Source organism: Micropterus salmoides, unplaced genomic scaffold (assembly GCF_014851395.1).
Source record: "Micropterus salmoides isolate LMB-PRFRI ecotype aquatic unplaced genomic scaffold, ASM1485139v1 Ms_hic_scaffold_8, whole genome shotgun sequence".
In the NCBI taxonomy this organism is placed as follows: domain Eukaryota; kingdom Metazoa; phylum Chordata; class Actinopteri; order Centrarchiformes; family Centrarchidae; genus Micropterus; species Micropterus salmoides.
The window spans coordinates 38,528,306-38,600,394 of NW_024044570.1; the positions used below are offsets into that span (position 1 = coordinate 38,528,306).

At 41.3% G+C, this 72,089-nt stretch overlaps 1 protein-coding gene across 1 annotated transcript; it reads right to left on the bottom strand.

Annotated features, from left to right (window-relative positions):
• Positions 1-1,444: 1,444 nt before the first annotated feature.
• On the bottom strand, positions 1,445-51,124 carry LOC119893071 (paired box protein Pax-6-like). Its single transcript, XM_038704998.1, has 11 exons — positions 51,055-51,124; positions 20,113-20,136; positions 15,622-15,752; positions 14,180-14,395; positions 12,753-12,915; positions 10,198-10,350; positions 5,836-5,918; positions 4,939-5,089; positions 3,619-3,728; positions 2,810-2,954; positions 1,445-2,253 (listed from the first exon to the last, which is right to left on the bottom strand). The coding sequence occupies exons 1-11, from the start codon at positions 51,122-51,124 to the stop codon at positions 2,168-2,170; spliced, it is 1,332 nt and encodes a 443-aa protein (XP_038560926.1). The 3' UTR covers positions 1,445-2,167.
• Positions 51,125-72,089: the final 20,965 nt, after the last annotated feature.

The window sequence follows — 72,089 nt, forward strand, 5'->3', positions numbered from 1 at the left end:
CAAGCAGCCTGATAATAAGGAATTGCAGTAATCCAGCCTAGAAGTAACAAATGCATGAACTAGTTTTTCTGCATCATTTTTAGACAGGATGTTCCTGATTTTTGCAATATTACATAGGTGAAAAAAGGCGGTCCTTGAAATTTGCTTAATGTGGGATTTAAACGACATGTCCTGATCAAAGATAACTCCAAGATTCCTCACAGTGGTGCTGGAGGCCAGGGCGATGCCATCAAGGGAAACTATATCTTTAGATAATGCGTCACGGAGGTGCTTGGGCCCCAGAACAATAACTTCAGTTTTATCTGAGTTTAACATTTGAAAACTACAGTATGTTATGTTATTATGTAACATCCTGAAGGCACATTTGGATTTCAGCTAACTGATGAGTTTCATCTGGCTTAATCGATAGATATAACTGAGTATCATCAGCGTAACAATGAAAGTTTATGGAATGTTTCCTGATAATATTGCCTAAAGGAAGCATATATAAAGTGAAGAGGATTGGTCCGTGGACAGATCCTTGTGGAACTCCATGACTAACTTTGGCGTGCATGCAGGATTCATTATTAACATGTACAAACGGAGATAAATAGGACTTAAAGCAAGTTAGAGTGGCTCATTTAATGCAAATTAAATGTTCCAGTGTCTGTATAGTTTGTCTTCCTTTAGTTTGCTAAAACCCCTGGATCAAGAGTGGGTTTATCAAGAGGTTTAATTAAAGCTACTTTAAAGGACTGTGGTATTTAGTGAAGTTAGTTGGATTTTGTCTCTAATAGTTAGAATCTTATCATTAAAGAAGCTCATGAAGTCGTTACTACTGAGAGCTATGGGAATACATGGCTCAATAGAGTTGTGACTCTCTGTCAGCCTGGCTACAGTGCTGAAAAGAAACCTGTGGTTGTTCCTATTTTCCTCTAGTAATACGCTGCTCTGGCATTATGGAAGGCCTTCCTATAAGTTTTAAGAGGGGTAACAAAGTCGAGTGTCTTTCGCAGCAAGCCTGCAGCACTATCAACAAGATGATCAATGTGGGTGGGACTGAAATTAGCATAGGAGTCCTCTTTTATATTGAGATATGTTATTGAATTAAATGCAAATGGAATCACTTCCACTTAAATCAAAAAAACATTTAGTGTAGGAATTACTGTCAAATGGAGTGTAGTCCAGCAATAGGAACTCAAACGTTATTAAATAATGGTCAGATAAGAAGGGATTCTGTGGAAAGACTATTAAATGTTCAATTTCAACGCCATATGCCAGTACAAGGTCGAGGGTGTGGTTATAACAATACTTTAGAATTTAACAATGAATATATTTGAAATAATTTTATTATGGAAACACTCCAAGATCAGTGGAGAAGACAAATACTTTACACTTTGCAATTAGAAACAGATTTACATCCGAGACACAATCTAATGTTCACTTTTGTGTTCTGCTTTCAGTTCTGATCCCCCATCCCCCGCTTCAACAGACAGTTCAAAATCAGTCCATGCCAGTTTATAGACACCAGGTTAGGGTTTTTACAATACCAAACACATTTCACCAGATTCCACATTCTGAAATTCTAAACACATTCCAGGGCTTTTGGAATCTGTTGATGAAACAAATTCACAGCTGACAGTTCATTTTAAGTTTTATTAAGTCTTTCCTTTTACATTTCAATCAACATCTTTGTTACAATACACCAACATGATATAAATTAGGAACTGAAAGTGGAGGTAATATGTCTTCCCACAGAATGTCCAAATGGACAATGAGCAGTTTATTCCTGTCTGGAGTTTATTACCAAAGGACAGTCCACCTTCTTGAGCTTCCTGAGTATAGCTCAGGCTAGAGCTTTTCACTCTGGGCTATTGCCAGTGTCCTCACCAGCCAAACTTTAAATGGAAGCTGATGGAGATGATGCGGAGAGAGAACTCCCCAACCTTTAATTCAGCTGTAGCTGAATTAGTACTCAAACGCCTTCTGTCCAGCTAGTCACTGGAATTTGGTTTGAAAGTTTTTTCGCAAGCATTCATGACAGTAATTTTCTTATATTCATTTGCTGTGTTGTCTGTTTCAGTCAATGACAGGTCCTTTTTGACATTCAAGCTGTAAAGCAGGGTTAGGCTTTGATGACACTGCTGATGATCACTGCAGGCAAGAATGATTTCCATGAGAAATGACATCACTGCAGACGTGGCCAGTACTGTGACATGTCTGCTTCACTTCCTGGAACTTGGACTGGAACTGAGATACCAGGGGAAATCAGACCTGGTAAAAGGAGAACAAAGTGGTCATTGGAGTACACTTATAAGACAGACATGACAACAAAGTTTAAAGGTGTGGTTTAACTGAATGCAAAACAATTTTTAGAAGAGGCACAGTTCCAAATAGACTCTTGTACAGCATGGAAGAGTCTTTCATTCGGAAAGACTCTTCCATGCTGAGGAGTCCACACAGAGAGGAGAGTCCTCCTCCTCATGGAGGCCACTATTATGCATGTTGCTACACGACTTGCAATTGGCTAGTTTGAGTTGACTCTGTCACCACATTTCAGCTTTTCGCTTTGTAAACGATTAAACGGAAATGTAAATGATTTTTTTAAACGGCAAGGGAAAGAGACACTTACTGTACCAGACATTTTATACTTTTCATGCAGAAATTGGTGCCTTAGCCAGGGATAAATATCATAGCCAGAATGCACCAAATTGCACTATTTAAAAAAGCTTTCTGGGAGAACATGTCCCTGGACACCCTAAGGTGATTTCGTTCCACAACTTGACCAGTATATGAGAGTATCAAACAGCAGCGGTTAGTAACTTCCTACCTGTTGAGGATGTTGCAGAGGATGCCATTGACTGGCTGTTGATGTGTGGCTGGATGTGAGGAGGAGTGTATGTTTCATAACTTCTTCCATTTGCAGTGGTGGGGCTGGTGGGCAGCATGCAGGAATAAGAGGTCTGGCTGGGTGCCTGGAAACATACATTAATGTTGCCCATTAAAACAGCTGAATTTAACACCATGATGAGCCATTCACCATCAGGTAAGTGTCATGCAAGATTAGCATTGTTGTTACAGCCTATTAACATAACATATACGGTTTATAATAGTATGAGAAAGGATTTTACAACTCTAAAACAGTATCATGGCCCCAATTGTGTGATCCTCTATCACAACAATCCTGAGGGAATCAGTTATATATACCTATTACCAATAGATTCCCTGTGCAACATCCCAAACAATCTGGCAGGATTTTTTTATTTGATTGGCCAATGCAGTGTATTCTCACACAGTGTCACTTTGTGTTTTGGCAATAGTTGAACTAGGCTCAACTTCTGTTTTTTTCCCCAGAGCCTCTGACTCATCTATTCTGTCAGGGGTGGTGATTTAGGTTTCTGTACAGCTCAATGAGACAAGCAAGGCACCACCTGAGTTGGAGGTTCATGTTTAGCCATGTTCACACCATGACAATCATTTGCAAAATAATGTTCTAAGCAACTGCAGTCAACATAACATGTATATCAGCCAGCCTGAGCTTAAGTCAGGTAATGACACACATGAAGATGTTATCTCTAACTTGAAGTATTCCAATGCTTGATTAGTTGTGTATTGTGCCGTATTGTAATAGAATCTTACTTGCATAGGCAGGCTGGCAGCCATACTGAAGCTGGGCATAGCTGGTAGGCTGTAGCTGTTGGACAGAACTGGATCTGACCTTCCTAACATGGACCCTGATGAGAAGGACACTAGAGAGACCGGCATGGAGATATACAGAGAGATTTGTACAGTATTTCAGGCAATATAACTGAACATACAACCTATTAGAATATCTCTATGACAACAGCAGATGCAAGGGAGATTTAAAGTCATTGTATTGCAAGTCACAATATTTTGATACTGTGTGTGGTAGGGCATGTAATCCATTAATTGTAGGGTTAGTGGGGTTTGATCCCCAACCCACATGTCCAGATGTAGTTGAGCTGTCAAAAACAGCTATGTAAGTCCTTAGAACTCTGGTACATAATTCAGTACCTTAATCAGAAATCTAGACGATACTAAAGCTGCAGTAGCATAGCGGTATTTTCAGGAGCTTGGACAAGAAAGGTACAGGAGTTTTAAGAGAAGTCTTCAATTATGGAGCTCTAGATTTGAGACTGATCACAACAACAGTAGCAACAGAGTTGCATGTGACAAAGCGCTAACCATGCTTCGTATTCAGCATGCGTTTTTGATGGGACAGAGGAGAAGTACATTATGCTGCAGGAGTGGTTTGAGAAGTTTATATAGATGTTTGTTTTGTTTTTTACTGTGGAACTGGATCACCATAAAGGTATCATTTGACATGTCTTATGCTAGTTCTGATATTATACCTGAATTTTAGTACTGATAACATAGTTATACTTTTTTAAATAAATTCCATTGAGAAATATAAACATGTTTTTCTACAAAGCCTGTCATTGAAAAAAAGAGCCAGCCTTTGGTGTGAGAGACCCGGGTTCAATTCCTCACTGTGACACATCCACCAATGTGTCCCTGGGCAAGACACTTAACCCCTAGTTGGTCCAGAGGCGTGCAACCTCTGATATATATAGTAATCGTAAGTCGCTTTGGATAAAAGCGTCAGCTAAATGAAGAAAAAAGTAAAGAACTTGTGGGCGCTTATTCAGCAACTCACTATAGTCACTATAATAATCCACTGCAAACAACACGTGCTGGCTCGCTATCATTTCACTGGGTTTACCAGGACGCTTGAGTTGAACATAGCCACTGTTAATGTCATTAGTTACCTTTCCTACTATGTCAAAATATCTACAGTGAAGAAGGCCTATTTACACTAAAAAATAAAGTTTTAATAGTTTTTAACTATTAAAACAAACTTCATTAGTGATTATGCTCATAATAAGTGCTGATCAGATGTGTAGTATAAGTATTTGTAGTATAGGTCCTCGTCAGTACCTGGTGTAGTAGGTTGTGTTAGAGACTGGTAAACACTGGTGTTGAAGCTGCTGCTGATGGGAATATGGTTGGAGGAATTGGATATCTGACGACGTTGATTTCTTAGCTTCTCTTCTCTTCTCCACTTTGCACGTCTGTTGGAAAACCAAACCTGCACATGCCAGAATAAAAAGTAAAAAACATTGGTTGTTAAAGGATAGGTTTACCGCGTTGCATATTCTGGAGCTCTGCCAGTGCGGCTGTGAATTTGGTACGCGTTTCCGACGCTGCATGAAGGTGTTATGTCACTTCCTGTGTCCCCTATGTGGAGCTACATAGCACTTGCTGCTATGAATATAAATCGGTATTGGTGTGTAGATGTCTGCGGGGTGGGAGAGTTATCAAGCACGTAAAGTTTGGTTCAGATGTGAGCATGTACACTGAAGTTACAACAACTTCCTGTGTCATGGCGAAGAGTTGATCTTTGACGTCACGCCACGGACACGCCCATTGACGAAAACTCGTTAAAGTACAGAGTGTGTAAATCATCCAAAATTTGACGTAAAATTCAAAATGGCCGACTTCCTGTTTAGGGTATGGGTTCTTGAGGCTTTTTTGTGCGTCTTGATATGATACATGTCCCCAGAAAATTTTGTGCATGTAGGTTGAACGTGAACGAGGGGCTAATTTTTTCCAATTTTCTAAGTGGCGCTAGCGAGTCATTTTGCCACGCCCATGCGCAAAACTCATAAAATACGAAATTTTTCACCAGTTCTGACATGTGTGCAAAGTTTGGTGAGTTTTTGGGTATGTTTAGCCCCCCAAAATTAAAAAAAAAAATCTTTACAATTTCAATAGGGACCTCGCACGGTTCGTGCTCGGGCCCTAATAATAATAACAATAAATAATTGAACCTACCTGTATTCTTGCCTCTGGAAGGTCTATTTTGTTGGCAAGACGTTCTCGGGCAAACACATCTGGATAGTGAGTCCTTTCAAATTCTGAAACAAAAAAACATTAAATAATTACATTAGCTGTGCTGTGTGTAATTGATGTACATCAGGATTCTAAAGCTAAAATAGATTGATCTGTCATTTTACAACAGGGTTGTATAATGAGATGAAATTTGTTGAGTAAACGTTATATACAAAAATTATATACAGAAATGAAACAATTTCCCATGCTGCAGTGCAGAGTCTCATAGCTTGACGGAAAAAGCTGCTCTGCAGTCTGGTGGTGTGGCAGCAGAAATTTATATACTATATCTCTTCCCAGAAGGCAGCAGGGTGAACAGGCTGTGGCTTTAGTATCCTTTAGTATCCTTTGGACATAGGCACCTCACCTCACTGATATCACTGATGCTTGGGAGATGGGTACCAATGATCTTCTGAGCAGTTTGAATCACCCGCTCCAGAGCCCTCCGGTCCTGGGCCGTGCACATCCCATGTTAGTGATGTTTCCAGTCAGGATGCTTTCTATTATCTTTTGTGGCTCAGGGGGTAGAGCCTTCTGATCAAATCGTCGGTGGTTCAATACCCAGCTCCCCCAGTCTGGATGTTGAAGTATCAGTGGGCAAAATACTGAATCCAAAATTACTCCCAATGCCTGTTCCATCTGTTTGTGTATGTGTATTTCTGTTTCTGCCCCAGTGTATGAATGTGTATAAATGAGGTCGAAAAGACTAGAGAGGCGCTATACAAATAAAGAGCATTTATATTCTTAAATTTCCTTAAGAAATAAAGCCATTCTGAGCTTTCATTCTTCCCACCAGTGTGGAGATGTGATGCTGATTCCCAGGAACCTGAAACTGTTCATCTGCTCCACCTCAGCTTCACTGATGTAGACAGGAGTGTGTGTGTTTGTCACCTTAGTTTTGCTGACATTGAGCAGTAGGTTGTTCACTGTGCACCACTCTGTAAGATTGTCGATTTCCTCCTGATATAAAGTTACTCATTGTTGTTTGAAATCCGGCTGATGATGGTGGTGTCGTCTGCAAACTTCACAACAGAGTTCTCTTCATGTCGGGGGATGCAGTCATGGGTGTACAGCGTGAACAGGAGGGGTTGAGCACACAGCCCTGGGGGGCTTGGGTGTTGAGCACTAGAGTGGAGGAGGTTTGTCTGCCAGTCTGAACTGCCTGGGGTCTGTTTGAGAGGAAGTCCAATATCCAGATACAGTGTGTAGTAAATCCACAAACAGAATTCTGATGTAGGTGTTGTTTTTTTCAAGGTGTGTGAGGACTGAGTGGAGGGCAGTGGAGATGACATCCTCTGTGGATCTGTTGGGTCTGAAAGCAAACTGGTGAGGGTCCAGGCTGGCTGGGATGTTGTTCTTTATGTGCTGAAGAACCAGTTTCTCAAAGCACTTCATCAGAATGGGGGTGATAGTCGTTCAGACTAGACACTGCAGACTTCTGGTATAGGGACGATGGTGGCTGTGCAGTGATATTCTCAAGTCATGATAATAGTGAAGCAACAACCACTTTAATTGACAGCTGTGCGGGGCTGTGTTATGGCCTTTACCACATTTCACTGAATCAGTTTTCACATTCATGCTGGAGAACTGCATAACTCACATTATTTCCATACATGGCCATCTTCATCAAACCATTTTACATCATGTTTTTATTTATTTTTTATTTAACCTTTATTCAACCAGGTGAGTCTCAGTTTCCAACATATAAAAGACATACATACAACACAAGCCCCTGTGTTGAATAAGGCAGAATACAACTTTATAAACAGCAACACTGACCAATGTTCACCTGCTCCATATCCTTTGAGTTGAAACAAAGTGTCTATAAAGAATAAAGGCAGACAGTTTCATCGAGTTCTGAAGAAGGTTCCAAGCAGATGGTGCAGCAAACAACAAGGCTTTTTTAACCTAATTCTGTTCGGACACAGGGGTCCAATAAGTGTAGGACGTCCTTAGAACGTAATCCATAATAGCCTTGAGTACTGTTAAAAAGATACTCAAATCGGTAGGAGCTAGTCCAAGAAGTGCCTTATAGATGAAACACAGCCAATGAGTGTACCTTCTTGCATAAAGAGAGGGCCATTTAGCTTTATAGTAAAGGGTACAATGATGTGTCCTGTAATTACAGCCAGTGAAAGTTTTCAGGGGTTTAACCTCCAAACTGAAATTTGCTGTTGCCCCAGATTGGGAAAGCACTGTACATAATATACCACTTTTAACACACGCTAAACCTTGTAAATGTAGAACCCACTGCCTCCAGCCCTTCAAAAACTTTAGTTATGTGTTGTTCGTTATCTTTTTTGCAGTTAGGCTATTCCTCTGCCATATGTCTATGCTTTTAAACGTGTGAGCTGTCTTTCCAAGACTAAGTGCTACTCGTAACTTGTGTTGATAGAAATATGCCTCTTGAGGCCTCAAGATAGAAACTTGTTGCCTCAAGATAAGTGTATATAAAGGGAGCCTGCACAATGGAGCAGCTTTTCTCCCCAAAGCAGAGAGTGCACAGTGCCTGCTCCAGCTACCACCTACTTAAAGCACTCCTTGGGTGAAAACTATGGATAGAGACTATTTGATTAACTTTTATTTTAACTTCCGTGTGAGTTATGCTATGGCAATGGCAGGGCCGACAGGACGATCACAGCACCCTCTACCATTGCCATAGCATAACTCAACTCAACTTAAATACTCAATTTAAATACTTTTTCTGCATCTGACTGTTGCTACAAATAAACATACATAGCAAAAACAGCCCCAGTGCTAAATGTGAAATTATCAGGCATGGTTTATACTATTATTATAGCTGCTACAGTTTTGACCTGAAGTTGATTTTCTCTGCGAGATGAAAGAATTTAGAAAGTTGCTGGCGCTGCAGCCATTCATTTCTATTTTTCTGTAGCCTATCATCATGGATTATGCCTAAAATCAGATGGTCTGGCTTCACCCAGCCAGAGGGAATGATTATTGACCGTCACAGCGCACCAGACAAGTAACACAACCTAGTAGGTCTACCAGAGAGGGAGCAGGGCACGGGAGTGGAATCATTCTCTTTGGCTGGATAAAGCCACAATCTCCTGATTTTAAGCATGATCTATGATACAGAAAAATAGAAATGAATGGCAAAAATAGCATGATGTCAAAATTTTAGAGACCCCCAAAATGTCACAAATCATGTTAGCGGAGCTCAGCACTTTCAGAGCTAATTCCTTTTCCACCCAATGTAGCAGTTTGAGAGAGATAGAGACTGAGAGAGAGAGCAAGAGAAACACCTGTTTAAACAGGCCTCCTTTGCTGATTTTAAGTGATTTTAAGTGAATGTAAACAGGAGCAACAAGATGATAAGGTGGTCATCATCCTCACATAAAAAGTCAGTACAGGTTCCATCTTGACATTTGAGCACCAAGCATCATAGATTTAAACTTGAGTCCCTCCCCAGAGTCCAGCGCTGACAGCTTGAAAACTGTGCATGGACTTGCTTGATCCAGGAAGTTGATAAGCAGGTCTCTGCAAAGATTCTTGGCCAACCTGAGTCCCATTTTGTCCAGACCAGAGGTTTAGGAGCAGCCTTAGGTCCAAGCTGGGTCAACATAGCTATGAGGCAATCACAGCCACCGCTATTGGTGCTGCCATTGCCATAGCATAACTCACCACTAAGTTAATAAAAGTAAATCAGATAGTCTCTATCCATAGTTATCACCCAAGGAGTGCTTTAAGTAGGCGGTAGCTGGAGCAGGCTCTGTGCACTCTGCTTTGGGGAGAAAAGCGCTCCATTGTGCAGGCTCCTTTTATATATAATTTTCTATCGCTGCGCACAATCACACATTATTCTACTATCAGTCAACTATAGGCAAGACTTGACAATTCTGATTCGACTATGTAAATCCTTAGTCGGGACCCCAATAATGAATGTGGAAATTAAATGGTGTGTCAGACTGCTGCTTCAGGCCCTGCCGGAGGGGAGTCAGTAAAAAACTCCTGGTTAGGTTCACAGCATTGTCTGATCTCAGTCTGATCTCAGAAACCCGGTTTCTCTCATCTCAGGCTTAACACACTCCGAGTATGTTATGTTTTCACTAATCCCACTTTCTGAAATCATGTCAACATTCCCTGTAGCTGTCTGACTGCTACATTGTGAAACTGACTTAGTCGAGTCAAAGTAGATGTTTTCCACACTTGAGTCACATAAAGAATTCAGATGATCAAAAATCACAACATTTACACATGAAACAACACTGTATAACATACTTTTACCCATAAAAATGAATCTGTGTATGTGAGTGTATGATGTACCGATGAACGAGCAGTTACCTTTCTCCAGTGCTTCTATCTGGTCCTGTGTGAAAGACGTTCTGTTTCTCTGTAGTTTCCTCTTCAGCTGGAGCCTCATCTGAGTCTCCTCTGAGTCTTCACCGTTGGAACTAACAGATATTGTGTTATCCTCCCCCTCTGCCCGTTGACACTCTGCACCAAGGAAACAAGAAGAAATAAGGAAAGAAGAAACAAACATATAGGATTACAGTGGTTTCGGACCATCGGCACTGTTATGCTCAGATACACTATCAGCTGGAGTCAAAAAACATTTTCGTGAGAGAAACTACATAAGTTTATATACAAGTAAAAAAATACAAGTGTTTTTCTTAGCTCATGAAAAGTGTACTATATTTTATCTATTTCTAATAAAAGCTTAATAATTCTGCTTTTAAGATAAAGGGCTACACATGAATTTAGTGAGGTCCATTCCTTCAACATATAGTGCATCCTTAAAGTATTCTCAGCACTTCACTTTTTCCACATTTTGTTATGTTACAGCCTTATTCCAAAACGGATGAAATTCATTTTTTCCCTCAAAAATCTACAAACAATACCCCAGAATGACAACGTGAAATAAGTTTGTTTGAAATCTTTGCACATTTATTAGAATAAAAAACAAAATAAGCACATGTACATAAAGATTCACAGCCTTTGCTATGACGCTCAAAATTGAGCTCAGGTGCCACTTGTTTCCACTGAGGGAAAGATGAAGGCAGCAATGTACAGAGACATCCTTGATAAAAACCTGCTCCAGAGCACTCTGGACCTCAGACTGGGGCGAAGGTTCATCTTCTGGCAGGACAATGACCTTAAGCACACAGCCAAGATAACAAAGGCGTGGCTACAGAACAACTCTGTGAATGTCCTTGAATGAGCCAGCCAGAGCCCAGACTTTAATCCGTTCATCTCTGGAGAGATCGGAAAATGGCTTTGCACCGACACTCCCCATCCAACCTGATGGAGCTTGAGAGGTCCTGCAAAGAAGAATGGGAGAAACTGCCCAAAAATAGGTGTGCCAAGCTTGTAGCATGATACTCAAAAAGAATAGAGAATAATTGGTGCCAGTATTGAGCAAAGGCTGTGAATACATATGAAATTTTAAATTTTTTGTTTTGTTTTTTATTTTTAAGAAATGTGCTTAAGACATATGTTTAAGAAAAGATTTTAAACAAACTTCTTTCATGTTGTCATTCTGGGGTATGGGAATTTTCACTTTTTGAATGCTCTGTAAATAACTAAATGGTATATATATTGTAATTTGCAGTGATTAGTATGTTTTATATGTGTGCTGCTCTCTGCTGTAGTGGTGAACAATGCAGCAGTCTAAATCAAGTCTGTGGTTTAAACACATGCAAGTTTTCTGTATTGTTTAAAACAGGCTTAAATTGGTATGATCTCTGTGGGATATCACTTTGGCCTCATTTTACAAAATTGAACAGTTTATAAAAATAGATGTGTCAAAACTCTTTGATTACATAAACGAATAAGCAGATTGGGCCATCATTTGAGTTTGCATTATTTCAACTTACAACATGTTCTCAACTCATACTGTTTTACTCCTGTTTATTGTTTTCATCTTTTTCATTTGATTTTAAAATGAAATTTAAATTAAATTCTTTCAATAAATTTAAATAAGCAGTTTTTTGTGCTAATCTTTATGTAATCTGCATAAAAAGATGCTATGTAAAGTTTGATAACATTTTAAATCATACATATGTGCAATATTAGGAGCTAAACTATAGACTGAGACTCTATCTCTGTAAGAGCAGGAATATTAGCAAAAAGATGCAATGTAATGGCTGCCTTATACAGCACTTCACTGAAACCTAGGCCTAGACAATACAATATGTAATATTCAAAGCTATAAAATCAAAATTGAAGATTAAGTTTAAGATGGATGAATGTGCAATCTCCATCACGTGATCTCTGAGCAGACGGGAGCTTGACTCCAGCTCCCTGCAGAACTCATGTTATTTGTGGTGCTAGCCTAATTATTTATTATCCCCAGCAGACAGAGACTGCAAAACAGAATGAAGCCATTGCTCAGTGTCATAGTCAGTCACGCAGAAAGAGACACAAAAGAGAACAGACTCCTTCCCTCCCCCCCACCACACACACACACACACACACACACTCACACACTCACAGGCACAAACATCCTGTGGACCAATGGGGAGGCAGCCGCCATGGTAGTATAGCATTACTTCATTTCACTGTTGTAATCCCATGGTGCTGGAGGAGGAGCAGCAGCATATGAGCCAGCTCCATACAGCAAATAGGGCCCTCAGCCCCACACATTGAAGGAAAGGAGTCAACTCTACACTGAACAAAGTGAACATTTTACTGTGGCTGCTCCATTAATGGTACTCTAGTGCAATGGCAATGAGCAGCATATTGGGAAACAATCTGACATGACTGTGCTACTGTCACCAAAATCCCAAATATTAGACTGTGCTTGCACTTAGTTTTAAAAAAATAGGGCCCTGCGTGTCTCAACAGTTGCAGTGAGTATTGTACCAGTACTGTGGTAGTAGTGTGAGGCAGTGTCTTACCAGCAGTAGTGAGTGCTGTCCCAGCGTACCATCCCGAGCGTCCTCCCCAGGGGGTTTGTCCATTGAGCATCTTGAGTTTGTCAAACATCCCTTCAGCTCCCACTGGGCCCATTTGCTGCTTGTCACTGGCTAGGTTCCTGAGCACTCGATTTATTGATGAAACCTGGTGATAAACACAACAAGATGATGTAAACAACTATGTTATTGGATATGTAATCTAAGGAACCAAACATTGTTAAAAACACAACTAAAGCATTAATGACACACTGTCAACCTTGAGCCAGTCTCATCATGCCCATTTAAAGAAACACTGTGGAGATTTAATGAGGTCTGTGGCTTCCATATCACTGGGTAATGTGTAGAAGCTATACCTGTCGCGTTGGAGTATCAGGCTTTTCATTTTTCCTCCACATAATTAATTTTACAGCCAGTAGGGCCTAATATGAATTAATAGAATGGCTAGAGTTTAATACAAGACTAGTTTGTTTTTAAATTGTGCTCATATGTTTTGTCTGAGATATTTTTTAGACATTTAAAATGTAATGGAGGAAGACATTTTTGAACACCAAACTTCACAGGGATGGTAACATGTTGAAGGAGAAAGACAACAGCTTCCCAACAACACAAATCAGGAAATACTCCCAACTGGCTACTGAACTATCTAGTTCCTTTATAGTTATAATCCATAATGTTTGATCCAGTTTCCTTTAACTGTTAACTTTTTTGGTGGATCCATTATAACATTTACTTAGTTAGTCCAGCTAGCTTTGTATCCTTTCCTGCTTTGTTCAGTCACATTCAGCTCCAATAAACAGGTGGAAAGTGAATCTAAATCATAATAATGAGTGATTTTACACACAGCCCTATTTATGGTATTGCAAGGCATACTATTGAACTGTTTATCTCTCGTCATCATTTCTAAAGTTAGTCTTTTAAGTGTCAAGCCTGTTTATTCACAAACATGGAAAGTTTGATGCAGGGTTGGCCCGTGGCATAGGCGACATAGGCAGTTGCCTAGGGTGCAAAATGTCAGGGGGCGCAGCAAGAAAATGTTTTGTTTTTGACTTGGCTTGCCTAGGGCTCCAACGCTGTCAGTCAACAAGTCATACTTTTTCAGTATTTGAAAAGGTTTAAAGGTGCATTTTGACCTTGACATTGACTTTTTACCTTCCCAATTCCATTTCCATTCATGAATTGAGCTACGCTAGGTGAGGCTTGCAGTTCCAAATACATGTGTATACAGATACAATGAAGGCATCATGTGTTTTTCTGCTTAAAATAGAAAACATAATCATCTTCCTCACCAAAATTTAATTTCTTTAACATCTTGATTTTGATTTTATTGTACAGCAGTTTAGTACACCAGTAATGACTTCTCCTCCAGTCTCTTCTCTAATTGACATGACTGAAGATCAGAAGGGTCTTACACTGGGTATATTTTCGTTGGTGCAGACTCCCTCTGCCAGCAGTCGATCTCTGATCTCCCAGGCAAAAATGGACGGACACTCTCTCTTGTACTGAGCGATCTTCCCTACCACCTCTGGAGTGGCCACCCTGGGTTTACTCCCTCCTATGGCGCGAGGACGGATTGAACCTGTCTCGTAATACCTGCCCAAGATTTTACTCACACAGCCATTAGACACCTGGACACAAAAACAGCACACATCATACATATTATTTAGTAATAACTGGTACAAAAAATGTTGGCTTCCGAAAAGGTTTTGGTTGGTAGATGATATAAGGAGCTATCATGACAATGATTATAGAGAACTCAATTTACAGTCTGTTTTACAGGTGATGGGCAGTACTACTGCATATGTAAAAAAAAAAATAAATTGAATCTATTGAATTCTCTTAAGTGATTTGAGATGACATCGGTTGCCAACCCAATCTCAAATCAATTCCGCTTGATATTTCATCAGGAGGACCAGGCTGTAGCTCCTGACAGTCACCAAGAACATCATCACAACATATATGTTATGTATTTAAACTAGCAACCACCATAGCAACAATATAAAAGGTTCCTTGCAACAATTGCCTGGCCAGACCTGAAAAATCTTCTTGAGGCTAGAGGATAATGGCTACATAAGCCGCTAATAGCACCCAACTTCCCCATCAACCTGTGGGAGATGGGGTTACATCGTGAATAATGTATGGTGCCAGGTTGTGACAGTCCGAGTCCGACAGTGGATTACAGGAAGTGGCGAATCACTCTTTTAACTATGGGTGATTGTTTAACCATAGGTGATTGGACCATCTGCTGAGTGCTTGATCCAGGATGTTGATGGGGCAGGTCTCTGTAACGATGTGGACACAACAGTCTCTGGATTCCGATGTTTGGTCAACATCGAGTCCCATTTTGTCCAGACCGGATCTTTAGGAGTAGAATTAAGTTGGGCCGGCATGGCTCCTCTTCTGGCTCTGTGGGCACCAACGCACCCGCCATGGTGCCTGGTCCAGTTGTTTGGGCCGGTTGGATCGTGGTCCACTGCTCCTTAATCCAAAAAGCCTGTCTTCATCTTCCAATGACCGTATTTATGTCAGAGGTAACGCATGTTTTGGCAATAAAGCCGGAAAAAACAGATAAAAAACAAAAGTGTAGCGAAGTTTGAAGGAGCTACCGGCTGCTGCTTTTACAAGCGCTGCTTGTAAACACCAACGTCAGACCACTTCCTCCTTTGTTCCTGACAGACGAGTCATAATTCCCACAGCCACCCGAGGTTGTTAATTAAATGTGAACATAGGTCATATGAAGGCATTTTGCCTACATATGCGTTAATGTGGTTCTGCAACCACACCTGTAGCACAGTATCTATCTACTATCACTGTTACTACCACTGCTGAGATACTCTCAGTATGATGATTTTACCTGTAGTATTCTGGATATGTCACAGGGTCGTGCTCCACTGTGTGCCAGCTCCACTATCTTCTGTCTGGTAGAATCAGGTAAAGGTCTCCCATTCACAAACACACCTCCCAGCTGGTTTACTCCACTGTGACCTACACACGCACACACACACACACACAACCAGCAAGTAAAAAAGGTTTTCAGCAATTGGTTTACTGATGAAAGTCATTGTAGAGTGAAACAACATTGGTGAAAAACTTGAAATGACATTCCAAGTTGCAGTGGATATTTTACAAGCATGGACCAGGTAACATTAGAGCAGCATTGGACACACAGGGTGCAGATGTTAGTTTCGGTTGTTTGAGTTGTTTGATAGGCTGCGTCATTAACAAGCAAGTGGCTCACCTGCTGCCGTGATGCACGGGGGTGATGGAACAATGAGAGACCCGGGTTCAGTCCCCTACTATGACACATTCACCATTGTGTCCCTGAGCAAGACACTTAACCCCTATTTGCTCCAGAGGTGTGCGACCTCTGATGTGTATAGCAATTGTAAGTCGCTTTGGATAAAAGCGTTAGCTAAATGAATTAATGTAATGTAAATTTAACGTGATAATGGATCGCGGGAGGAAAAATACGGAAAAAAGATGACAGCGTAGTCTGCTGAAGCCTACCTCCGCTGCTTATTCGGGTGGTTGATTTGCAGGCTGATCCACATCCCGCCCCTCCTGTGACCCATGGTTTGACTGTATATGTAGTCAGAGACAGTGAGCAAGGGACTTTCAAACTAATACTAATTTAAAAAACTTCGTTAACGTGCGATAACATAATTGTAATTAAGTAATTAATGCGTTAACATGATAATAATAATACGTGCCCCGCCCTAGTATATATATATATAATGGAGACAGAGCGATATATAGTGACTATGAAAGGAGAAAACCAGCTACAATGAAATGAATAGCCACACATGCAGGGTGGGGGTGAATGGTGAATAGGAAGAAAAAGTATCTTAAGCCTCTCTTAAGCCAAAAATATGTAATTTCTCGTGTGTTTTTGTGGAACTACTGCAGGCTTTTGTGCAACACTTCAAATGCTCTGTCTGACATGTTTCTCACAGCAGCAGACCACAGACTGTGCAGTGACACTGTGCAGGTTAAGTAGGGATTTAAACTAAATCAATTGTCTATTGTTTGTTAATGGCTCAGTAGGGGAAAGCATATTGCAGATTGATAAACCTCTCATCGGGACATTAATAAATCATACAACAAGCCAACATACACACCATACACACAAAGATTGAGAGCAGGGAAGTGTAGCTACTGTAAATCAATAGAGATTTTGCTAGAGATTCCCTTTAGTCATCCTCAGAAAGAGTTTACTAGAAATTTGAATAACAGAAATTCAAATTCATGTAGTTTTCCCCTCTATAGAATAATACATCCACAGAGTGGGAAGCACTGCATAAATCCCCATTTTATCCAGACATTCTCTTCATCCTAAAAGATTATTTTCTTATAATGGTGGGAATTGTTGGGCTTCTGTAAATAATATCACAGAGTACGGTCTAGACCTGCTCTTTTATAAAAAGCGCTGTGAGATAACTGTTGTTGTGATTTGGCGCTATATAAATAAAACGGAATTGAATTGAATTATAACAACTCTGTTTCATATAGAACCTATTCAAACATTTTATAGAGTGTCATTATCTTTAAACAGGGAATAATGAGGCAAGTCGGAGTTGTAGTCAATTAAATAACCTACCAGTCATACAACTTGAAAAAACACATTAATGCAAATGAAGAAAACATCTACACCACTTTAACAATACATGGCCAGCAATTAAAAAATGTAAATAAATAAAACACATAAAAGTTAATAAACACATTCACAATACAGACTTTCTTGGCCGGACGTTTGGGTGGAAAAAGCGGATGATTTGGATATAGTAGACAGCCATTTTCAACAGTCAAAATTGTTTGTTTTTAAGCATGACAATGACTATTCCCATAACTAAACTAAAACCTGAACCATAGGGGCATCCAATCAGAAAACTCATCTGTGCTGATGAACATAGTTTGTTATAGGCTGTGGTCTGTCTGTGTTGTCAAATTGCTGAATGTGTTTACAGGTTTATTTAAAAGTTTTTTATCTAAATGCTACATGTGGTGTCAAAATAGTGACAAAAACACAGAAGATTGAGGGCATGTTCTCAGGTATATACACAGGAAATGCAGTAAAGAAACTACAGTGACTGAGAGAAGCAAATTTCTCATATTAGTACACATACTGGAGCTGGCCAATAAAAGTGATTCTGAGTCTGAGCAGCAGTAATAAAATTATGAAACAAACAGCAGTAAAATGGACCTAAAGGTAAAAGGTATAACATAATATATTTTTCACTAATGATTTATTTCATTAGTGATTAATAAAATGATCAGTTATTATATGGGATCTGCTTATTCATTAATTTAGATCCATACAGAGGACATGGGGAGGCAAAGGGAGATTCTGTCTGACCTCCACCCTCACCCCCTCCTCCCTTGGAGAAGAGCTACTCCAATAGCTCACACACCTCACATTGTCATGGCTTCAAACTTCTCTCATGGTCAACTGAATTATAGAAAGAGCCATGGCCCCTGTAGAAGCTGAATGTGATGGTGGATTATTTCACCCTAACTCTCCCTCATGCTGCGTCACATCATGTTCACTTTGTGTAGGGGTCGATCATTTCGCTGTAGAAATGTTAATCACAGTGTCATTTCCCAGAGGAGCACACCCAGGCTTTCCGCTGCTGACACACAATTAATAGACAGACATATGGAGTCAATTTGGCTGTGGCCGCTCTGTGAGACACACACACACACACACACACACACACACACACACACACACACACACACACACACACACAAAGCAAGCGGAGCCTTGGGAGCAGCTCAGCAGCTTTCCCTTTAAATCAGCTCATTCACACTAAACCTGACTTCAATTAACTTTCACTTTAAACAAGCACTGTTATTATCCAAATTAGACAACAATATACATTGTTTGCCCATGCACTCCGGAAGGACACTTTTCTTCAGATCACACATCCCTATCAACAGGAGGTTTGCGTTAAAGCTGGGGTAGGCAAAGATGGAGAAACAGCAACATGCATGTCAAGTTTAGTCTAAATCCCACTCATTAAAATTGAAGTTGGAAGGCCATGGCAGTGCAGATAACACTTCCATTGAATGGATAAATTTGTGCTGTTAACATGTGGAAACACCACTGACATTTTTATAAAGACCACTTAGCCAATGGAAAATGGCTATATCTAGTTTATCAGTGGGAACACCCACTGTCATGTGACTGAATCTCCATTGTTAAATCATCTGATAACTAATCCAGGTCCAGCCTGCTTACATTTCATACCAAGTTGTGAAAACAACTGCTACTAAAACCTTCATTTTTTCTATTTAAATCTCTGTAACATGGATAATTCCAAATGTAAATCACATAATCTGACACGTTGATCTAGTAATGATCTCTATTCTCAGTGGATGTGGGCAAACTGCAGGCCAAGAAAAAAAGTTTTTTGTTGGACAATCACTTTATTCTATACATTATCTTGACTTCTGTGTAATTTCTGATCCTATTCCTATGTAAATCATCCATATACATCAATTAAATCAAATGAAATTATATTTATATAGCACCTAATCATAACAGAAGATATCTCATTTCACTTTTCGTATAGAACAGGTCTAAACGGTACTCTTTATTTAAGAGACAAAACAGTTCCCACCATGAGGAAGCACTTGGCGTCACACACAATGAAAAACTCCTTTTTAACAACCTCAAGCAGAACAATGGCTCAGGGTGGACGGCCATCTGCCTCGACTGGCCGAATTTGAACCAAGGACATGGTGTCCTAGATCACTAAGCTACTGCAGTTCAATTCTAATTTATTTTACAAGATAATGGCATCAAGTCCACAAACTCCATTCAGCTGCTCCTGTTCCACAAACTAGTCTGCATTTAGGCCTGCTATAAACTGTACACACACACACACTGATAGATTCACACACATCAAAAGACAGTTGGATGCTGAACAGAATGTCAGTACTTATGAAACACACTGCACACTGACTGAACCCAAGTTCATTCCAATCAATTCCTAATGCAACCTGTGCTTTAGTCACTAATGAGCTTAGCAAATGAATATTGATGTTCACCTTCAGTTAGTCCTCAACAGCCTCCAGCTGCTCTATTTTAAGTATTTGGAAATAGGATTGATTAAAGTAGAGGTGATGTGATAATAGCACCGGGTCTGACATTTAACCCAATGCCAACAGAAACCTGGCTAAACTTTTATGTCAGTAACGTATGTCAGTAACGTCAGCCAGTAACATCCAGGGTGAGATGGATGCAAGGGGAGGAAGCAGTGTAGTAGGGGACTGAAACTGCTCAGAGGAGAGATGCAGGAAAAAGAAACAAGCAAAGACAAAGAGAGAAAAGTAATCTACACACCTTCACTGCAGAGAACATGGACCTCTTGTCACGCAGTAAAAAGAAGAAATCAGGTGGAGTTCACTGTCAGTCCCACACAAAAGGTTTCATAAAGTCCAGCATTTTGACTTAACTAGTCATAATCTACAATAATATTTAAAGATCAAACAGTAATTTTTATGGCTGTCTATTTACATTCACGACTGAAGAGTTTGAGTTAATGATGGAAGATCTTCCTTTCAATGTGTCTCAACAGATCAGAATTCAAAGTACAGGTCTGTTTCACATCAATCATTAAAGGATAATTCCAGTTTAATACAACTTGGCTATATTCTCTATCAGGGATAATAACATTACATTCCCCAAAGAATTGCTGAGATCTGAGAACATCACTGCTACAAAGTCCATAGGGGCCCCATCACACTGTGTACATGTATGTGTGCCTGTATATCACAACATGTACATAAATGCTCGTATTTGTATAGCACCTTTCTAGTCTTTTCAACCACTCAAAGCGCTTTTACACTACATCTGCATTCACCATTCATTCACTGAGCATAAGTGCTCAGAGAGAAACTAACATTCACACTCATTCATACACTGGCGGAACAGCCACCAGGGGCACTTCGGGGTTTCAGCATCTTGCCCAAGGACACTTCGACAGGCAACCAGGGGGAGCCTGGGATTGAACCGCCGACCTTCCGATTAACGGCCAACCCGCTCTACCTCTACCTACACACTGCAGGAGTAAAATATTATTTTACTCCTGGAGTGTGTGTGTGTGCGCATCCTTTGCACTCTGCTCACTGCATTTGTCAATATGTCTATATTGTGTTTTGTTCATAGTGTGTATATTTGTGTTGTCTACAATGTAGCCTGTGTCTGATTTATTTTATTATTGTCTTACTGTATTATTGTAATCACATTGTGAGAAATGTACAATCCTTAGTCGTATTCCTCGTATGTGTACATATACCTGGCAATAAAGCTAATTCTGTTTCTGATTCTGGGATGTCTGACTACTTGTGTTTCCATTAATTTATTTTACTTATTTTAGTGAAGTTGCTGAGTTGCCACATGTCACCTATTAACAAAGTGAGTACAATGTTATTGTTACTGATAGACATGAAAGAAAAAATCATTGCACACCTGGTCCAAACCCAAAGTCTGCCTAAATGTGGCAATAAGAGGTTGGTGAGTGAATGATTTCACTGTTATAATGATGGTTTTGCAATGCATGATTAATTAATTATATTGAACATTACAGCTGCTGTGAATTCAAATTGAAGCAACTTTCTGACTTTTTTGTAGTGCTTGATGGTTAATTATTTGGAATATTACAGTCAGCTACTGTTAATTCAAATTGAAGTGACTTTCTGAAGTGACTGCGCAACACAGTGAGAAGATCGTTACTGTAATTTGAAATTACCAACCCAGAAGAAGGTGGAATTGAGCACAACATCTTAAGACCAAGGGATAATCCATTGGAGAGTGAGGTATGTGCAATCCTTTCAGCATGCAATTACGTGAATATATTTTAATGAATGTGTACCTCTCAATTATGATTAGCAAACATGTTTGTTGTAGGCTTAATTATTACGTGCTAGCTAACGTTAGCTCAATCCTAACACCTCACTGCTTCTGCTGGGTTAGTTAAGTTTGTGAGAGATTGGATCACTGTGTTGTGTTGTGTCATATGTGTCAATGTGTGTTACAGTAGAACACTGATTTGTATAGTTGATTAGGTAGATAGAAAACGTATCTGGTATACTGTTAACATCCTAGACTGTCATGTATGTTAATGTCAAGCTGTGAGGCCAGTGGCCAATGATGATTTTGCAATACATTTTAAGACAGTGATTACTCAGTGTAATTTGGAGCTAGTGGGTTTGTGATTACAATGCAAGTTGGGTTGCACTGTGGTGTTGTTGTTGGTTTGGCCTATGCTAATGTTACGGTTGGCAGTATGGCAGGGGACAGCTAAAGTTAGTTGGGAATTATTATATTATATATATATACTAAGAGCTTACACAGCTTGTGCATTAAATACGTTATTTTTTCATTTTCTAAATATTCTGTCTCTGTTTTCACGGTGCACCAGCAGCCTAGTGCTTTTACTAATGCCCTCCTTTTTACAATTGCAAGTAGTACATGGAGCACATGCCCAGTTAGATTACTAGATAAAGTACCTTTAACAGTAGTTGTGTGGACGTTTATCTACATCACATCATGATCAATACTGTGTTTACTGGCTCTGATGATTGCAGTTATTAAACTGCTCTTAAAAAAGCGATACACATTCTGAACTCTGATCTCTGAACACTGAGGATAGTGGATTAAGCATGACCCCTCATGTATTATGTATTATATATAGTAATGTGGTCTCTGTGTGTTACTTTATATGTTAATGTCTAAATATCTATTGTCTAAATGTTGGAACCTGTATCAAAAAGCTGTACTGGAAACAAATTCCACCAGCCTGGCTGTGTGGTCATTAAATAAATTAAATCATTTAAATCAAAAGGTGGATGCTTCAGTAAGTAACTACAGGCCCATATCAAACCTACCTTTTTTAGGAAAGATCATTGAAATGGTTGTTTTTCATTCAGTTTTTCCTAGTCCAAAAAAAGTTCTTTATTGCCTTTCAGTCTAGATTTCAACACCACAGCACAGAGACTGCACTTGCTAAAGTTTTTAACAACATTGATCTGAACAGTGATGCTTGAAACACTTTGATTTTGGTATTACTGGACACTGCATTTGACACGGTTGACCATAAGTTAAGTAAGCTCAACAGACTGGAAAAGTGGGTTGGACTTAATGGCACTGTGCTTGATTCAAATCACATATGAGATGAGATAGAGACTACTTCGTGTTAACTGGGCAACAAAAATCACATGAGAAGTTCTTCAAGGGTCTCTTCTCAAGCTTCTTCTAATAAACATCAGCAAGTTACCCCTTGCTCAGATTATGGAACATAATCTCCTACCATACTTAAGCAGATGACAAACAACTCTACATAACAGTGACATAACTACAGTCACTTACATTTTCTGAGTAAGTGCATTTAACATATTAATAACTGGATGTGCAAGAACTTTCTATAACTGAACACAGAAAACATAAACAATTCTTTTTGACCGACAACAAGAAATATTAAAAGTCACATTGAATCAATGCCACAGAAATACCATCATAACACCAGAGCAAGATATTCACCATTTTCCGTAATGTAGTTGGGATTAGTTTATCGCAGTAAACTAGTGTGCCACCATTTTACAGTGACATTATTTAAATTCTAAAATCACCCCTTGCACATACAAACACACAGAACTGCTAAGGATCTAAAATTCTGTGTTGGTTTTGTTTTCAGATGCTTTGTGGGCATTTATCGGGAGAGCAGCTCCAAGGCAAAGAACCAGCGTGGAGGTATTAGACCACACATGTACACTCCCTAATGTACCCACTTATATCTGGATACAGTGACATACAAAATACTGGGACAGTGACTTAAAATTGGTGTTGTTCTTTCAAGGCCTGAAGGATTTGGAAAAAAATATATGTTGATATGCTGATTATGGTGGGATTGTTGTGGGGATCTCTACCAAACAAAGACATTTTCTTAAAGCGTGAGTTTGGAATTTTGACATCCAGCCCTATTTCCTACTCACTGATGATGGGTTTGATTGGTAGAGTCCTCTGTCAGCCCAGTCCATACTATCATTCAATGACTTAATGTCACATGGCTTTTTAAAATTCATTCAATAATTTCCTCTGAATGGGATCTTATAGTGGACTCTCCATCAGAATACTCAACCCACAATGAATATGTTCATGACTTCTGGGTGGCATTCAAGTCCAGTTCCCGAGGTTTCAAAGGAAATGAAAATCATCACCCTCCAATTAGGGGCAAGAATCACCAGGGCCTTCACCATCTGATGCCATTTTGATTATTAGGGCTACATGGTAATCATACACCAGTTCACTATCATAATACCTGTAAATATTATTATTATAATTATTTATGGTATTGTTTAAATTTTCAAATGAAATTACAATTTTTTTTCATGTTAACATTAAAGATTTACATTTTATGTAGGGATGGGGAATATGTCTATAAAAATGTAATGGGTACACAGGAATATGATTGCCAGCTGATAATACTTAAGCCAAATAGAAAGGCCAATATTGTACAAAGACTGTTGTGAAAAGGCTGTACTTGTTCAACAATAAGAATCATATACTGTATAATAATTGCACTGCTGACACCTATGGAAACAGATGTTCCCATAAACCAAAACATTTTTTAGATGGTGTTACAACCAATACAAATATACTATGATAAATATTGCTACTGTACAAAATGCTAAATATACCTTCATTTGAAACTGAGGGCGTATCATTCAGCTCTATTTTCATGTTTTAATGCAACATTTTTATTAATGAAGATTATGAAGGTGATACAATTTTATGTATTTTTCATTGTATTTCTGCTATATGTTTTCTATACAATTCTGAACAACTTCAAATGTAAGTAATGTATTGTACATTTACAATAAATATAATCAGCTACAATAATTGTGTATGTATTCCTTAAATCTACAGAAAAAGTAATTACTGTTATTAGGGTACAGTACTATACAGTAATTTAGCAATAAAATAGTCTAGTTGTACAGTAATGTTGTGGTTGGGTTACTTTGGAAACACAGCACATTGCTGTAATAATATGGTAATTTGATATGAATTGCTATGAATTATGCGAATTATAATATCACATAATTTTACATCAATATACTGTATTTGTCTGGTTACTATAGAAACATAATACAGTGCTGTGATTATCATCTATATAACTGTAAAACTCACGACTATGAACTTGATTAATATAAGCCATGGCAGTGTATTTGAGGTTGGAACATTTTATTTGTTTACACTAAAAATGACTTGCTCTTATCTGACAGCCCGCTAGTCGCTAATTGATTCTGTCTGCTGTGTGGGGTTGAGCAGGTAATGTACAGTGGGTCTTTAGAGGGTTTCTTCAGATAATAGCTGCCTGCTGTGTCTGAAAATTGACAGTATGAGAGAGATGAGAGTGAACCAAAACAGGAAAGTTGTGGGCGGGACAGCTAAACGATGAGCTGAAAGCTCCATAAATCCAAGGGGAGCTGCAGATTGTCTGTAGCTTTATTATTATGTTTTTTGAATTTTTCACATTTTCATTTCAAATATTGTTATCATAAAAATATCGATTATACTGTAGCTGTTTTAAGACCCAAGATGTAACATACCAGAAGTGTCCTTTAATACTAATATTACCAACACCAGAAAACATTAATAACATCATTTCCACTGGAGCAAAGTGTTTCTGGGGCCTGTTGTAGGTACCAGATATGCCTGGCCTGGTCTGCTCAGGGCTGCACTGATTACTGTACAAAAACACAACTTTTATAACTTTATTCTCTGATTTTGGTGAAACTGGACCATATTTTATGGAGTTTGTAGATGAACAGATAGCTTTAAAGTAACTGCTAACTGTAAAGCTAGCTTGGCTGACTCTGAACTCCGGAATGGTGCTCAGCGCCTAAGCCTGAAACACACAGGGATTACTTGTACATATGTTAGGCTCATTATCTGAAACTGTAAGAACATACAAAAATTCCAAATGAGGCTGTCAGAAAATGCTACCAACAAGTTGTTTCTGTTGAGGGTTGATTTTCTTTGACCTGGTCCCTTAGCAGTAGTTCTTAGTTGGAATATTTTATGGATTGGTATATAAACAGAACTTGTTTATATACCATATATACTATTTATATATTGTACTTTTAAAATAGTGTTTATTTGTTAACCAAAAACAGGGTGATATGTATAACAGTAAAAACAATTATTCAGTATACTAAGGTATAGATACAGAAACATCAAAAGCATAAATGATAACAACAAATACTTCAGAGATGTAACTCACTGTTTTGCATCATGGAGGCCACACCAGTCTCCCAGCTTGTTTGACTTCTAAAATCTGCACAAACAGAAAAATAACCTTTTACTGTGTTAGAATGTAAAGTACATGCATAGACCATTCACCAAACACATCTCTCCCTGGACAATGAATCAGAGTAAAGAAAGAGAAAGTATTCTCTTGAATCTCCACAGTTCAATTCTGATCAACTTTTCTACAGCAGTTAGAAAGACAACCAAAAAACACAAATTCTTACTTTTTTACAGGGATTTGGCCGAAATAGTGAAATCATTTTATCAGTTAGAAAACTCTAGACACTGTCTGGACAGAATGGCTGAATGCCAAACCTTCCTGTGATTGGTTCATATGCTAATGTGTGCTAATATCCATAACGTTATGAGCCCAGACTCTCACACTCAGGTCCAGTGCACTGCCACAAACTGAAGAGCACATATCTAACACAGCAGAGGGTTTGGTTTTGGCTTTTATACTCAGTCATAAAGTTAAGCAGTGATTTATTTCTTACTTTCTTGTTTCATTACCTAATGTACTGTATTGTACAGATCTGAACTTTCTTTAAAAAACTTTCCTATGAAGACATTAAAGACAGACAGACAAAAGCTTGAAAGACAAGCTTTTGTTTATCAGTCAAAACTGAAGCTCTCTACTGCTGGAGACAAATGCACTTTCATACATCAGTTGTAGCTGTTTCCACCTATGTAGCTGAAGTTATCCATGGAGTCACAGAGATTATGGAGAGACTGAATCACACCTAATAACATGGCATGACAGCTATTATTATTCTGTAAAGAAGAAGGAAGAATTCCAGGCACTTTACAGGGCTGAAATGATGGAGTTCAGAGTGTTCAAAGTCAAATAAACAAATGATCGTTTAAATACATACAGACATAATAGCCAATATAAAATAATAATGAAATTGTGAATTCCTGTATTAGAAAATGAGATTTCATCCTGCTCCCTTTTACGGCATTGCAGGTTAAGCCTGTCTGCTTATTCAGAGCAAAGCAACAGCTCTGCCTGTTTCTCTTCATCACTTCATCACTTTACTTTGTGATTAGTGGGATTATCAATGAGAAACTAGGACATTTTTAAATTAAAGAACTGCTGGAAATGAGTACAAATTACCAGCAATACATTGAAGCAAATAGCTTAAATCAAGATGAATAATATTTCAGGATTGAGCAGTTGTAAACATATTTATTGATGTAATTTTCTTTCTTTCTTTAATTCTGAACAATTTGGTCTGTCTGCTCAATAAAGACTAGGCTAAATTGCCCAAAACAATCATGATTAATTGAGAGATTAGATGGCTCATTCTACAGAATGTCCACTTTTGTTATTACAGAAATGACTGACTTTATGAATACACATAAAAAAAACTGTTTTTTGTGCATGTTTTTGTCACTGGTGTTACTTACTGCTTTGGCTATAAATAAAAATATAATTTAAATATATTATTATATTTTTTTCTTAGTCTCTTCAGCACAGGTAGTCAGAGTCACAAAAAAATAATGATAATACAAAAAAAACCCATATAGTTGGTTGGTCTTGCCTTCTGCTTTGGAACATGGTGCAGGGGATTTCAGTGAGAATTTATATTATATAAGAATAGTTCATGCTGAAACCGAAGTGGATCAGGGAGTCTTAGGCAGTGAGGCTCTCTCTGAGATTCTTGTATTGCCAGTGAATATGTGTTTCCTGAAGTTAAAGAGCCTGTCCTGAATTGTGCCACATCTCGTCCTCCTGCATTGGGGTTTCTTTTTTGACAGGGAGTGTACTTCTGTCTCTCCACCTTGCAGTGAGATGCTCATCTTCTCCTGGCACGATTGGGTCAGAGTCGATGTGTCTCTCACATTTGGTGGAACCACTCAAAATTGTCTCAGGACCACAGAAGAAAGCATAAGAAATTTGTTGGTGCTCTAAAACCTATTTCTTGGGGAGAAAAGAATCAGACAGCAGCCTTCTCTGCCTCTTAACCTTCTGAGTTTGGCTGTTCCTCTTCTATGTAATCAGTCTGCAGTTTTTCTGATGGTTCAAAAATCACAACACATGAGTTTATTGCAGTATGTCTTACATTTATATTTTTTGATCAGCTTCTATGATACCAGCAGCACAAGACTTTGTTTTGACTTTTTGTCTTTAAAACCTTTGCATTTGTGTTTCACTGCTCCCAAAACAGAATAGTGATATTTCAGGGCTTTTCTGACTTCGGTGTTGGCTCGTTGACCTTGAAGAATTTTTTGTGATTGAACTTCTGGGCTATCCACATTTGCACGCTGCAGTCATATGTTACATGTTGTATATCTTTGATTCGTGATCTTATCTTTCAGTTTCACTATTTCTCATCACAAAAAAAAAATATTTTTCAGCACTTATTTTCTTGAAAGCTCTCTCTCATTTCACCCTACCTTGTTTTGCTCTCTCTCTCTCTCTCTCTCGCTCTCTCTCTGTCTGTGTATGGGTGTGTATGTGTCTCTTTTTCCTCTTTCTTTTTTCTGTGAATGTGAAGAAGAGGTGGTAGTGAAAGAATTCGTGAAAGGGATATGTGAGATGGTATGGGTGTGAATAGCCTGGGAAGCAAATCCAGATTTAACAGATGATAATGTAAATGGCGTGTGTGTGTGTGTGTGTGTGTGTGTGTGTGGGTTGTTCCACAGTTTCACTGTTTTACTCTTGATCTCTGGATTTGCAATTCCCTCAGTTTAGCCATACCTGACCAAAACCACTGATAAGGAAGTTAGAATCATGTCATCTTAGTGCTTTTTTATGCAAAAGATCTTAAAAAACAGCTTTGAATCAAGTTTATCTAGACATGGGAGTCACAGGTGTTATATAATAACTTATTTAATTTAATAATTTAACCCATTTGTTCTTCTTCTTCTTTTTTATGTTTTTTTTGTACAATTCCTAACAATAAAGTAGGTCATACCAGGAGTTCAACTAAAAGCTTCATATGAAATAAAAAAAAAAAAATGAGAACACTTCTGATAACTATAAAAGAGTTAGAGGACTTACTATAGGCCTTTCTTCATAGATCTTCAGGAATTAGGTAAAAGGAAGTCAAGTGGTGTCAACAGTGGGCTTTTTATTCAAAATAATAAATCTCTGTTACATGGTAACGCACAACTCCAGGGTTCAACTACTTTCATTAATTTTTTAGAATATTTATTTGGCATTTTATTTGTTTTTCATTTATCATATATTTTATAGTTATGTATACATTACTGCAATTTAAATGGTAGAAAAACCAGGTTTTGACCACAAAACATGGCACATGACAGTGGGAGCACTTCTGTGGTGCTTGGAATTCTATATCATTAATTAAAAAACTAATATTGCCAAATTGATGACTCAAGAATGTGTAATAGTTCAAATAATTTATTGTTTCATATTGTGCATAAAATATATTTAAAAAATGTGTGTTTTTCAAGTGTAATATTTCTTTAAAGGCTAGTGAAAAAAAAATGTACCTTTCCATAAAATAACACAATTAAAATTTAAACATACATGTCCATAATAAATTCAACTGTTTTTAAAAGTGCAGTTATGAAAGTATGATTAGGCAAACCAAGATGACCAATTTTATCTGATGTCATTAATGCATTAAGCAAATTCCCAAAAGCAAAGCCTTTTATGTTGTAAAAAGCTGACCAATAAAGGCTTCAAAGCGGCTCCTTTTCTTAAGCTCTTGTCATTAACAACCTGCATAATGAACGTGAAGCAGCTCCAGACAGGAACAAACCCACACGCACACACACACACACACACACACACACAGACACACAGACACACACACACACACAGGCCGGCTGTAGGCACCTCGTCCCCGCTGTAACTCAGCGCCTTTCTCCCTGTGAAAGGAGACAAAGAGCCGGAGGAGCGGAGCCGCGGCTCTGCTCGGTAAATACCCGCCAGGCTTTGTGTGTCCACGGGATTTTGGTGTCCTTGCCTCGTTAGTTGTGGCTCGTTAAAAAACTTGCGACACAAAACCACAGCGGGGAGCCCAATTCGACCAGTACAACTGACATAAAGAAGTTCTGTTGAACACACTGATGACAATATAAAAGTTTCATTCAGCCGCATTCAGCGCGCTGATATGAAGAGAAAAGAGCCGAGAGACAGCAGCTCCCAACACGGAGATACTGCTGCTGATCTGCCCTGCTGCCACCGAGCTGCCCACTGCGCGTTCTTCATCATCATCGTCATCATCATCATAATACTGTTTTATTTTAACATTGGAGCCATTATTCAAGTAACAGAACTCTGAGTTAAGGCTACTGTTGAGGTTGAATATAATATAATTTTACAAAGGTAGCCTAAATAAATGGTAGGCCTACCACCGAGAGCAGAAGGACGTTAGTAGGCAAAATATTTAACACAGTAATATCACTAGATATTATATAGGCCTATCTAAAATATAGGCCTACATCATAGAACACACGCTCTTTATACAAGTCATCCAACAGTATTTGTAATTATGAGCCAAAGGAAATAGGCCTAGTCTACAGCCCTTTAAGGTGTTTGACCAATGGCACTTAAAGGCTGCATTGCTGTAAGCCTGTATATAAAGATGTGTTGAACTTAATTGAAAGGAACCAGTCGTTAATAAGCCTATTTAGGCAACGTGTTGATTGTAACAGACACTGCCTGCTGTGTTTGCACTATGCGCTCACCTCAGCAAGTTCCCGACATCTTCTACTGCAATGGCAACGGATTTAATCTAGCAACGTAATTTTAAAAGAGGGAAAACCAGCTACAAAACAGTAGAGAAACAACATTTTACATCAAGATGAAGGTAAACTCAGTTGAATCTGACCCTCAAAGCCAAGCTGCGTACGCTCTGTTCTCACAACCTATTCAAGATTAAGGGGTTTCATCAGTTGGCATGCTTCAACGTATTTAAGCGTCACCTACACTTGCAAAGTACGCGAAAAAACATCTGCCAAGGAATCATATCAGTTTGGGGAGATCAAAGCTCTCAGTTCAGACTGTGAACTGAGAGCTGTGACAGTCTGTGTTTAGATGATGGTTAGGCCTATACCTGGATATTTTACGCTGTTTAAAATTATGTTCATGGTTACATGCTCTAAAGTAGCAGCTAACAGACATGACAGATCAAATATGCTTAAATTATTTGGTATTTATCATTGGTAGACTATTTTAGTATCGATGTAAATAAATGTTACAGAGAAGGACAAACATCGGGTGGTATTCAGACTTTAAAATACCACATAGGCCTACAATTTGAAAAGTACAACTAAAACCAACAATTATGATTTCTGGATAATAAAGAAAAAAATTCTTGTTGTAAAGCAGGACGTTTCCACAGCTCTGCTCACCATCGGCAAAAAATAAAATGTGGCTCAGGTGCACGCGGCAGATGTAGTAAATGTGTGTCTTCTTCAGAACATATGGGTACAGCCTTCTCCACTCCGCTTCGATCCCTCTGACGCACAAAAAATGCTACAAATTCACATATTCATTGAATTCATTCCGACCTGATTAATCATGCAGTTAATTGTCTTCGATTTAATTAAGACGTTAATTAACATCTTCCTTAATTAGATCACCAATTAAGACCAGCTTTATCATTTCCTATATGCTGGCTTTGGATTTTTTAAAGGTCCAAAAAGCATATTTGCAAGCACAATATTAAATGACATGTTTTCTGTCTTTTCTTTCTTTTCACTAGGAGTTGTGATTTTAACATTGTGCAGGCCTTTCAAACACTGATTTATTTTGAGTCTAAGCCTCCTTAAAGTACAACTAAAAGAAATGATGGAAGGCCTTCACTGGATAACGTATAATTTATAGGTTTAAATTAACTGATGAGTGAATTAATCGGTTTAACCCCAGATCTTCATTATTCTCTGTTAAAAATGTCAAAGAAAAAATACAAATGCCTATTTTTTAGAATGAAGGTCTTTACTGTCTTGAAATTAATTACACCTTTAATATCAAACAGAGAGCCTTTTCAACGACGAAACACACACAAAATTAAAGATGGCCAATGTAGATGATGAAGTTCTTCACCACGCAGTTTGGGTAAGGTACCGGCTGGTCCTGGATATTTAAAAATAGTTCAAGAACACGTGAATTTTGTCATGCAGTTGAGCTGTTTAATACAATAAATGAGCTCTGAAAGGTATGGAACAAATCCAGGGTAGTTGGAATGCTTAGTAGCTCTAAATGAAAGGCTGAATGCAGCAGCGCTAACCTGCCCTGAAGTCTTAGAAACTTTGAAGAATCCACAACGTTATTTACAGATTGCTCAAAATAATGCCAGGATGCAGAAGAGCGGGCAGCTGGAAAAATCCGTGTTGAATGTAAGCAGGGCGAAAAATCAGATCACGGTCCTTTTAAATCCGAGTGGACTTAAAATGGCTCGCACAGACACGTGGAATCCACGGCTCTGTCTCCGCTCTCTCACTTGGAGTTCAGGGACACTCAAAAATCTTGCTAAACATTGTCCCATTCCTCCGGCCCAGCTGCCATAATCCATCAGAGAATACGGTCCAGTTGAAGATGAATCCACATCACTCACTGTTGAATGAGCGGGCGGCATCACCACGCGCTCCTGGCACACGGTCAAAGCGCCAGCAAGCGCTGCTTTGGGCTTCTTGTTTGTTAGTTTGTTTTGGGTTTGAGCGTCATCGGGATTGATGAGGAAACAGTACCCCAATCAAGTACTGCAAACTGTAGGTTTCTGAGGGCGGTTCAGTATGGCTGGCCTAAGAATACACAGCAATCCTACATTTCTGTTGCATGTAATTATTAAAGAAAGGAATTTGGATAAGTTTCATTTAGCAGTTTATTTAGGTTGTCATGAGTCTATGTATTCTTTGACTTTTTTCTCAAGGTGGAACCTGTGATTCATGCTAACTTTATCATATTCTGACATTAAACATCAGCATGTGCTGATTGTACATTCTGAAAGGAAATTTCAGATTTTGTGTGAATTAGTCAGAAACAGACTACTGCTGTTAGACATAAATGGACCGTAGGTTACTTGTTCAGCTCATTTCTAGTCCAACCCCTCAAACCATTTACACTAACATACATGTCACATTCACACACTGATGGCAGAAGAAACTTTCATTCACACACTGGCACAGCCTTTGCAGAGCAATTTGGGATTCAGTGTCTTGCCCAAGCACACTTCAACGTGCGGGCTGGCATAGCCGGGGGTCGGACAGCCGACCTTCGGAGTAGTGGGCAACCCACTATATCTCTAAGCCACAGACACAATTTATTACTATATATATTTATAAATTCAAAAGAAAGCCAAACTTTTCCTCCTTCCCCCCCTCTCTCTCTCTGTCTATTTGAACTGTTGCTTCATAAAACATTTCTGCCACCAAAGAGGAAGCCAGCTGGTGCAAGGCCACATGAAATGAGAAATTTTTGTTTTCACCTTGTCCTTAGGTGCTAAACAAACGATTTCACTCCATGTTCAGACTGATGGAGCAAGACAAGAGGGAGGTGAGAGGGATGGAGAAAGAGAGCGAGGGAGAATAGAGAGAGATGGCTTACCTTTCTGTGGCATGCTGTAGAGAAGTAAAGTTTGGGTCTGTTTAATTTTCCAACAGCTCCTTTCTTCTATTCTTTCCTCCAATTATTTTCTCCTTGACTGAGGAGACAAGTGCAGAGAGAGACAGAGGAGCTACTCTGAAGAGGAGGGAGAAAAGAGGGAGGGAGGGAGAGCGAGTGGGAGGGCCGAGAGAGAGAGAGATGGTGGGGAGAGAGAGATTGGAGGGGATGGAGGGTTTGAACTACAGTAGTGAGAGCCGAGAATTTGTTAATGAGTGAGGTGTGTGTGTGTCCCACACTTCATCCCTCCCTCAGCTTCAGTTCCGTTGCCTGTGTTCTGCTGGCATGATATTCAGGTTAGACAACACCGACACAGTTCACATAAACTGAACATACTAGGCTATACTTTATAGTGAAAAGTATGCAGCGCATAGTTTGTGTACTGGGGCTGTTTTTTAGGGTTTGGGCCAGGTACCCGGTTGTACAACGTACAAGTATTTCTATCTGTTCTGAATGGTCACCCTGAACTGTGTTCATGCCTGACTCCTATAAGTGGGATTAACGGCACACACTTTCAGATAGTCTATCCTCAGAGACATCCATGGTGGTTGTTCGCATGAAAAGTGATAGGTAGAGAGGTGGAGGAAAAACCCTGCTGCATCCACCCCTCCACCTCACAAGTGCGGGGAGTTACTCAATAGCATACAATAGCCCAAATGAGTAGAAAATGTAGTTTTATTTTAGGAATGGTACCATTTAATTTTACTCTTTACTCAAGTATTTTGGGGAGACTTTTCAACTTTGAACTTCACAAAGCTACATTTGCCATGTAAATTCCAACTCTGTTATCCACTATGCATTTTGCTAAATGAACCTAAATGAACCTAAATGGACTGGAATCATGATCAGATGATCAGATCTTGGTTTTCACTCAGCAGGCTACAAGCTGTCATTTTTGAGAAGCATAGAGATAGAGTGCATTTACTCATGCATGACAGACGGGTATCCCGCAATAGCCTTCATGACAAATAGACCTGGCTTGGACTAAATATATAAAATGACGTGTGGTGATCACTGGCCTGCACATGCTCAACAATAGCCTATTAAAATGCAACCTTTAACTTAAGGAGGTTTGTCAGATGTTTTTTTTTTTTTACTTTTACTTGAGTGTTTTTTATGTAATAATTGAGTAATTGTAGGCTACTTTTATTTGAGTAAAGTGCGCGTTTTTTTCAATCAGAAAGAAAGTTGCAGAAATGATCAGATGCTGTTGCCCCTACTCCGATGTCAAGAAGATGTTGAAGGTGGGGGTTGCAGGCACTGTTTGACAATTCGTCCAGCACTTTGCTTAAAAAATACATGATGAATTTCCAAAAAATCTACATTTATACAATACTGATAAAGAACACAACAATGCTTTATTTAAAATGTATGTGAAATGTATTTATTTCATTATAAGAGTTCATCACAGCAATAACCACATCTACTGACTGTAAAGTTTCTCAACACTGACGAACTTCCACTGAATACACTCACTATGTCAGCTGGAGTTGGAAGTGGGCTTAAGCATCTGCATAGGAATCATTATTAGGTATTTCTAGTTTAAAAAATGTATTATAATGGTTCATTTAGTCATGTACTGTACTTTGCTTTGTCCGGAGAGCGGGCTGGCCAGTGACAAACTCCTGGGCCATCTTTTTGCCCCAGTTCTCCCGTCCTGAGGTGTCTATGTGTCACTGCTCCGTGTTCATAAACAATTTAAAAGTAGTCAAAATGTTCACACAGATATGAGCATCCAACATTATTTTACAGTTTTCAAAACAATACACATAATTCACACAACTATTCATACAAGTAGCAGAACACCTCAGATAGTTTGCAAAATGAAACACTTCATTCAAAAATATACAATAATTTATAAAAAACCCGATTTTGTCACCGTGTGGCACACACATGGTTCAAATGATCTAATTCTGTTCGAACCAGTTAAACACTGCTATGCTCAATCTAAAAATGAAATAGTTCTGGATTTGACTTTTCAGCGATACAGTATTGTTAGAGTATTGGATATTTTGACCAGCACACACAGTACTGAATACTGATATTTATTTATTTTCAACAAAACCAATTGTGGAAAGCATGAAGTACAGTACTGTACTGTACAAAAAACAAAAAAAACTAATTATCTCTTCGCCTGGCTGGATCTGGCACTTCGTCCACATCACAGGCTATGTCCTCTCTCGCAAGACAGCGAGGGAAGTATTGTCTATCGGCAAATCTACCCTTGCACAGATACTCCGATACTGCAACTATTTGGTCGCTGGCATCCTCCATAGCTTGAATGAGGGGCATCAAGATATAGGGCTGGAGGTCATAAACCTTCCACCGCCATGCCGAAAAAAACCTCCTCAATAGGGTTAAGGAAGGGAGAGTATGGTGGGAGGTATTGGAGTATATATTGTTGATGCTTGTTGCGTTCTCCCTGTTACATTCTCCCCCCCTGCTGGTCATGATGTACAACTCTAGATGATGGTGACTTATGTGTGTGTCTGTTTTTTCCTCAGGTGTTTCAGGTCTTCTTTTCTGATATTTCTGATGGGACTGGTAGTTTAGTTTTCGTGGCTTTATTTCAGTTTGTTTAGTTAGGGATTGGTTTAGGGTAGAGGGGAAGCCTCCAGTACCTACGGTCCTTCGTGGGCTGGTCTGGAGGGCTTCCCTTTCTTTAGTTTTTTTTTGGCTAGCCCATAAGATTTGTTATTTTGTTTGAATTAATTTCATGTTTATTTCAATAAATTCCCTTGATTTGGTTGTTTTAAAGGTGTTATCTGTGTTAAGTTCGGGTCAGTTTTAGGGTGTTGTTCGCCCCATGTTCAATTCAATTCAATTCAATTTTACAACAGTTATCTCACAGCGCTTTTCATAAAAGAGCAGGTTTAGACCATACTCTATGATGTTATTTACAGAAGCCCAACAATTCCCACCAAGAGCAGCACTAGGCGACAGAGGCAAGGAAAAACTTCCTTTTAAGAGGCAGAAACCTCGAGCAGAACCATGGCTCAGGGTGGGGGGCCATCTGCCTCAACCAGATGGAGGTGAAGGAGAGAGAGAGAGAGAGAGAGAGAGAGAGAGGAACAGAGAGAGAGGAACAGAGAGAGAGAGAGAGAGGGATGGAAGGAGAGAGAGGGGAGGGAGGCAGCCTACACAATATACACAGAGGTACAGACAGTAAAGGTGATGTTGCTATAGAATAAATGAATAATGGTACAGATATTTATAGTAGTGTTAATGATAATAATCGTAATGTTAATGATTATAATAACAATAATAACAATAGGACTAGTAACAATAGTTGTTGCAGCAGAGGGTGTCGAGCAGGAACACGGGGGCAACAGGTGACCCGCAGCCACAGATCCAGAATCCACAGCTCCAGAGCCAGAAAACCTGCAGGAAGTGATAGGAGAGAGGAGAGAGACGAGAAAGCATAAGACTACCAGAAAGGGGAGAAGTTGTGTTAGTAACATGCAATAATGGGATGAGGTTGCATACAGAGGGAGAGAAAGTAGAGGAGAGAGGAGCTCAGTGCATCATAGGAAATCCCCCGGCAGTCTAGGCCTATAGCAGCATAACTACGGGATGGTTCAGGACTCACCTGAGCCAGCCCTAACTATAAGCTTTATCAAAGAGGAAAGTCTTAAGCCTACTTTTAAATTTAGGTTGGTTGGTTCCACAGGAGAGGAGCTTGATAGCTGAACGCTCTGGCTCCTAGTCTACTTTTGGAGACTCTAGGAACCACAAGTAACCCTGCATTCTGGGAGTGCAGTGCTCTGGTGGGGTAGTAAGGTACTATGAGCTCTTTAAGATAAGATTGTGACCATTAACAGCTTTGTAGGTAAGAAGAATGACTTTAAATTCTATTCTGGATTTTACTGGAAGCCAATGCGGAGAAGCTAAGACAGGAGAAATATGATCTCTTTTCCTGGTTCCTGTCAGAACACATGCTGCAGCATTCTGGATCAGCTGAAGAGTCTTAATGGACTTTTTCGAGCAGCCTGGTAATAAGGAATTGCAGTAATCCAGCCTAGAAGTAACAAATGCATGGACTAGTTTTTCTGCATCATTTTTAGACAGGATGTTCCTGATTTTTGCAATATTACGTAGGTGAAAAAAGGCCAGATCCTTGAGGAACTCCATGACTAACTTTGGAGTGCATGGAGGACTCATCGTTAACATGTACAAACTGAAATCGATCTGATAAATAGGACTTAAACCAGCTTAGAGCGGTTCCTTTAATGCCAATGAAATATTCCAGTCTCTGCAATAGGATCTGATGGTCAATGGTATCAAATGCAGCACTAAGATCTAATAAAACCAGTACAGAGACAAGTCCTTTGTCTGATGCAATAAGGATGTCGTTAGTAATTTTCACCAGTGCTGTCTCTGTGCTATGATGAACTTTAAATCCTGACTGAAAATCCTCAAATAAACTATTGCTCTGTAGAAAATCACACAGCTGTTTAGCAACTGCTTTCTCCAGAACCTTAGAGAGAAATGGAAGGTTAGATATAGGTCTATAGTTGGCTAAAACATCTGGATCAAGTTTGGGTTTAATTACAGCTACTTTAAAGTACTGTGGTACATAGCCAGTTGATAAAGATAGATTGATCAGATCTAGTATAGAAGTGCTGACTAAGGGTAAAACTTCTTTAAGCAGCCTAGTCGGGATGGGGTCTAAGAGGCAGGTTGATGGTTTAGATGAAGAAATTATTGAAGTTAGTTGGTAAAGGTTGACGGAAGCAAAGCAGTCTAAACATATATCTGGTTCTACAGCTGTTTCTAAGGTTCCTGAGTTTAGAGATAAGTCGGTGCCAGTTAAGGGCAGGTCTTGGTGAATTTTGTCTCTAATAGTTAGAATTTTATCATTAAAGAAGCTCATGAAGTCATAACTACTGAGAGCTATGGGAATACTTGGCTCAATAGAGCTGTGACTCTCTGTCAGCCTGGCTACAGTGCTGAAAAGAAACCTGGGGTTGTTCCTATTTTCCTCTATTAATGACAAGTAGTACGCTGCTCTGGCATTACGGAGGGCCTTCCTATAAGTTTTAAGACTATCTTGCCAAATTAAACGAGAATTTTCCACTTTGGTGGAACGCCAATTCCTCTCAAGTTTCCGCTATATTTGCTTTAATTTGCGAGTTTCAGTATTATACCATGGAGCTAACCGTCTTTGTTTTATTACTTTCTTTTTTAGAGGGGCTACAGAGTCGAGTCTCATTCGCAGCGAGCCTGCAGCACTATCAACAAGATGATCGATTTGGGAGGGACTGAAATTAGCATAGGAGTCCTCTGTTACTTTGTGACTTGATAATGAATTTAGAGCTGATGGAATCGCATCCTTAAATTTAGCTACAGCACTATCAGACAGACATCTTGTATAAAAAATTTTGCCCAATGGCGTGTAGTTCAGCAATACAAACTCAACAATTATCAAACAGTGGTCAGATAAAGAGGGATTCTGTGGGAACACTATTAAATGTTAAATTTCAATACCATATACCAAAACAAGGTCGAGGTTGTGGTTATACCAAAGGGTGGGGTGTAACAAATGGGGGCTCGTCCGGAATAGAACGACCATGAGGTGAGGTCAAGATGTGCATCTGATGGCCTTGAGTGTAGTGGTCGTCTCTTTTGTTAGATCATTTATTGTTGTAACGGCATGTTGTGCTTTTGTAACTACTTCAGTAGCTTGGGAGTTTTGCTGTTGAGCACTCTGACTAGGTAGTGTGATAAATACTTTTGTTAGCAATAACTTGTGGGTTGTGACCTTTCTTTAGCGGTAACTGTGCTCCACATTTGTTAGGTCACTTGTCGGTTGCTTCTTAGGTGTAAGTTGGCAACATTTGTGTGTAGTTTACTACAATGTGACCATGTTGTGTTGCAGTCCACCTTCTGGTGTGGTCACTTGTGTGTTATAGCGGTTGTGTATTTAATTACAGAACATTAATTTGAGTTTTGTGTGTTTGGGATGTACTCACTCCACAGGTCTTTGGATTTAAAGTGGTGGGGGTATCCTCCCAGTTCGTCAGGTTCGATTGTGTTGCTGGTTTCCTACATCCTCACAGTAACTTGTGTATGTGGTTGATGACCACATGGAGCCCATTTTGTGTTGCGACAGTTTACTTTTGTTGGGTCGTGGTGTGTTGCTGTTAGTGTAAGGCAGCCACCTGGAGGATAAAGATGGCGCCGCAGATGGCCGCCTCGGGATTACGCTCCGTAGTGCTTTTTGTGTTTTTGTTAATTAACGCTGTTTCTGCCGTCCCTCTCTGGCCAACAAAATGGACGAACTGCTGCTCCTCAACAGAACTAACTCGGACTTCTGCAGATCTGCTGCCCTCTGTTTCACTGAATCCTGGCTCACTGAGTGCATCCCGGACAGCGCATTTCACCTATCGCGAAAGGGAGCTCACGGGAAAAACATGGGGAGGCTGACTCTTTTTCTATATAACCGAAGGTTGGTGCACAGATGTCACAGTGTTGAATAAATCATGCAGGCCTCACCTAGAGACATTATTTATAAACTGTAAACCTTTTTATTGACCACGGGAGTTTTCCTCTTTTGTTATGGTCGCTGTGTACATTCCACCTCAGGCCTGTGTTAGTGAGGCGTTAATACACCTGGCGGACCAGATAACTAATGTGGAGAAAAAACATCCAGACTCCCTGCTCATAGTTTACTTTACTAGTTGACTTTAACAAAGCAAACCTCAGTCATAAACTTCCAAAGTACAGACATATTAAGTGTCCCACCAGGGACACTAACACACTGGACCACTGCTACACAACATTAAAGGACACCTATCGCTCTGTTCCCCGTGCAGCCTTAGGACTCTGTGATCACTGTCTGGTTCATCTTCTCCTGACACACAGGCAAAAACTGAAATCTGCTAAACCTGTTGTAAAGACTGTGAAAAGATCAACCAACGAGTCAAAGCTGGAGTTACAGGCCTGCTTTGACTGCACTGACTGGAGTGTTTTTGAGGCTGCAGCCACTGACCTGGACGAACTAACTGAAACTGTGACATCTTTTATCAGTTTTTGTAAGGACATGTGTGTGCCGACTAAAACCTTACGCACATACAACAACCAAAAACCCTGGTTCACAGCGAAACTCAGGCAGCTTCGTCAGACCAAGGAGGAGGCCTTCAGAAGCGGGGACAGAGTCTTCTACAACCAGGCCAGGAACACAATGACTAAAGAGGTCAAAGCTGCAAAGAGGTGCTATGCTGAAAAGCTAAATAACAGCTTTGCAGCCAACGACCCTGCGTCAGTGCGGAGAAGCCTACGGACACTCAAACTACAAAAGACCATCCCCCAACACTGCTGGTACTCAATGACTGGCAGATGAGCTGAATAGTTTCTACTGTAGCCCAGCCCAGAGTCACACCTCTCCCCCACTCCAACACAATCTTCAGACAGTCACCTTCCCCCTCTGACCTCTCACCTGCACTCAAGATCTGTGAAGAGGACGTGAGCCACCTCTTCCAAAGGCAGAAGATCAGGAAGGCTCCTGGACCTGACGGTGTCTCACCATCGTGCCTGAAAATCTGTGCGGACCAGCTGGCCCCCATCTTCACTCAGATCTTCAACAAATCACTGAAACTGTGTGAAGTTCCCTCCTGCTTCAAACGCTCCACAGTCATCCTGGTCCCAAAAAATCCCTCCATCTCTGGACTAAATGACTACAGGCCCGTCGCCCTGACATCTGTAGTCATGAAGTCCTTTGAAAGACTGGTGTTGGCCCACCTGAAGGACATTACAGGCCCCCTGCTGGACCCCCTGCTGGACCCCCTGCAGTTTGCCTACAGGGCTAGCAGGTCAGTGGATGATGAAGTCAACTTGGGTCTGCATCACATCCTGCAACACCTCGTCTCTCCAGGGACACATGCTAGGATCCTGTTTGTGGACTTCAGCTCGGCGTTCAATACCATCATCCTGGACATCCTCAGCACCAAACTCACCCAGCTCACTGTGCCAGCCTCCAGCTGTCAGTGGATCACAGACTTCCTGACTGACAGGAGTCAGCAGGTGAGGCTGGGGAACATCACATCCAGCACCCGGACTAACAGCACTGGCGCCCCCCAGGGGTGTGTGTGCTCTCCCCACTGCTCTTCTCCCTCTACACCAATGACTGCACCTCAGGAGACCCATCTGTCAAACTCCTGAAGTTCGCTGACAACACAACGGTCATCGGCCTCATCCGGGACGGTGACGAGTCGTCCAACAGACAGGAGGTTGATCAGCTGGCTCTCTGGTGTGGTCAAAACAACCTGGAGCTTAACACGCTCAAAACTGTGGAGATGATCGAGGCCTTCAGGAGGAGCCCCCCACTCTGCCCCCTCTGTCTCTAATCAGCCACCTGTTTACTGGTTGCTAATTATTATTTATTCATCATTCTCTATGTCAGTGCTGGTCACACTGTTCATACCTCTATATTGTCATATTTTATATACTGTTTTCCAAACCCACCTACCTCAAGTACATAACACCTGCACATAATACTTATTCATTCCAGCATCCTTTGCACTATGCTCCATCACACTGTGTACATGTATTCATGTATGTGTACCTGTATATCACATCCACCTCCAATATGTACATAATAATGGTAATAATAATTTACTCCTGCATCCTTTGCACTCTGCTAATTGTCTCAGTCTTTCTTTATTGTTGTTGTTTATAGTGTGCATATATGTGTTGTCTATACTGTAGCCTGCGTTTGATTTTATTATTCTATTATTGTATCAGTATGTGCATGGTGAGCAATGTACAATCCAGAGTCAAATTCTTTGTTCAGAGTTGTTTTGGCAATGCTGCCGGAGCGTTGAAGTTGTAGTAATCAGTAGCGTCTGTTGGCGTCTGACTGGTTACTGGGACCAGTCAAGGATCTTTTGTTCCCCAAAACATAGATGCTCAGACTGTGTAAATGATCATGCAATTGTTTGCTCTGGGCCAGACGTTAGTGAGTCAGATCCTCTGGTCCAACTGATTTTGTTGTAGTACTTGTGTTTTTTCTCTTTTGTTAAATAAATTCTTCAAAGACAACGGTTTGTTGTAACTCAGTTATTTGCTCAACCTCTCACCAGGAATACAATTTCCATGACAACTATCAGTCAACTATAGGCAGGACTTGACGATTCTGATTCGAGTATGTAAATCCTTAGTCGGGGACAGCCCTAATGTATATACAGTATCTCACATTTTTGTAAATATTTGATTATATCTTTTCATGTGACAACACTGAAGAAATGATACTTTGCTACAATGTAAAGTAGTGAGTGTACAGCTTGTATAACAGTGTAAATTTCCTGTCCCCTCAAAATAACACATCACACAGCCATTAATGTCTAAACCGCTGGCGACAAAAGTGAGTACTACCTACCTCTCCAACCTTTTAACCAAAGCTGCAGCCGTCCCCTCTCTCCATGATAGTCATTCCTGGATGAGGCATGCAAAATGAAAATGCGCCTGTGTCAACATTTCCTGGCTTCTTGGAACGGCATTTCCTTCATCACTCATCCAGAAGACGTTCAACTGTACACTGATGCAGCTTCTTCTGTAGGATTCGGTGGTTACTACGGGGGGAGAAGGCTTGCTTCTACCCAGCCCTCAGAATTCAGATCTTTAGGCACAGAGTCCCGCTATCCTTCATCAGCACTCCATGAAATACCCCATCGGCATAGCCGCCACTCTTTGGGGGCATAAATGGTCGAGGATGTCCTTACTCATCCACACGGCAGTAGTAGAGATCCTAAACAAAGGTTGATCTCATTCTCTTATCTAGGGCTGACCCCAAATAGTCGAAGATTCGATGCTTCGATGGGCGGAGCCTGATTCGACTGTCAATCTCACAGTCGGAACATCGCAGCAGAAACAAGGATCATGCCATTTTGATATGGGGGTGCTCAACGTCTGATTTTACATAGAACTACCAGTTTTCTCCCAATAAGTTAATATACAGCCTATTAAAATATACATTTCAACGTTTAATGCTGTAAATAAACATGTAAAAACAGTAAAACTTTAAATACATTTTTTTGAAGTGCGTGAATAAATCCAAAATTGTAACCCTAACCCTGGGTCATCAGTGCGCATGTGTAAGCGTAGCGTGTATGTGTGCAGTGGCAGTGGAGGAACGCTTACTGAAGAGACTGACCCCCAGCTTCACCGTTGTTGTGCCAAGTTGTTCACACCCCGCGAGACCTTCGGATAATTTATCACCATTGATGCCCTCATAAAGAATATTTTATCATTTTTAAATAGCCGGCTACTAGAAATAGACCCCTCTCTGGGCATCATGTCTATCTGCAATTTTATCACCTATGTGCATTCCATCCAAAAAATCCAGTCCTCTAACCATCCAGACCTACTTAGCAGGTCCTTCTACCTCCCATTCCCTTGTCACAATGTTACCAGGAGGCAGAGTCGCAGTCTAACACACTTCTCTGCTCCTCCATTTCAGGAGTTACTTTGTGAAAATCCTATAGTGACGGTGTCTGCCCCCCGACCATTGAAATTTAAATCAAAGGTAAACAGAAGAGGAGCTGTACATAAAAACCTCAAGAAAATTAAAACCACAAGAGCAATAGTGCAAACGAATAGGAGAGTTAAATGTGGACTCTTAAACATCAGATCTCTCTCTTCTAAAGGTGTACTAGTAACTTGATTTATTTTGTCTTACTGAAACCTGGCTGGGTGATGGAGAATATGTTAGCCTAAATGAATCCACCCCTCCCAGTCATATTAATGCTCACATTCCTCGAGGCACAGGCCGAGGAGGTGGAGTTGCAGCTATCTTCGACTCTAGCCTACTAATCAGCTCTAAACCTAAACTATAACTCATTTGAAAGCCTTGTTCTTAGTCTTTCGCACCCAAGTTGGAAATCACTGCAACCAATTCTTTTCATTATAGTGTACCGAGCACCTGGTCCGTACTCTGAATTCTTATCTGAATATGCAGAGTTTTTGTCAACTTTAGTCCTTAAAACGGACAAAGTTATTATTGAAAGGGATTTTAATATTCATGTGGACGTTGAGAATGACAGCTTTAGTACTGCGTTTATCTCTGTTAGATTCTATTCTGCCCTCGCTATGATGTAGACACAGTGGCTACCTTGGCAGATAGACAGGTGAATAAACATCCAGGAGACAGCAGGCAGTTTCGGGATGTTTACTGTTAGAAACACTGTAAAACTGAAATACAGAAATAAAAAAATAAAGGTCACAATTTTTTCTGCATATGAAGCTTGCCAACGCAATAACTACGATTAGCACGACTTTTCCAGGACTGATAAAACTACAGCAAGCTTACTAGGACAAACAGAACAAAACAGTCCATACACAAGCCACTCTCTTAAAGAGGCAGCACAGATTCCATTGGCTTATCTCAGAGTGTTCATGAACCGACTCACTGTTTTAACCACACCCTCGACCTTGTTTTGGAGTATGGTATTGAAATTGAACATTTAGTGGTGTTCCCACAGAATCCCTCTTTGTCCGACCACTGTTTGATAACTTTTGAGTTTGTATTGCTGAACTACACGCCATTGGGCAAAAATTTCTATACAAGTCTGTCTGATAGTGCTGTAGCTAAATTTAAGGATGCGATTCCATCAGCTCTAAATTCATTATCAAGTCACAAAGTAACGGAGGACTCCTATGCTAATTTCAGTCCCTCCCAAATTGATCATCTTGTTGATAGTGCTGCAGGCTCGCTGCGAATGACACTCGACTCTGTAGCCCCTCTAAAAAAGAAAATAATAAAACAAAGACGGTTAGCTCCATGGTATAATACTGAAACTCGCAAATTAAAGCAAATATCGTGGAAACTTGAGAGGAATTGGCGTTCCATCAAAGTGGAAAATTCTCGTTTAATTTGGCAAGATAGAAACTTAGATTAAAACTTATAGGAAGGCCCTCCGTAATGCCAGAGCAGCGCACTACTCGTCTAAACTCAGGAACCATAGAAACAGCTGTAGAACCAGATATATGTTTAGACTGCTTTGCTTCCCTCAATCTTTATCAACTAACTTCAATAATTTCTTCATCTAAACCATCAACCTGCCTCTTAGACCCCATCCCAACTAGGTTGCTTAAAGAAGTTTTACCCTTAGTCAGCACTTCTATACTAGATATGATCAATCTATCTTTATCAACAGGCTATGTACCACAGTACTTTAAAGTAGCTGTAATTAAACCTCTTCTAAAAAAGCCCAAACTTGATCCAGATGTTTTAGCCAACTATAGACCTATATCTAACCTTCCATTTCTCTCTAAGGTCCTGGAGATAGCATTTGCTAAACAGCTGTGTGACTTTCTACAGAGCAATAGTGTATTTGAGGATTTTCAGTCAGGATTTAAAGTTCATCATAGCACAGAGACAGCATTGGTGAAAATAACTAACAACCTCCTTATTGCATCAGACAAAGGACTTGTCTCTGTACTGGTTTTATTAGATCTTAGTGCTGCATTTGATACCATTGACCATCTTCACTTTATATAAGCTTCCTTTAGGCAATATTATCAGGAAATATTCCATAAACTTTCATTGTTATGCAGATGATACTCCGTTATATCTATCAATCAAGCCAGATGAAACTCATCAGTTAGCTAAACTTGAAATGTGCCTTCAGGATGTTAAAACCTGGATGACGTGTAATTTTCTAATGTTAAACTCAGATAAAACTGAAGTTATTGTTCTGGGGCCCAAGCACCTCCGTGACGCGTTATCTAAAGATATAGTTTCCCTTGATGGCATCGCCCTGGCCTCCAGCACCACTGTGAGGAATCTTGGAGTTATCTTTGATCGGGGCATGTCGTTTAAGTCTCACATTAAGCAAATTTCAAGGACCGCCTTTTTCACCTACGTAATATTGCAAAAATCATGAACATCCTGTCTAAAAATGATGCAGAAAAACTAGTCCATGCATTTGTTACTTCTAGGCTGGATTACTGCAATTCCTTATCAGGCTGCTTGAAAAAGTCCATTAAGACTCTTCAGCTGATCCAGAATGCTGCAGCACGTGTTCTGACAGGAACCAGGAAAAGAGATCATATTTCTCCTGTCTTAGCTTCTCTGCATTGGCTTCCAGTAAAATCCAAAATAGAATTTAAAGTCATTCTTCTTACCTACAAAGCTGTTAATGGTCAGGCACCATCTTATCTTAAAGAGCTCATAGTACCTTACTACCCCACCAGAGCACTGCACTCCCAGAATGCAGGGTTACTTGTGGTTCCTAGAGTCTCCAAAAGTAGACTAGGAGCCAGAGCGTTCAGCTATCAAGCTCCTCTCCTGTGGAACCAACCAACCTAAATTTAAAAGTAGGCTTAAGACTTTCCTCTTTGATAAAGGTTATAGTTAGGGCTGGCTCAGGTGAGTCCTGAACCATCCCGTAGTTATGCTGCTATAGGCCTAGACTGCCGGGGGATTTCCTATGATGCACTGAGCTCCTCTCTCTTCTACTTTCTCTCCCTCTGTATGCAACCTCATCCCATTATTGCATGTTACTAACACAACTTCTCCCCTTTCTGGTAGTCTTGTGCTTTCTCGTCCCTCTCCTCTCTCCTCCTATCACTTCCTGCAGGTATTTCTGGCTCTGGAGCTGTGGATTCTGGATCTGTTGCTGCGGGTCACCTGCTGCCCCCGTGTTCCTGCTTGACACCCTCTGCTACATCAACTATTGTTACTAGTCCTATTTAGGGCCCGAGCACGACCGTGCGAGGTCCCTATTGAATTTGTAAAGATTATTAGGGCCCGAGCACGAACTGTGCGAGGTCCCTATTGAATTTGCCAAGATTATATATATATATATATATTTTTTTTTTTTTTGCAAAGTAAGCTCCATTTTGGGGACCTGAGCATACTCGAAAACTCACCAAACTTTGCACACATGTCAGAACTGGTGAAAAATTTCGCATTTTATGGGTTTCGCGCATGGGCGTGGCAAAATGACTCGCTAGCGCCACCTAGAAAATTAGAAAAAATTAGCCCCTCGTTCACGTTCAACCTACATGCACGAAATTTTCTGGGGACATGTATCATATCAAGACGCACAAAAAAGCCTCAAGAACCCATACCCTAAACTCAACAGGAAGTCGGTCATTTTTGGATTATTTACACACTTCGTACTTTAACGAACTCCTCCTAGGGATTTAGTCGGATCGACGTCAAATTTCTGCTGTGCCTTCTAAAGGCATTGACGATGAAAAGTTCTGCTATTGGCGAGTTTTCTTCAATGGGCGTGTCTGTGGCGTCGATGATTCGCCATGAGACAGGAAGTTGTTGTAACTTCAGTGTACATGCTCACATCTGAACCAAACTTTACGTGCTTGATAACTCTCCCACCCCACAGACATCTACACACCAATACCGATTTATATTTATAGCGGCAAGTGCTATGTCGCTCCACATAGGGGACACAGGAAGTGACATATAGCACCTTCATGCGGCGTCGGAACCACGTAGCAAATTCACAGCCGCACCGGCAGAGCTCCAGAATGTGCAACTCGGCCGGCTCACACCCGGACGCGCTACAAGTGCGAGGGCCCGCCCAACGCTGCTTGCAGCTTTAATTTATTTTCTTTCTCTTTTATTTCTTCCTGTCCTTTTTAAATTTCTGTATGCATTTCTGCCTCTTCCTTCTCTTTTCACGTAGACGCTCCGACAGACAGTGCTTTCAGTTTGCTGCATGCATGGACACAGAACTGCGGTATAGGGAGAAGCACACGGTCAGCTGGCTGCAGCTAAATCTGGAGTGCACTCGTATTCAATTCTGTATGGTAAATTCAGTTTTAACGGAACAGAGCGAGCTGACAGTCAGAGTTAGATACTTTTTCTGTCCGTTTCTCTCTTTACAAAGACGCATGTTGTAGTCAGAGACTTCTTTGAAGAGGGCAATGAAGTCTCAGTAGTACACGATGCGAGCACGACATACAACACAATTTATCAAATTACACAACGGATATATAGTATGAAAATAAGATTGATTGGATTATACTCACAGGAAGTATAAAACCTGTTACATGCGTCTATTAAAAGTAAAGTAAAACAAAAATGTCAGGGAAATTACTTTACTTAGATTTAAGTACTGCAGTTGTACATTTGAAATACCTTCCTACCTTTCTGATAGGAAGCCTTCTTGAGGTGGTATTAAACATATCTTCTTATATTCTGATTTGAGTTGTGGACAACTATGACCACATGAATTAAAAAAATTAAACATTTCACTGCCCAAGTCAGCTATAACACAAGTCTTGTTCATTAGACTACATGCTGTACAGTATTTGTGGACAGATTTTGTCCCAGGATTTATTATGCATTTCTTCTTCTTTGTTGCATGATTTAGAATAATAAGGTGAGAAATGGGTCTGTTCTGAGTTCATCCTGCACTGCAGCAGCTAATAAAGTCCATTTAATCCCAAAAACGCTTTTCTTTTAGGCAGGCTGGAGCAGAAAACAACTCACCTTTCTCAAGTTGTACAGTAATGTCACATGTGTATGAAGGTGGATCAAACAAGCTAATCTTAAATGTCAAAGTAGAGAGGAGCCTAGTAGGCCTATTTATTTCCATTCATTACACACTATGAATAAGCTATGCAGACAGTTGTAAAGAAAGAACATCTTTTTCTTCTGTTCTCTACTTGTTATAGTTACACAGTATTAGGGGTGTGGGCTGTATTAAAAGTATCCACTGTTCTCCCATGCTCTAACACACAGTAACGATGAAATGTGTGCTGTTCTCACATTCTTCCTCTGTATGTACACATAAACAACAAGGCAGGGAAATATAAAAGGAATTTATTTTATTGTTTGGGTACATTATTGTTCAGTGTACATGCTCACATCAGCACCAAACTTTACGTGCTTGATAACTCTCCCACCCCGCAGACATCTACACACCAATACCGATTTATATTCATAGCGGCAAGTGCTATGTAGCTCCACATAGGGGACACAGGAAGTGACATATAGCACCTTCATGCGGCGTCGGAACCGCGTAGCAAATTAATAGCCGCACCGGCAGAGCTCCAGAATGTGCAACTCGGCCGGCTCACACCCCGGACGCGCTACAAGTGCGAGGGCCCGCCCAACGCTGCTTGCAGCTTTAATATTTCTTTGTTCCTCTCTCTGTGCTGGAGTTCTTTAAGAACTTGGTGGCTTGATCCAGATTATTATTAAATTGGTTGAATTTGAATAAGAGTGCGTTTATTGATATAGTGTATCAAGCTTATTACTTTAAATACACAAATCTGATATTAATATTTTACTCATGGATAGGGATGTTAGGCTACTGTATGAACGAGCACTTTAGAGATGATGATAATAATTATATATACATAAGCCTTTATATGGCTGGTCTAGTTGTATACTCAGGAAAGATTTTGAAAATGGAGGGATTTCGTAGTGGTGATTGCATATAGACAACATATTTCTGTGGTTTTTACATGGTTTGAATTTGGTTATGGGCCCAGGGGGGTGTATATAATGATGATAGAGAGTGATCAAGAGGTGAATTTGTGCATTATACTTTGTCAGTTAAAGCAAGCCAAGCAGCCTTCCGTGTTTGAGAACGATAACCAGCCTAGTTCAAATGAACGAAATGACTCAAAAAAAGATTAGTTAATTGTAATGAACGAGATTTGAAGATTCAAGTCTGTCAAAAGAGTTGAACTTGCCATCACTACTCGCCTCAGAGTCCTGGAGGCGTACAGGTCCACTCTGAGTCTCCTCGGTCTTCATATATCCTCCCAGACTGGCTTGTCAGACGGCAAGGGCCAGGATGGTGGTTGGTGTGGGACCGATTCTGGGTGGGGCCCGGTCTAGGCCTAAAATTCCAGGGCCAATTTTTTTTTTGAGCCTTGACTTTATCATATTGGACTTATGATCTGTAGACAACTGCTGACACTTTTCAAAAGCAGCTTAAGGCCCATTTCTTTAGATTTGACTTTTTGAGTGCTATATAAATAAACTTATTAATATCCTAAATCTGCTAGATCTAGAAGTAATCCAATTCCACTTTACTAAGCCTTTAGGGGCAACCATAATTTGTTCTTGCCAGTCACATACCCCATTATTTAAATAATGGGTTTATATGAGAATTATTATACTAATTATGATGGGGGAATTGTGCTTAACAGGCATGAACAACATCACAGCATTGAGGGCGTGTAGATAGAAGGGATATGTATGCCACTTCATAACATTACCACCTGGCTGCCATGACTTGTGGAGAAAGCAGCATCACTGTCATCAGAGAGCCGATCAGTAGCCCTGCAATTACTGTTGAGGTCAGAGGTCTGCTTCATCTCTGCAAATGAAGGGGGGATTAATTCACCGGTACTCTCTGATGGATAGCATCTCAAAGAAGAGACAGCAACCACTTGACCCTGGCTGACAAAAATACGTGTCAACACTCTGCTCTCTGTCCTCAGCTCCTCCTCTTCCTTTGCATCTCCATCTCCTTCTACCCCCATTCCTTTTACATCACTCTTTGTCTACCGCGCTCTGTCATCTCCACTTGTACATCTCTACCCCCTTCCAACTTTCCTGCTATTCTGTCTTCCTCCACCTCCATTTCCTGTCGTTTTCCTACTCATGTCTCAGAAGCTGAGCCTCTGTCTGATGCTGACAGCTAACAAGTAATTACTGGTAATCATCTAAATGGACAGTAAGTACTTCAAGGAGGGAGAGGAGTTCATCTTTACAATATTTTGAGTTAGAGTCTTGCCCCTGACTTGCTTTTGTAAGTCCCTAACCCAGCAGCACTTCACACACCTACTGACTTTCAGGAACATTTCTGTAACGGTTTTGGTTTTGGTTATTTAAATTTTTAGTTTTAATTTACTCACTTACCTTGATTATGTTTTAATTTGTCAGTTTTTCTGTGCTTCCTAGTTTTTTTTAAGTTGTCTGATGCTGGTGTCTTTGTCTTGTCTTAGTCTGGTGTCTAATCACCCTGCACTCTCTGTGTATATCTAGTCTGTGTTACCTCCAGTGTTGGGAAAGTACTTAATGGAATCCATACATCTATGAATTGTAATGCTTTACACTACTTTTGCGTTACTTTTGAGTTACTTTCACTGCTATTTTAATGGGCACATTATTCAGATAGTATGTATGTGTGTAGGTGGGTTCTAGTGATGTGCAGATTGCAGTTATATCGGATTGGGTGGGTCTTTGTCAAAAAAAGAACTTTCTGATTAATAGCCGGAGGGTTGAGATGGGTGAATAAGGATGAATCATCTCCCCATTAAGAATGTGTGCATCTATGCACAAGGTACAGCAGCATAACTTCAATGATTATTTAAATCTCTTGACGCTCCACATGATCAATCAGGATGCACTGATATCTGCCTCTCTAATTATAAAACATATATAGGGCCAGATTTACTAAAGGTTTGTGTGAGTAAAAACGTGTGCAAACTTGATATCACCAGCAAATTAACACATAAGCTGATCTACTAACAGTTTGCATGTAGAATGACGTCTTTCAAAAGTACAAGATAGCGCCTGTTATTCATTTAGTACTTTTGCCTTAATGAATATGCAATTTGGGGCATTTCAATTTTGTTGTGCAAAGTAATGTAAGGGTAACATGCAAATACATTTATTTACTACACGCAATGTGATCTAACAAGCCTAAATGCATTTTCATGTGAGTGCAACAGCATCTGTATTTAATACGTTTGAAAGAAGGTGCAAACCACCAAGTGTTGCACAGAGGTGGGTGCTGTTATTGTTGCGACAAGGAGACACAGCCATAATGAAAGAAAACAGAGAAATTAAAAATATTAGATAATATTATTCTATATCCAATATTTAGAAATACAATTATTTTATTTATACGATGAACTATATGAATTGAATTGGGTTATTTTGTATTTTCCTTTAGTTTTGGCAAAACTGTTGTACTAACATTCATGCAAATAAAGCAAATTTCGTTTCGACCTGACTTCTTTTCTCTGTGAGATGGAAGAATTTAGAACGTTGTGTAGTGCTGCAGAGAACCCCGAGATGCAGTGGATGAATCACGTGTAAAATTCATCCAGCCAGAGAGAACGATCAACAAGTGTTCACAGCGCGCCGGTCAAAATAGCGACACAACCCATTGTAGATATCAAAGGTAAGGAGAGGGCGTTGGGGCATACAGGGCCAGGGCCAGGAGATCGCGGAGCAACCAGGCACAAGGGGGGACAGTTGGTGATTGTTCCCTCTGGCTGGATGAAGCACGATCTGCTGGCATTTCCTTGTGTCTGGGTCATTCCAGCATACTGTATCTGTTTCTGCTGAGGTTTCCCAAAGCAGTTTTTGGTGTGCTGTCCCAAGTACTTACTGCAATCCTAGGCATGATGGGCAGGTACATAAGATTTCCACATTCTCGGGACGCACTGAATGAAACAAACCAGTTTTTACACTGTGGCTGCTTTTCCTCCCGACTCTCCATGGCGGAAACCATTAACACGCGCAAAACCCTCATTTAAATACTGCCACCTCCGCTGTGTTTGCTCCTGTTGTCATCTACGCAATAAAAAGTAAGTCCTCCATAACAGGTAGTACAATTGCACGTGCAATATTTTAGAATGCACACGCAATGTACTACTCTTTATTTGGGATGTTAGTAAATCAGGCCCATAGAGTTCTATTTTTGGGGCGGCATTAGCTCAGTCTGTTAGGACTTGGCTTGGACACTGGAAGGTGTCCCCTGAGTAAGGCCCTGAACCCCAAACTGTTCCCTGGGTCGTACAATGGCAGCCCACTGCTCCTGAATATGATGGGTTAAATACAGAAAACTAATGTCACCTTTCCTTTTGGTATGTGTCATCAACCTCATCACCTCTGAATTACGCTCCATAGTGCTTTTTGTGTTTTTGGTTATTAACTCTGTTTTCTACCCCTCTCTGGTAACGTTTACCAGAGAAGAGAACATCGGACTTTCAACTGCGCAAAGCATACTGTTCATTCTTCTCTGTAGAAAGGGGGACCCCTGCTCCTGTTGCGGACCAGAAGTTTGGCAGTTCGATCCCCAGCTGGGACAAAGATGGTTTGTGAAGCAGGTGCAGAAGATCGTGGAGGAGTAGAGGTGAGAAGGTGTCGGTAAGGACGAGTAAATGCTGAGAAGGTAAGGTTAAAAGGAGTGCTGAGAAGGTATGAATGAGGTAAGGACGAGTAAATGCTGAGAATGTATGACCCCCAACAGGAAGTCGACCATTTTTAATTTTACTATCCATTTTTGGATGATTTACACACTTCGTACTTTCACGAACTCCTCCTAGGGATTTAGTCGGATCAACGTCAAATTTCTGCTGTGCCTTCTAAAGGCATTGACGATGAAAAGTTGTGCTATTTGCGAGTTTTCGTCAATGGCCGTGCCTGTGGCGTCGATGATTCGCCATGATACAGGAAGTTGTTGTAGGCCATCGGACAAGTGGTGTCAGAAGTGTGGGCTTGGAAGAGCAGAGACAAGGCTAGGATGACAAGAGGTGGAAAAAAGAAAATTTTAGATGAAATGGGAGATGATGAAGCAGGTGCTGCAGCGGACACAGGGCTTAAAAAAGGAGGCAGCCCTGAGGATAAACTGGATGAACTTGCAGGTCTGGTCAAATCATTAATACAGTCTCAAGCAGCGAGAGATCAGCAAATAGAGAATGAGTCCGCTCAACAAGAACAAAGATGGAGAAGTATGCAACACCAGTTTCGGCAGATCCAACTCCAGGTGAATGAAATGAGAGATGAGCAACAGCAGGACCAAGACAACTTTGGAATGGATAATGACAGACAAAGTGACAGGGGTGAACCTGACGAGGGGCCTAGTATGGTGAGTCAGCAAGCAGGGGTTTTTCCCAGGCGGGAACCATTAACACACAGAGATCCCAAATTGCTCCTGCTGACTTCAGAGGATGACATTGACTACTTTCTGACTACGTTTGAGAGGATGGCTCAAGTTTGCCGTTGGCCCAGAAAGGAATGGGCTGTTCGACTGGTTCCTCTGCTCACAGGTAAAGCATGTAGTGCTTATGTGTTCATGGACATTGCTGATTCTGAAGTGTATGACTAGGTTAAAGATGCTATTCTTGTCAAGTATGAGATAACTGCTGACACCTATCGTAGAAGGTTTCGATCCCTGGACATTCATTAGAATGAGACTCCAAGAGAACTATATGTCCGCCTTAAAGACTTGTTTCACAAGTGGGTGAAACCAGAGAAATCCACTGTGAAGGACATTTCTGAACTGATGACCCTGGAGCAGTTTGGAGGATGGTGAATCCGGATTTGGAAGTGTGGATACGGGAACGATTTCCTAAGTCTGCAGAGGAGGCCGCAAGCCTAGCAGAAGTCTTCATGTCTGCCAGAACGGGGACCAGAAGAACCACCTTTGGTCGGGACAGTTTCTTGACCAGTCGAAGTAAGTCTGATGGGGGTGGTATAGCTCAGAGTAGAAATCAGCCTAGCACTAGACAATTTACTACTAGTAAATTCAACCCTACCAAAAAGTCATATTCTGGTACAAAGTCAGATGTGATGTGTTATCAGTGTAATCAGATTGGTCACACCCAGTATACCTGCCCAGCCACTACTCAGAGTAAGCCCTCCCTTTTGTGTTCAGTTCCCAGACCCACTTTCTCAGCCTCGGTGCATGAGCCAGTACGAACAGCACCTGTGCTAGTAAATGGTCAGCGTGATGTAGCTCTCTTGGACACAGGAAGCTTTCAGTCTGTGGTTCTGTCTAGCTTAGTGCCAAGGGAGTTATGGAGTGATGCTAGGGCCAAGATGAGCTGTGTGCATGGTGATGAGAAAGATTATCCCATGGCTGAGATTTATTTGACTGTAGGTGGCCAGACATTTCTCTTACCAGTGGCCTTGGCACCCAAACTACCCTATGCTGTCATTCTTGGTCTAGATGTTCCCACACTGCTAGATTTAGTACACAACGGAGAAGCTAAAAATCTGAACTTTGCAAATGATCTACAGGAGGCTGAGTCACCAGAAGTCGACTCATTAGGTCAGGCAAGTGACCGGCAGGCAAACCTAGGGCCTTTACTTCCAGTTTGTAATTTGGTGACTACCAGAGCTCAGAAGGCCAGGACCCCCTTAAAGAGCTGCCATTTTTTGATGTGGAATTGGAGGTAGGCTCAGTTAAACCAACAAAGTCCAGAGCTCAGAGGAGAAGGGATAAGTTTTTGGGTTCAGCCAGGCCAGAAGTTGAACAGCACATGAAGCCCACTCAGTTTCTGGAGTTTGATGTGCCCTCCGATATATCAGCACTGCAGCAGACTGACCCGACCTTAAAGCCCTGGTTTGATAAAGTCTCAGAGGTTGAAGGGAAGAAGCAGGGAAGAACAGATGTTCTTGCAGAAGCAACCTATGCTGTGAGAGATGGTATTCTTTATCAGTGCAAAGGCAAGACTGAGGCCATTGCTTTGCCACAGGCTTTTAGGCAGAAAGTCATGGAACTTGGTCATTCAATCCCCTGGGCAGGCCACTTAGCGTTTCAAAAGTCTCTAAATAGAATCGCTAGGCGATTTGTGTGGCCAGGCATGTACGCTCAAGTACAGCAGTTTTGTGCATCATGTCAGACATGTCAGTTGACCTCAAACAAAGGAGTGGCTCGTGCCCAGCTTCAGCCATTGCCTATAATAGACACACCATTTGAAAGAATAGGTATGGATATAGTGGGCCCTCTTGAGAGAAGTTCCTCTGGTAATCGTTACATTTTGGTAATTTGTGACTATGCCACGCGCTATCCAGAAGCTTTTCCCCTCAGATCAATTAAAGCCGGACATGTTGCCAATTGTCTACTGCAGTTATTTTCTAGAGTAGGCATAGCCAAAGAAGTACTAACAGACTGTGGGACTAATTTCTTGTCAAAACTACTGCGGGAGGTGTATCAGTTGTTTGTTTGGGATTAAAGGCATTAAAACCACCCCATACCACCCCCAGTCAGATGGACTTGTGGAACGATTCAACCAAACACTCAAGAACATGCTACGGAAGTTTATCTCAGAGACAGGTGCAGATTGGGACCAGTGGCTTCCATATTTACTGATTGCCTACCGTGAGGTGCCACAGGCTTCAACTAGCTTCTCACCATTCGAACTATTGTATGGTCGCCAAGTGAGGGGGCCGCTGGATCTGCTGAAAGAACTCTGGGAGAATCCAGCCGCAACTGGAGAGAATGTGGCTGCGTATGTGGTGAAAATGAGAGAGAGACTTGAACAAATGACTGTACTGGCACAGGAGAACATGAGGACTGCACAAAACAATCAGAAGACCTGGTATGATAAAAAGGCCAGGGAAAGCGTCTTTCAACCAGGACAGCAAGTGTTGTTGTTGCTCCCTACTAGTGACAGTAAGCTGCTGGCCAAGTGGCAGGGGCCGTACCAAGTCACAAAACGTCTGGGTAAGGTAACCTATGAACTGCACATGCCTGACGGAAAGAAGAAACATCAAACCTTTCATGTGAATCTGTTAAAAGAATTCCTGGTTCCACCACAGCAGCCAGTCCCGCAGCCTGTTCGTGTGGTTGAGGATGAAGAAGAGAGAGAGCAGTTCTTTCCCCCGAACACAGAGCCGGGTTCAGTGGTGCTCTCCTATCTCCAGCATTCCCAGCAGGAAGATATAAGACCTCTCCTTGATCCAAAGTTGTTTCAAGAAAAACCTGGTTTCACAACGCTGGTACAGCACAAAGTACACCTGAGAGAGAATGCTCCCCCTCGCAGGAAGTTCTACAGAATTCCTGAACGTTTGGTGCCACAGCTCAAAAAGGAGATTGAGCTGATGTTGGAGCTAGGAATTATTGAAACATCAACAAGTGAATGGTGTAGGTTCTGTATTGGGTCAGGTATCTTAATGCCATCTCTAAGTTTGACCCCTACCCAATGCCCCGCATTGATGAGCTTTTAGAAGGAGTGGGGAGAGGCAAATTTATCACCACTCTCGACTTAAGCTAAGGTTACTGGCAGCTGGCCCTAGCACCAGAGGCGAAGGAACTGACAGCCTTCAAAACACCTTTTTGAGTGTTTCAGTTCAAGGTGATGCCTTTTGGTCTCCAGGGGGCACCAGCGACATTCCAGCGACTCATGGACCAGGTGCTGAAGGATGTGTCAGTTTGCCGCAGCATACCTGGACGATGTGGTGATCTTTAGCCAGACCTGGGAGGAGCATGTGGCTCACCTGCAGCATGTACTCTGGCTAATCAAATCGGCTGGCCTCACCATCAATCCACACAAGTGTATGCTGGCACAGAGGCAGGTGGAGTACTTGGGCAATGTGGTGGGACATGGAGTGGTCAAGCCTCAGATGGGGAAAGTAGAGGCAATCCACGCATATCCTGTGCCCACAACTAAGAGGAAAGTGCGTGCTTTTGTGGGACTGGTGGGGTGGTACAGTAAATTTATTCTCCATTTTGCTGACAGAGCAGCAGCTCTTACTGACCTGACAAAGGCCTCTGCACCAAATAAGGTCAAATGGACTGAGGACTGTAACAGGGCCTTTAATGATCACAAGTGACTCTGTTCTGCACAGTCCTGATTTCACACAGCCATTCACGCTGCAGACAGATGCCTCTGGAGTGGGCGTAGGGGCAGTGCTTCTGCAGGACGTGGATGGAGAGACGCATCCAGTGGTTTTCCTCGCCAGGCAACACCCAGACTCGGCCAGCGAAACAGGCCTTGATAACGCGGGGCCTGACTGTTAAACTGACAAAGGGACACGAACCAGCCATTGGCATTTCCCTGAACAGCCTATCAAAACTGGCCCCCCACACATGTTTCCGTGGCAACTGACCTTATTCTTTGTTTTATTACCACATCACCTAGGTGTGACACAATCCAGGACAGCCGAACTTTCAATTTAAAAGGGACTGCAGTCTCCAAAGACTCAAAGCATTTAATTAAGTTTAATTAAATCTTTAGTTACCTGATTACGTTTGCCTCTATTTGAGTAGTTATGTTAACTGTTGTTGCTATCTGTTGTTGATATTAGTGCTGAAAAGAAGTTACTTGTGCAGTGTTTTTATTTTCAGCAAGACACTCCTTTATCTAATGTAATCAATGCTTGTTTACTTTCCTACAAAATTCCTTTAGAAATGATGACAAAGTTATGTTTTACTATACTCTTAATCGCCAGCTGGAATTTAAGGATGAATCAATATTCCCAGTTCCTAAGGAGAGACGATCTTTGATTTAATCCAAGCTTTCCTCATGTAACCTGAGCTCCCCCAAGTGGACGAAATAAGTATTACATGCCCTCGTTGGAAATGCCGTTAAATGTATAAATATCCTGACCAATAATGTGACAATTGTTTCCTGTTACCAAATGCCTAGAACAGTACAGGTTCGATTGTGGAAACTATTTGATTATAATATGCGCAAATAGATTTCTTTTTAGACATTAAGTTTAGAAAAGCAGTCCCTTGGGAAACCTGAGACGCCCCCTGGGGAACCACGCCCCAGGCAACAAAAGAGCGACACGCGACCTTGCGGCTCTCTTCTCTTCGCTGTTGGTTCTCTTCCACTCTGCTCGGCCCTCTGGACGCTTAGGCACGCGCGTGGCGTGCCTCGCCAGGCAACACCCAGACTCGGCCAGCGAAACAGGCCTTTTGTTCGCCTGAAGCTACACACATGAAGTGCCGAGACATCGATCTGCCCTTCAGTTTGTTTTTATTTTCTTTATTTCTTTTGTTTGTTAAAGTTATCAGTCCGTTAAGCTACACTGGACTAATTCAGGAACGACCAAGTTCCATTTTAAGCCTTTTTTCGTCGAGCCAACTTCACCGAGGTCAGACCAAGCCACGTGGTCTCGCCAGCTACAACGAAGGAAACCTGAAAACAGCCGAATTGCCAGACGGAGGAGGCTTTTTCAATCAGACACGGAGAACCCCGGAGAATCCCTAGCAAAAAGCCAGGATCGGGCGTGGGACCCGTGCAACAGGCCAAAAGCAGGCTGTCGACAAGCAGTAAGACTTAACACACGTTCTGTGATCAGATGTCCATTTTAACTCCTAAATTATAGCATTAGTTTACTTTCATTAGCTCTTCTATGCCGTGTGAGTCAAATGCTTCCCACAATCGAACCTCCAGGCTCATTGTTCAGCAAATGTTTGTTACCTGTATCCAACCATCTTTTTATCACCTTAGTTAGAGAATAAATTCACTGTAATATAATCAAGAGCTGTGTGTGTTGCCTATTTCTAGTTCCTGCCAAGAGAATTGACCCTTTAGATATGAGACTGACTGACTGATTTAAGATAATTGAGCGATTATTAACTAACTGATCACTATTAATAATTGTATAATTATTCAAAACTACCTAGAGGTCCGGAGACTCTAGGATTATAACAACTCCGGTGGTGCCCTGAAACGAGGAATAAATTTTGATTTTATGAATCTTAAAAATTCATAATTGGGTATCAATTCTCATAAATTTATTAAATTGCATGACTAAAATTTAGGTCTGCTACAACCGTCAGCAGCCAGATGGGTGATGGCAGAGGGGGCATCTGGGGCGGTGGTGGAAACGGCCCCCTCACCGAGCACAAGGCCAGGAACTGCTCGCACGCGCCGAGGTACTGGATCGCTCTCCGCATCCCACAGGATGTTGTACAGCCGAGAAGCACTGTTGCCCAGAGTGCGAGACCTCAGCTGTGCAACCACCCCTCTGGTCACAGGACAGCCTGCAGAAACACGAGGCAGGCATCAGATATTATAATAATTATTATTATTATTATTATTAAGTCTAATGTATTTAATGAAACATATGGAAGCCTGTGTTTAATACACTTCCTTACTTGTACGTGAGTACAGCTGGAAACCGGCAGCTGTAGGTGGGGGACAGCTGCCTTATGATGCCCTGGGACCACCCTCCGACCTTCTTCTTACACCGACGGCACTCCAGGTACTCAGTGGCCATGAAATACCAGCCGTCGATGTCCAGGACCCTCCGGATGGTCCTGTACAATCCTGCCTTTGTCATGGACCCGGTGCACAAAGGCTGGGGGGGCTCGTCGACAAAGGCTGCAAACCTGTAAAAAATAAATGACAACATCTTTAATGTGACGACATGACAAACACTAAAATGTCTTCAGAAAGGTCCTCCAGGTCAATCAGTTTTAAAATAAAACACGTACTGTGAAGCACTCTTGGCTCTCTGGCTTGCGGCCAAGACAGAGGCAGTGCTGCTGCTGCTGCTGCTCCTACTGGCCATGGCTGGGGCCGTGGTAGCTCTGGTGGTGGCAGCTGTGGTGGCGGTGGTGGTGGATGCAGCAGCAGCTCTCTGTCTGTCCCTGCTCCTAATGTAGCGGACGGCGTTCTCCGTCTGCGTGCCGTGAGCTGGCGCCTTCCTCCGGAGGTAGTTGACAAATCTATGTAAATCAGACAGTTTGTCATTTCATTGTTATTATCGACGGTCAGTGCTGCAGCTAAATTATAATCCACATTTTACTCCAACATACCGGATATTTTTGGAGTCCTCAGACTCGTACAGGCTCTGCAGGGTCTCAAGTCCCCGCGCCTCCTCAAATGCACGGTGGAACCTGACTGCCTCCACAAAGTCAGGATACGCTGAGGAGTAGTGGGTGAAGGCATCCTGTAAGTTCACACACAGGTTAAACCTGGAATCACTCTTTTCTATGAATAGGTGTATTTAGTTCATGTTCTTCTTCTGTAACAGGGTTTGAGTCAGATTGAAGGGCCCTACCTTGTTGGCCATCAGTGGGGACTGAGACCCCGCCCTCTCTCGCTCCTTCTGGTGGGAGGCAACCAGGTTGACGCTGTAACCCACGTCGTTCTCCAGGAGCCAGTGGAAGGTCTTGCCCTGGTACCGGCCAAACTGGACCTTCCACCGGCTCAGGACGAGGGTCCCATTAGGGGCCCTCCTGAATGTGGGGTTTTCCATCTAGACAGAGGAAATGAGCAGCAGCAGAGTGCTTCAGCATTCAGACCTTCTGTCTGTGAAAGCAGGCTGATCTGTGATCTAACAAATGTAAATGCTCTGTACTTGTATAGCACCTTTCTAGTCTTTTCAACCACTTAAAGCGCTTTTACACTACATCTGCCTTCACCATTCACTCACATTCATACACTGAGCCTAAGTGCTCAAACAGAAACTAACATTCACACACACACCTGATGCATCAGATGTTTGAGTCATGAACATCAAACGTTTCAACGATGTTCTGAAGCCTCTTTCTATTTAAAATGAACAGTAAATATTTTCACACATATTTTCCAGCTTGTGGCTGATACCAATAAAACCCCAGCAGCTGTCTTCAGCTCTGCTGGGCTGGCGGTTACATATTGATGATCGACACTGATCAATAATGTGGACGCAGATAACAGAAGGTCGGATGAACATGATCATTATTCTGTGTCAGTAGTAAAAACGGAGTCAGACTCTGCGTATATGTACATTCCTGGCCAATAAGAGAGATTCTGATGAACTTACAGCAGGCAGCATCACGCGGCTCACCTATTAAATAAATAATAAAGGCCCGCGCACTGACAGCAGCTGGAACGTTATTAGCTAACAGCACAGAGGGTTAAAGTTAAACAGTAACTTAAGGACTTAAGGTGGCTGAAGTTTTACCTATCAAATAAATAAAGGCTCGCGCACAGATGTAACTTTAATTAGCGTTACTTTATTAGCCGTCACATTAGCGTTAAATAAACACTTTAAACAGCATGAACGTTAGCTGGCTTACTCAAATAGATGATAAATAGTTTATATAATACATTCTTTGCAGTAAAATTAAAGTTTGACGTTATAAGAACTTTATAAAGCTCCGGCTGGAACGTCATCTGTAACGTTAGCTGCAACATCGGCCAGTCAGCGGTGTCACAAAACACCGTAAACACACGTCAGTTAGCTCGGCGTGACTAATGTCACACAGAAATATGAGTTTTAACATGTTTTCCACAAATACTTATAATAATATGTGCAAGTTTTACACACTGCTATCGTCTCTCTGTCGGTCGCTCCTCTGTCAGACTCCTCTCGTTCAGCTCTGCCACTGATGCAGCAGGAGGCGGGACATTGAGAATTTGGAACAAATCCGTATCTCTCATTGGATGCGCAAAAGTTTGATACTATGAAATTGGAACAATTGGAACAAACAGAGCCTTCTGATTGGCGGTTTTCCCGTGGCCGGGACACGCCGAGACGGATACTGCGCAGCGACTGGAGGGAAACCAGGGAGGCGGGACAAGAAATTGGAACATATTGGAACATTTGGAACAGAGAAGAATGGCACAGCGGTGGCTCACACTATTCCACCGCTCCTTATTGAACTTGGAACTTTCATGGAGTTATTAGTTGGGGAGTGGTAGCTCTGTTTGGGATCTTCCGGAGAAATTGAAGGCACGCTGGTTAAACTGAGACAGCAGGGTTTTCGCACTGCGCTTCCTTCTGTCCATCTGACAAATGTCCACTCTCTGGCCAACAAAATGGATGAACTACTGCTCCTCAACACAACTAACTCGGACTTCTGCAGATCTGACGCCCTCTATTTTACTGGGTCCTGGCTCACCCAGCACATCCCAGACCTTCACCTACCAGGATTTAATCTTTTCCATGTGGATTGCGTAACGGAGTCTCTACATAAATGAATTGGTGTACAGATGTTGCAGTGTTTAGGAAATCATGCAGCCCTCACTTAGAAACATTATTTATAAACTGTTCACCGCAGGAGTTTTCTGTTTTCCTGTTACCAAATGCTTAGAACAGTACAGGTTCAGTTTTTCTGGTTGCTGTTTACATTCCACCTCAGGCCTGTATTAGTGAGGCGTTACTACACCTGGCCGACCAGATAACTAATGTGGAGAAAACACTTCCAGACTCCCTGCTCATTGTTCTTGAGGACTTCAACAGAGCAAACCTCAGCCATGAACTTCCAAAGTACAGACAGCATATTAAGTGTCCCACCAGGGACATTAACACACTGGACCACTGCTACACTACATTAAAGGACGCCTATCAATCTGTTCCCCGTGCAGCCTTGGGACTCTCTGATCACTGTCCGGTTCATCTTATCCCGACATACAGACAAAAATGAAATCCGCTAAACCTGTTGTGACTGTGAAAAGATGGACCAACGAGTCAAAGCTGGAGTTACAGGCCTGCTTTGACTGCACTGACTGGAGTGTTTTTGAGGCTGCAGCCACTGACCTGGATGAACTAACTGACACTGTGACATCTTCGAACAGTTTTTGTGAGGACATGTGTGTGCTGACTAAAACCTTCAACACATACAACAACCAAAAACCCTGGTTCACAGTAAAACTCACACAGCTTCATCAGACCAAGGAGGAGGCCTTCAGAAGTGGGGACAGAAACAGCTTCACAGCCAGCGACCCTGTGTGTGTGGAGAGGCCTGCAGACACTCACAAACTACAAGAGATCATCCCCCAGCACTTTTGGCACTCAACGACTGGCTGACAAGCTAGAATCTTTTCTATTGTAGGTTTGAAAAGCCCACAGTCACACCTCTCCCCCGCTCCAACACCATCTTCAAACAGTCACCTTCCCCGACTGCCACACACTCACCCCCCTTCACCTGCGCTCAAGATCTGTGAAAAGGATGTGAGCCAGCTCTTCCAGAGGCAGAATATCAGGTAGGCTCCTGGCCCAGACTGGAGGCCACTCCAGTCTGGAGCTCTGGAGCTCACTGGAGCTGTGTGAAGTTCCCTCTTGCAGAATCAGTCCCCCCAAAAAACTCCATCTCTGGATAAAATGCCTGTCGCCCTGACATCTGTAGTCATAAAGTCCTTTGAAAGACTGGTGTTGGCCCACCTGAAGGACATTACAGGCCTCTTGCTGGACCTCCTGCAATTTGCCTACAGGGCTAACAGGTCAGTTGATGATGCAGTCAACTTGGGACTGCATTACATCCTGCAACACCTTGACTCTCCAGGGACATATGTAAGGATCCTGTTCATGGACTTCAGGTCACTGTGCCAGACTCCACCTGTCAGTGGATCACAAACTTGCTGGCTGACAGGAGTCAGCAGGTGAGACATCCAGTACCCAGATTATTAGCACTATTAGCACCCCGAGGGGTGTGTGTGGTCCCCCTGCTCTTCTCCCTCTACAACAATGACTGCACCACAGGAGACCCATCTGTCAAACTCTTAAAGTTCACTAACGACACAACGGTCATCGACCTCATCCGGGACGGTGATGAGTTGACCTACAGACGGGAGGTTGATCAGCTGGCTCTCTGGTGCAGTCAGAACAAGCTACAGCTTAACACGCTAAAATCTGTGGAAAAGATTGTGGACTTCAGGAGGAGCACCCCCACTCTGCTCCCCATCACCATACTCAACAGCCCTGTGTTCCGGTTCCACTATATCCCAGGACCTGAAGTGGGAGCCCAACACAAACACCATCATCAAGAAGGCCCAGCAGAGGATGTACCTCCTGCGCCAGCTCAGGAAGCTCAACCTGCCTAAGGAGCTGCTGATCCAGTTCTACACAGCCATCATCCAGTCTGTTCTCTGCACATCCAGCATTGTCTGGTTTGGCTCTGCCACCAAAAAGGACAGGAGCAGACTACAACGAATAGTCAGGACTGCATAAAAGATCATCGGTGCCAACCTGCCCTCCATTCAGGAAAGCGATGCTCTCCAGTCTTTCAGCTAGAGTCCAAGTCAAGTCTCAAGTCTGTCGTGGTTATTACGAATGTTGTATGACCTGCTGCGTTCAATCCAGGTTGCTTATAAAACTGCATAGCTGTAAGGAAAGTGTGGAAGTTAACACACTCCCCAGACTCTTAAACCCAGTGTAACGTTAACTAAATAAAATTGTAATGTTGCATAATCAACAATAAACCTGTAACCTGTTTTTAACTTACAGAGCAAAACCATGTAATGTGCAGTGCAATCAATGACAGCTTAAACTACTGTAAGTCAACACCCCCCAGGTTATAGGTAACGGAGGGAGGGAATAACGGAAAGCTCATCAGAAGTTTCCTAAAAAATAAACATTGTTCACGAATCCCACACCTTGAGTCCGAGTCGAGTCTGAAGTCTTTTGAGGACGAGTCTCAAGTCGAGTCTCAAGTCACTGTGTGTGCGACTTAAGTAAAATCAATTTCAATTCAATTCAATTTTATTTATATAGCGCCAAATCACAACAACAGTTATCTCACAGCGCTTTTCATAAAAGAGCAGGTCTAGACCATACTCTATGATGCTATTTACAGAAGCCCAACAGTTCCCACCAAGAGCAGCACTAGGCGACAGAGGCAAGGAAAAACTTCCTTTTAAGAGGCAGAAACCTCGACCAGAATCATGGCTCAGGGTGGGCGGCCATCTGCCTCGACCGGTTGGGGGTGAAGGAAGGAGAGAGAGAGAGAGAGAGGACAAGAGAGGAACAGAGAGAAAAAGAGAGGGATGGAAGGAGAGAGAGGGGAGGGAGGCAGCCTACACAATATACACACACAGAGGTACAGACAGTAAAGGTGATGTTGCTATAGACTAAATGAAAAATGGTATAGATATGTATAGTAGTGTTAATGATAACAATCGTAATGTTAATGATTATAATAACAATAACAATTTTATATTTATTTTAAACGTTTATTTTGGTCTTTTCAGTGTTTTCTTGCTTTTCTTGTTTTTTTGGGTATTGTTGTCTTTGCACTTTGTAACTTGTTTTTGAAAAGTGCTCTACAAGTAAAGATTATTAATATCATTATTATTTAGATTATCAATTTTTTCAATTCAATTTTATTTATATAGCGCCAAATCACAACAACAGTTATCTCACAGCGCTTTTCATAAAAGAGCAGGTCTAGACCGTACTCTGTGATGATATTTACAGAAGCCCAACAGTTCCCACCAAGAGCAAGCACTAGGTGACAGAGGCAAGGAAAAACTTCCTTTTAAGAGGCAGAAACCTCGAGCAGAACCATGGCTCAGGGTGGGCGGCCATCTGCCTCGACCGGTTGGGGTGAAAGAGAGAGAGAGAGAGAGAGATGTAAGGAGAGAGAGAGGGGAGGGAGGCAGCCTACACAATATACACACAGAGGTACAGACAGTGAAGGTAATGTTGCTATAGACTAAATGAAAAATGGTACAGATATTTATAATAGTGTTAATGGTAACCATCGTAATGTTAATGATTATAATAACAATAATAACAATAAGACTAGCAACAATAGTCGTTGCAGTAGAGGGTGTCGAGCAGGAACACGGGGGCAGCAGGTGACCCGCAGCCACAGATCCAGACTCCACAGCTCCAGAGCCAGAAAACCTGCAGGAAGTGATAGGAGAGAGGAGAGAGACGAGAAAGCACAAGACTACCAGAAAGGGGAGAAGTTGTGTTAGTAACATGCAATAATGGGATAAGGTTGCATACAGAGGGAGAGAAAGTAGAGGAGAGAGGACCTCAGTGCATCATGGGAAATCCCCCGGCAGTCTAGGCCCATAGCAGCATAACTAAGGGATGGTTCAGGACTACCTGAGCCAGCCCTAACTATAAGCTTTATCAAAGAGGAAAGTCTTAAGCCTACTCTTAAATGTGGAGATGGTGTCTGCCTCCTGAACCCAAACTGGAACCTGGTTCCACAGGAGAGGAGCTTGATAGCTGAACGCTCTGGCTCCTAGTCTACTTTTAGAGACTCTAGGAACCACAAGTAACCCTGCATTCTGGGAGCGCAGTGCTCTGGTGGGGTAGTACGGTACTATGAGCTCTTTAAGATAAGATGGTGCCTGACCATTAAGAGCTTTGTAGGTAAGAAGAATGATTTTAAATTCTATTCTGGATTTTACTGGAAGCCAATGCAAAGAAGCTAAGACAGGAGAAATGTGATCTCTTTTCCTGGTTCCTGTCAGAACACGTGCTGCAGCATTCTGGATCAACAGAAAATAAATCTTGTTTGCAAGAATAACTATTGTAATTACGAATTGTACAGATAGAACCAAATTGCAAATACACTGTATAAAAAGACCTTGCAGGATTTTAGTCAAATGAAATATCGTAGAAACCCAAAAAATGAGTCCTCCATACACGGCAAAGTTAGTCATGGAGGATCTGTTCACATTATATATGCTTCCTTTAGGCAATATTATCCGCTAAACTTCAAATGTGCCTTCAGGATGTTAAAACCTGGATGACCTGTAATTTTCTAATGTTAAACTCACCACTGTGAGGAATCTTGGACTTATCTTTGATCAGGACATGTTCTTTAACTCTCACATTAAGCAAATTTCAAGGACCGCCTTTTTTCACCTACGTAATATTGTAAAAATCAGGAACACCCTGTCTAAAAATGATGCAGAAAAATTAGTCCATGCATTTGTTACTTCTAGCCTGGATTACTGCAATTCTTTATTATCAGGTTGCTCAAAAAAGTCCATTAAGACTCTTCAGCTGATTAAGAATGTTGCAGCACGTGTTCTGACAGGAACCAGGAAAAGAGATCATATTTCTCCTGTTTTAGCTTCTCTGCATTGGCTTCTAGTAAAATCCAAAATAAAATTTAAAATCATTCTTCTTACCTACAAAGCTCTTAATGGTCAGGTAACATCTTATCTTAAAGAGCTCATAGTACCTTACTACCCCACCAGAGCACTGCGCTCCCAGAATGCAGGGTTACTTGTGGCTCCTAGAGTCTCCAAAAGTAGACTAGGAGCCAGAGCGTTCAGGTATCAAGCTCCTCTCCTGTGGAACCAGGTTCCAGTTTGGGTTCAGGAGGCAGACACCATCTCCACATTTAAGAGTAGGCTTAAGACTTTCCTCTTTGATAAAGCTTATAGTCACCTGCTGCCCCCATGTTCTTGCTCGACACCCTCTGCTACAACTATTGTTACTAGTCCTATTGTTATTATTATTATTATTATAATCATTACATTACGATTATCATTAACACTACTATAAATATCTGTACGATTTTTCATTCGGCTATAGCAACATCACCTTTACTGTCTGTACCTCTGTGTGGATATTGTGTAGGCTGCCTCCCTCCCCTCTCCCTCTCTCTCTCTCTCTCTCTCTCCCCCAACCGGTCGAGGCAGATGGCCGCCCACCCTGAGCCAAGGTTCCGCACGAGGTTTCTGCCTCTTAAAAGGAAGTTTTTCCTTGCCTCTGTCGCCCACTGCTTGCTCTTGGTGGGAACTGTTGGGTTTCTGTAAATATCATCAGAGAGTACGGTCTAGACCTGCTCTTTTATGAAAAGCGCTGTGAGATAACTATTGTTGTGATTGGCACTATATAAATAAAATTTAATTTAATTTAATATTGAGAGTAGTTAGAAAATGTGCATTTGAGGGTAAAATTATTAAAATCACCCATTATGAATTTGGCTGAATCTGAGGAAATTTCATCAAATTCTTGGGTAATATTGAAAATAATATCCGCTGCTTTAGCTTTTGGAAGAATATAGATAATAGTAAGAAATATTTGTGGGATAAGAGGACTGCAGGGACACTGATAATAGCTCAATATCAGAAGTGCATATATCTTCTTCCTCACCACTGTTTTCTTGTACGACCTGTCATTTATCATGACACACACACCCACTCCTTGCCTGTGGTATGGCTGTATCGATCCAACCGTGTATCGTGTAACCGTGTCTGGTCAAACATCCGAATCCGGTATCGCCATGGAAAGCCAGGTTTCAGAAAAGGCAAGAAAACAAGCTTCCCTGTATCCATGCAAGTAGCGAGTGTTTGGTCGAAGCTTGTTTTTCATCACTTTTCATCACAACGCAACATTTGGGAGGATAATAGTTGGAAGCGGAACTTTTCTTTTCCTCCCTTTTTTGTCACAGGCCTCCCTTCTTTCCTCTCTTCCTCTTGTGCCCGTCTTGAATAAAAGATTGTCTTATAATATCTGCTGGAATGTTTGCATCAGGCTGATTCCAGTCGCTTGAGTATGAGCTATATTGTAAGAGGAAATCACGGCTGTATTATATTGGCCCATGTGAATTCTTTTGCCAGCTGGTTCACTTGCAACATCGATTGCAAACAAAATAACACCTGACAATAAAACTAACCCCCTTACACTCATCATGTTGCATTGTAGTCAACGATTTATAAAACAACAAACATGAACTAGGCTACTACAAGAAGAAAAGCAATAAAACGATAACAAGCTGTAGTGCTGGTCGCCACAGTGCAGCATGAGAGAATTACTACAGTAATCTGTAAATTGTACAAATAGATATGATTATTTTCCGATATTCTTACTTGAAAATTAATACTTGTTAGTTAATGAAACAGTGAAGCAGTGTTTATAGTTACAAATTTTAACATTTTATACAGCGTGTGCGTTCTACAAAGAATTTAAACTAGAACCATAAAAAACTAAATGGCATCCTGTGAACTAGAAACATATACACAAACACCCACACAGAGCAAGCACCTACCACCCCCTACCCCCCTCAGTGACTACCCACACCCACACACAGACACAGTTAATAGCTGCTAAGAAATCACATTTGGTAAATTGCATTGTGGCACTAACCTTTCTCTAGTAATTAAATGAGTGAGGAGAGGACACATGCCCTAATGAAGTCAGCAATTTACTATTACACACATACACATACACACAGATCTACCAACAGAGTCAGCTTGGGAGGATCAGCTTATGAAGTTTTTTTAAGGGATATTTAAATTTTAATAATAATGTTGTTTCAAATCCTGAATATGTTTTGTTCCCCATTAAGCTGATAAACTAACTAACTATAAGCTGTGCTGAGTTTAAAGGTTCAATATTGTGCAAAATTAACTTTTTCATGTCTTTTCAACATAAATGTGTCCCTGGTAAATACTCCTTATTTGTGTAGCACCGTCTTTTTGACCACTCAAAGTGCTTTTACACTACATCTGCATTCACCATTCACACACATTCATACACTGGCGGAACAGCCAGGGGCAATTCTTATCTCAATATCTTGCCCAAGGACACTTCGACATGCAGTCTGGGGGAGCCGGGGATTGAGCCGCCGACAGTATGAAAATAATATACGTAATGTGTTTCATGAACATTGAAGCATGTGCTACATTTAGTCATGTCTGCTGTTCGGCTGTTTGTCTCTGTTGTTTTTTGTTTTTTTAGGGCCTGAGCATGAAGCATGCGAGGTCCCTATTGGAATTGAAACGTTGCTCATAAGTCAGGCGGGGCGAAAATTTTTGTATTTTATGGGTCTCGCACATACGTGTGTCAAAATGGCTCTGTAGTGCCCCCTACAGAGCAGCTTGTGGACAAAGTTTAACCTACCTGTACGAAATTTCTGTGGTATGTGTCATGTCCAGACTTACCAAAAAGGCTCTTGGAGCAATGCCCTAAACCCAACAGGAAGTCGGGCCTTTTTGAATTTTACGGTAGTTTTTGGAGGATTTACACACACACACTTTAACAAACTCCTCCTAGGGATTTAGTCCGACCGCCTTCAAATTTCTGCTGTACCTTCTAAAGGCACTGACAATGAAAAGTTGTGCTATCTGTGAGTTTTCGTCAATGGGCGTGTCCGTGGCGTGGCGTCAAATATCAACTTTTCGCCATGACACAGGAAGTTGTTGTAACTTCAGTGTACATGCTCACATCTGCACAAAACTTTACGTGCTTGATAACTGTCCTACTCCAAACACATCTATATGCCAATATTCGTTTCTAGTCATAGCGCCAAGGGCTATGTAGCACCACAATGGGGACACAGGAAGTGACATATTACACCTTCATGCAGCGTCCAAAATGCGTAGCAAATTCACAGCCGCAGGCAGCCTCACGCCCCGACGCTGTTTGCAGCTTCAATTTCTGTTTTTAGCAAAGTAAGCTCAATTTTGGGGGCCTAAACATACTCGAAAATTCACCAAACTTTGCACACAATTCCACACTCATTTATCATGACCAATAATTTGTCAATTGTTTTCCTGTTACCAAATGCTTAACTTAGAACGGTACAACTGTTTGACCAGTGAGGTTTGATTGTGGAAAATACTTGATTATAATACGTGCAAATAGATTTTCTTTTCTTTTATAAACATTAAAAGTTTAGAAAGGCAGTCCCTCGGGAAACCAGAAACGCCCCCTGGGGGAACCACGCCCCAGACCACAAAAGAGCGACACACGACGTCGCCGGTCTCTTCTCTTCTCTTCGCCTCTTGCCTTCTACTCTGCTCTCTGGACGCTTCGGCACGCGTCCGGCGTGCCTCTCCAGGCAACGCCCTAAGAATTCCCACCAGCTTAACTTGAAGCTACACACGCGAAGTGCCGCAACATCGATTTTTACCTCAGTTCCAGCAACTTTACTTGTTTTATTTTCTTTATTTCTTTTGTTTTGTTAAAGTTATCAGTCCATTAAGTCACACTGGTCTAATTCAGGAACGACCAAGTTCCCTTTTTAAGCTATTTCGTCGAGCCAACTTCATCGAGGTCAGACCTAGTCACGTGGTCTCGCCAGCGCAACGAAGGAAACCTGAAAACAGCCAAATTGCCAGACGG

Excerpts from the sequence above, each read along its gene's own strand:
- LOC119893071 (XM_038704998.1), bottom strand. The coding sequence starts at position 51,124 with ATGGGGGTAGAAGGAGATGGAGATGCAAAGGAAGAGGAGGAGCTGAGG. Across the intron at positions 3,729-4,938 it reads AACACAACCTACTACACCAG|TGTCCTTCTCATCAGGGTCC; the intron begins GTACTGACGAGG and ends CGGTCTCTCTAG. Across the intron at positions 2,254-2,809 it reads CTCTGCAACATCCTCAACAG|GTCTGATTTCCCCTGGTATC; the intron begins GTAGGAAGTTAC and ends TCCTTTTACCAG.